At 44.8% G+C, this 72,089-nt stretch overlaps 1 protein-coding gene and 1 long non-coding RNA gene across 11 annotated transcripts in view; both read right to left on the reverse strand.

The window, feature by feature from the left end:
• Positions 1 to 903: 903 nt before the first annotated feature.
• On the reverse strand, positions 904 to 55,879 carry DHRS2 (dehydrogenase/reductase 2). Of its 9 annotated transcripts, none has more exons than XR_002522964.2 (9): positions 55,450 to 55,876; positions 38,735 to 38,912; positions 38,383 to 38,560; positions 37,820 to 37,921; positions 34,469 to 34,536; positions 33,537 to 33,588; positions 33,156 to 33,290; positions 11,510 to 14,064; positions 905 to 10,905 (listed from the first exon to the last, which is right to left on the reverse strand). XR_002522964.2 is itself a non-coding variant. In XM_017960330.3 (9 exons), exons 3-9 carry the CDS (start codon positions 38,872 to 38,874, stop codon positions 32,379 to 32,381), a joined length of 852 nt encoding a protein of 283 aa, XP_017815819.2. In that variant the 5' UTR covers positions 38,875 to 38,912; positions 41,206 to 41,594; positions 55,450 to 55,867; the 3' UTR covers positions 32,049 to 32,378.
• Positions 55,880 to 65,920: 10,041 nt separating this feature from the next.
• The window catches only part of LOC101008523, a 42,382-nt gene continuing 36,213 nt past the window's right edge, over positions 65,921 to 72,089 (reverse strand). The window contains exon 3 of one of the 2 annotated variants that reach the window (XR_649577.3): positions 65,921 to 66,796. This is a non-coding gene — a long non-coding RNA (uncharacterized LOC101008523). Of the gene's footprint in view, positions 66,797 to 70,312; positions 70,715 to 72,089 lie in introns of those variants that run through there. The other variant, XR_004185408.1, reaches the window with a different exon arrangement.

Below are 72,089 nucleotides of genomic sequence, written 5' to 3' on the forward strand. Positions count from 1 at the left end.
TCTCCTCCTCTCCCTATGTGTCACTCCTCTGTGTGTCTTTTATAAGAACATTTGCCATTGGACTTAAGGCCCACCCAGATAACCCAGAATGTTCTCATCTTGGGATTCTTAATTACATGTGTAAAGATCTTTTTTCCAAATAAAGTCTCATTTACAAGTTTCAGAGATCAGGATGTGGACATATATTTTGGGGGCCATTATTCAACCTACTACACATCATTTTTGTTCTATATCTTTGCTTCTTTTTTGTTACTCCTTTTTTGACTAATGTCAGATTGCTAAAGTTTTCTATAGTATATCTTTTTTATTTCTGCTTGTTCAGAAACTACGGATATTTACACTAATTTAGTAAGTACTCTGACTTAGACCCATAAAACTCTGACTTATACCCATATATACCCATAAAATTTTCTAATGAAATCCTATTTTTTTCAATATTTCTGTTATTTCATTTAAAAACACGAAAAGGTTAGGATACTTTCATTACTCATTGAATAATCCCTGACCCAATATTCTTTGCTATTTTGCCTAGCACTGTGGTCTCCAGCATTTTCAAATACTCAATTAATTAATTTTGAGCACACACCTGCAATGTAAGTATATCACGTATTTATAAACTATAGACATGCATTGCTTATCAACATATTATATAAATTATGAAATATACACATATGTATAATGAAATAGGATATAAAGATGAAAGTTCTAATATTTTCTTTTTGATTACCAGGAGACTATTTTGCTAACTGTCTGGGGTGCATACACCCTATTTTGAATACCATTTGTTTAGAAATGTTATTTTACTATGAGAAAAAATACAAAAAGTGTATTAAGAAATTTACTCTCAATCCTTAAGTGCATTTACTAAATTATTTTACAAAATTCAATCAATACCATTGCTTTTTGCTTCCTACTTCTTCCCTCTCAGTTGCCTTCACTCAGTAATTTAGTCTTCTAGATTATCCAGTAGGCATATTTCAAGCCTTTCAGTTTATTTTCTTTTCTTGTTTCATTTGCCTCTGTGCTACAGAATATCCTGAACTCTCCTCCAATTCACTTATTCTCTTTGACTTTTAATTTGCAAGTATTTGTTCTTTTTTCTAATTCTACTTTTAACTTAGCCGTAGACTGAAATGATTAAGCCTGTGGAATCAACCACTATTCTGCTTTGAATCCCTGTTCTACCAATGATTCCTGTGACAACTTGGGCAAGTTATTTCACCTCAGATCCCTCATTTGTATATGATGATAATAACAGTATCTATTTCATAGGACTATTGTTCTGATTAAATGAAATTTAATAACAATATATTTAAAGCATCTAGACTGGTGCCTGGCACTTATTAAGCACTTAATAAAGTTAGCTATTTTAATTTCTAATTTTTCAGAAATACAGCCAAAGAAGGTAGTTGATCCCCTCCTCTTCTGTTTTTCTTTCCCTCCCTCCCTTGAGGGCTGAAATTTTTATTCACATTTCATCTGTGGCTTTATATTGGAAACATTTTTGTGGGAATATTTCTGTGTCTGTGTTTCGCAGGTTGAAGACCTGGAAACAAAGTCAGGACCAACTCTCCCCCTAATAACTAGAAAAACGACAAAATATTTTAATGTATTTGAAAGCATCAGAAAGCTACCAAAAGTTATTAGGCTTGAATCCTGGAGATCAACAGAAGAATGAGTAAATACAATGTGAAATATACACATAAAATGAAAAATTATACACTATTAAAATGGAGTAACTAGATCTATATGCACTGACATGGATAAATTCAAAAACATTCGGTGAAAAAGTACAATATGCAAAATATTATTTGCAGTCTGATATTAATTATGTAAAACACCACACATACACTATGCATTTTCTGTAAGTACAATTTTTTTTTAGGTCTGGAAGGAAAAATACTAAATCCATGAGGGTAGTTAACACATTTACAGGGAGCAAGATTGAAGAGGAGCATTTGTCCGATGGGACTTCACTGGTATCTACGATGTTCAAACTTGTAAAAGCCTGAACTATTTTTTGAAGGCTAAAATGAAGTTAGAGTGAAACAAATAATTATGATACACTTAGCTGTATGTGAACTAAGCTCCATTAGAAGCACAAAGGAGTGATGATGCCCTGTTCCCTGGGGGGCTGGGCCAGGCTCTCCACAGTCCTGTCTGCTGTCAGGAATAGGAACCACAAGCAGGGGCCATTGGAACTGGAGATTGGCTTGCTAATAACAGTTATGCTATGACGGCATATTGTGTGCCTAATGATGTGTATATCCAGGGCTTTGGATTCATTATCTCACTTAATTCTTACAGCAGCCTTTTGAATTAAGTACTGCTATGATTCCCATTCAACAAATGAAAAAGCTAACGCTCAGTCAGGGTAAATAATTTCCCAAGTTACAAACTCGCAGGCGGTAGAGCTATGATTTTAATCCAGGCACATCCGACCCCTGAGCTCAGATTCCTGACCACCCCACTGCAATGTGTGTATTTGCTGGTAAGCTGAAGTAACATGTCCACACACATATCAGAAAGTTGAGATTAAATCAAACACAATCGCTATGTTTAGAGTATGTGGGATACTTATTCATTAACAAGATGCTGTCCTTATCCCCAGAAAGATGCAACTTACAGAAGCCTGCCCTCTGAGATTTAAACTAGTGAAAATAAATATTTAATGAATGAGAGTAGCTATCTAAAAAATTCACCTTAGGGAACAGATCAAAGCAGGAAGAGATGAGTTGATGCCACACTTCAATCAAGACGTCTGGGGTGAAGTCACATGAAGGCATGATTGCTAAGAGCAATTGGGATTTTAAAATGTTTATATTCTTTGATGCAGTGTTTCTACTTTCTGGAAAATATAGTAGGAGCATAATACTAACTACCTAAAAAGCTTTTTGCATAAATATATTCACACATAAAATGATTTACAATAGTAAAAATGAAAATCAGTCTAAATAGTCAGCACTAGTGAAATGGTCAGGAAAATGGACCTTGCATATGGTGGGAATTATGAGACACACACACTTGAATCCAGTGTAACCCCTTATGCCACTCAGACCCACTCATTCTCTCCCATTATATTGACTCTTATACTATATTAGAGCAATTCTGGGTTTGTTTTGTTTTTGTGTGCAGACAAGACACCCTCACTCCTTCCCTAAGAGGGAGATATAGGTCCAATCAGTCACAGTTGAAATCCCCTGGGATAATTCAAGAATGAGGTTCAGTGAAACAAGAGTCCTTAAAAGACATTCATCATCCATCATCTCTCTCCTGCACCACCCATGCTAAAATTCCCTTATCTCCTACCAGCATTTAGTCTCATGCAGGCTGATTGCCTGGTAGAGTAACCTAGCCCTTCAGGCCCCTGGTTCTCCCTGTGCTTAATGGGTTGCTGTAATTCCCATTGACTGTAATTATAGGACATAGAAGTACTGAGAGACATCCAAATACATTACCTGAATTTTGGAAATTCTTTTTACTGATCCTTTATACAGAATGAATTCTAGTTCTTCATGCTAATCAGAACTGATTACCCAACCAGTACAATAAAATAAATCCTTCCTTGGTTTACCTGTTCACTGTGGTCTGTGTCCATCCTGGAACCTGCTGACAGTAGCGGTGTGTCTACCACAAAAGCTCACACTAACTGCCTTCATTTCTCAACTCAAACTCCTATGAAGGGCCCAGGAAGCCTACCATGGCTGGTCCCTTCCCCTGTCTCTGCTCTAATCTACTTTCCTGCCGCATTCCTTCTCATTCACTACGCTCAGTCTCACTGGCCTTCTTTCAATTCCTGAATCCTGACAATTCCTTGTGTTTGCTTTTCCTTCTACCTGGACCATTCCTCTTACAGATCATTTAGGTCTCAGCTCCCATATCTTCTCCTCAGAGACCTTTTCTTGACCATCCTATGCAATGCTGTCCCCACCTCCCAGACACCTTCCCATAGAATCCCTCATAAAAGCAGGCCCGGGTGGTCAGGCATGCCCAGACATGTACTGAATCCTAGCAGAGTTTAGGCTCAAACAGGAGTACTCCTAAGAGTCCCTCCCAACCCTGCAGCACATGCATATGGAACCCTGTCTGCAGTGATTGGTCTATTGTCTCCACCTCCCAGACACTGCTCTGTTGAGGAATAATGGCTGAGAGTGTTCAGAATTGAAGGAAAATACCAAATCTCAAGCAATGTAATTAAAGACAAACACCAAATCTCAAGCAATGAATTTAATTAAAGACAAATCCATACTTCTACTGGAGACATCATAGTGCAATTACAGAACATCAAAGAGAAAGAATGACTTGAAAGAACTTCAAAAGTATTACTTCAGCAAGAAAGAATATGAATCATAAAGGGGAATGAGATGAATCATAAAGGGGAATGAGCAGTGGGCCAAGAGGGCAATAAAACATGTTGGCAAATCTAATATCGATGGATGATAAATCATAACTATTGAGAAGTTAAAAGCATGGAGGTCAGCTTGGGGAGTGGTGTGCACCTGTAGTCCCAGCTACTCAGGAGGCTGCCATGGGGAGATGGCTTGTACCCAGGAGCTCACATCTCCAGTGGGCGGGGATCGTGCTCTGCGTTTCAGCCTGGGCGACAGAGAGGGACCCTGTCTCTTAAAAACAAAACAAAACAAACCAAACAAACAAAGAGTGGAGGAGGAACTAAAATTCTAGATGATATTCCACAATAAAGTTATATGAATTCCATATAATTCCATGATATGGAAGCTAGGGGGAAAGAGAATGTAGAGGGAAATTAAGTTCAGGCAGGACCGTTATGCTCATGGATTCTGGAAGGTCCTCTGCATGGGTAAGGTGTACGCTCTGTACTGTAGCAGGACGAGCTGCAGACAAAACCTCTGACACCGAGTTGTAGAAGGAAGGGCTTTATTCAGCTGGGAGGATCAGCAAGCTACTGCCTTAAAATCTGAGCTCCCCGAGTGCATAATTTCTGCCCCTTTTAAGGGCTCACAACGCTAAAGATTTCATATGGAAGGGTCGTGATTGATTTGAGCAAGTAGGGGGTACGTGACAGGGGCTGCATGCACTGGTGGTCAGAGAGAAACAGAACAGGGCAGGGAGTTTCACAATGTTCTTCTATACGATGTCTGGAATCTACGAATAACCACGGTTTCTAAGTTATGAGCTGATTTTTAACTACTGGGTTTAGGCCAGACACGCCCAGGCCTGGTTTCGGGCCTGGCGCCAGGCTGCCTGTCTTTGGTTTTATTTCCTTGTTTTTTCTTAAAACAGGTACTGAGTATAAAACAATATAAAACAATATGAGAGGGTCTCTCTCTTTCCTCAGTACCTTTGCTTTTGGTGTCTTTTCTTCTCCTCCATGGGCGCTGCCTGTGTTAGGATCCACTTCTCCTGTGACAAGAAGATGGAAACCCTTTGCCCAATCGGAGTACACTCCATTCCCAACTTGCCCGCATTTCTTCACACTGATCACTGCAGACAATAGGGCTCCTTATGCATGTGCTACAGGTTGGGAGGGAACAGTTCGGAGCGCCCCTGCCTGAGCCTGAACTCTGCTAGGATTCAGTGCATGTCCGGGCATGCCTGGCCACAGGGCTTGCTTTTGTGAGTGATTCCATGGTAAGGGCACAAAAGAGCACTGGGCACTATGGCAGGCGGGAGCTGTGGGGGCTGGATTAAGAACACAGAACAATAAGATTCATCTTCTGGTCCAGACTCATGGCAAAAAGAGTGATAGGACTATTATCACCATGACCTCTGGGAGACACAGGGGTAGACTTCACTCTGTACTTGTGCCATGTGACCAAGTGTCCCATGAGCTGCCCAAGGTTAGAGATAACCAGGTCTATGCACATTTGTGTCTTTCCACAATGTCAGACTTTTACTGATGCTGTCTCAAACATAAAAGACATGAGCTACATGGAGTTCAGCGAGAAGGCAATCCTCCTTAGTACTTCTCATTCACTCAGTTGTCAGAGCCATGGGCACATAGGTCCAAGTCACTCCACAAATCAGTCATTATTGCAAACCATACATAATACTATTTGATCAATATGTAAATGTTATAAATTAAACATTCCACAACAAACAAAGTAACGTTTATCATCAAGAGAGAAGGGATAGAAAAAAACATTAATGAATCAGCCCAGGGCGACCAAAGTAGACAAAATAATCTTCTGGTCTGGCCTGCGGTAGCTGTTGGTCTTGCAAGGAAGAGTCTTTGATGCGGCAGAGCTTTGGGTGGCAGATGCCAGATGCATATCACAAGTGACAGCAAGACGGTGTCTCTAAGGTGGCCTTTTTGAGCAGGTGAGGTCCTGCTCTTTTAATGGCCACCCCAGAGTCCTCTGGTGAGAACTGATAGTGGAAGAGTGCGCTTAGTTATGTCCTTATCTGGTTAGATGTAGTCCTTATTGATCAGGCAAAATATCTGTTCTCTTTTGGCAAGGTGCCTTTTGAAATGTAAGGTGGAGTCTTTTTCTGAGATGGAGTTACTTATGTCACAGGAGCTCTGTACAAAGTGCCACACTTAAGACCACAGAGGGATTCTCTCCCATGGAATACAACTCTGTGGAGCACGAGTCCATTAAACATAGTTTATATTGACAACTGAGAGGACATGCAGGATGACATCAATAGGTGTGGTGGCTAGCTCCAAGACGGTTAGTGGTACCTGTCTCTTGGTATTCACACCCTTGTTCTCCCCACATTGTAACCATGGTTAATCTGTGCAACCAATAGCATATGGCAGGTGTGATGGCATGTCACTTCCAAGGCTAAGGCAAAAAGACATCATGGCTTCTTTCTTGCTCTCTTGAAGAGAGTAAGTTGCTGTGTCTTGAGCAGCCTGTGGAGAAGCCTACTTGGTGAGAAACTGAGGGCTCTTGATAACAGACAGAGAGAAACTGAGGCACAGCCATGTGAGTGACCCCTCTTGGAAGTAGCTCCTCCAACCCATCAAGTCTTCAGGTGACCGCAGCCCTGGCCATCTTCTTGACTGCAACTTCACAGGAGACCCTGAGCTAGAACCACCCAGCTGAGACAGTCCTGGATTCCTGACCATCAGAAATTGTATGAGATAATAAACGTTATCTTAAGGCATTGTAGCAATAGATAACTGATAAAACAACATTCTTCTAGAACAATTTTAAACAAATGGAATTAAATGTAATAAATCCTGTATAAATATTGATAAAACTCTAAATGTGTGAAATGAAAGTAAATGTTTAATACTAAGATATATTCAATAGCATGGTGGGGAAAATGTATTATGCAGGAGATATATTGGGAGAATTTATGAGATTTATTTGGGGAACACTGATAATTTCTCACTCCCTCACCTCCAGGAAGAGAATAAGAAGCTACTTTCCAACATAAACCTATTGAGAGGGAACTTCCGGGGCACACTGAGAGAACTTGGTGTGTGTTCTCTGCAGCTGGGAAGGGGAGATCTTAGATTCCTGCCTAACTCAGGCCTGAGAAAGCTGAAGTTGCTTGTGGCCAAAAGACAGATGACCTGCATTTCCAGGATTTGTTGGAGGGTTGAAGGTTTTCCATAGAACAAATATTTGCCACTCAGCATAGGGAAAGCCAGGCTGGAGCTCTTTTAAGTTCTTCCCAATAAGATCACATGAAGAGTAAAATTTGTTGGTGTATTGTGGACCACCAGATCAGGGCTGGTGGCAGAGTCAGGGGGTGGCAGCTGGACAAACAGAATCCATTGCCCACATCACAGGTCGTGTTGGGCTCTGCTGAACCCAAGGGTTACAAGAGTCTATTTTAGACATCGGCCAGGTCAAAAAGCAAGCCAAGTGAGAACCGTCCTGTCCTCTGACTATCTCTCTTCAACCCTGGTAGGAGAGGAGTTGAATGAAAGAGCAGAAGTCACTGCATCCTCGTTCCTAGATCACAGACTCTCTCACTGCTGGCCCTGGCTGGGGAGCAGCAGGGAGAGGAGAGGGAGGAGTCTTACCTATGGATGAAGTGTGAAGCATTGATTATTATCTTGGCTAGACATCTCTTCTAAGTTTTTTATTATGAGAATTGTTGAACATAAAGAAAGGTGTCCATCACCTAGATGTAATGATTGTTACTGTTTTGCATATTTGCTTCATCTTGTTTTTGCTGAAATGTTGGGTAGATTGAAGATGTGGTGTTTCACATTTCTGGATACTTCAGACTGCCTCTTCAGAGACTAAGGATGTTTTCCTGCATGCCACAGCAATGCTGTGGGATTAATGATGATTTCTTGGCATCTCCTGGTACTTGTACATATGTGGGTTTCCTAACTGTCTCTAAGGTATGTTTTCATATATAATTGGCTTGTTCATGCCCAGAAAGAAAAACTGGATACTTAACATCTAAACTGAGGCTGTTAATTTATGACTTAAAGTGACTCAGAACTGTGCCCAAAGAAAAACCATAATAATTTTATTCAGGAGTGGAGGAATTTTATCCCTGCTGAAAAAAGCTGAAAGACACAACAGAAAACCAGAGGAGAATGTGTATTCTCACAATTTCAAAAACAAGAAAAGTTTATGTCTTGTAAGGTGACAGGCACTGCTGGAAAGATGCTGTAATAAGTTTATTCATGTCTTTGAAACCCAGATGTTTCAAAACTGCACGGGAACCTTATACATTGCTGATGTGCATGCAAATTGGTGCAAATTCTATGCAGCGTGCTGCGGCTGAATCTATCAAAATTTTTAAAGCATACATTCTTTGATACAACAATCCCTTCCTATAAATAAATTCCTACAGAATTTGTTCTGTACGTATCCTTACCAGTGAAATAACAGTAAAAGGATTTGCCTTGCAGCATTGTTTGTAATAGCAGAAAATTGGAAACTATCTTAAAAGACCATCAGTGAGGGACTAGTTGAATATATGGTTGTATATATTATTATTTTTGTGATATATTACGTGTGTGTGTGTGTGTGTGTGTGTGTGTGTATGGTGTCTTAGCTCAGGCTGGCATAACAAAATACCATGACCTGGGTGGGTTAAACAGAAGATATTTCTTTCTCCCAGTTCTGGAGACTGGAAAGTTCAAGATCAAGGTTCCTGCTGCTGGGGTTTCTGATGAGTTCCTGGCTTGCAGACTGCCATCTTCTGGCTGTGTCCTCACATGACAGATAGAGAGCTCTTGTGTCTCCTCTTAATAAGCCTTATTCTAGGCATCACCCTTATGACCTCATTCAACTTTAATGACTTCCTCCTCTACATACAGTTACTTTGGGTGTTAGGACTTCAACATATAATTGGGGTGGGAGTCACAATTCAGTCCCTTGCTTGTGGCATGGTATTCCACAACAGAAATGCAATAGAATAAGCTAGCAGAAAGAATGAGGCTATATGTACAGATAGACTGTGAAGTGGAAAACAGCAAAGAACAGGATGAGGTGCTGAGTGCATGAGCTGAGTGCCCACATTTGCCCTCCTTATCCACTCTTGGCCCTTCCCCACCTGTTCCCTGCCCCAGAGTGACCTCTTTAAACTGCATCAATAGACTCTTGTACTCTGCCTCAGGTTGAGTTCAACCCATGAGGTGCTGCAGCAAAAGATCAGAGGGAGGAGAGGAACGACAGGTGATTATGCCCCTGAACCTCCCTGGAATGCTCCTCCGCTGGCTGTGTTGCTCACACTATGTCACCGTGCCCTCTCACTCAACTGTTGCTGGCTTTGGGCTTTTCCTATACCTTGGTAAAAGCCCATTTATTAATCTCTACTCAAATGACTCACTTTATGTGTGCCATCTGTTTTCTGTCAGGACTCTGGTTGAATCAGTACGTTAGCATTTGTGTTTTTTAAAAAAAACAACTGGTACGTATGTTTGGAGGGTGGGGTACATGCACTTATTTATGCTTAGAATATCTCTGGAAAAATGCAGAAGAAACTAGTAACAGTGGTTGCCTAGAGGGAAGGAAACTGGGTGGCTGGGAATAGGGGGAGAAGAGGAAGGGATATTTATGTTTGCCGCACCTTTTTTGTTCCTTTTAAATTTTGTACTCTATGTATGTATTACTTATTCAAAAATGAGGCTTGATTTAATTATTTAAAAATTAAAAAACAAAAACCTCAGAGGGACTTGGTGCCAGAAGGCTTCACAGGCAGCCGTCCCTGTAGCACCAGGGTACCTCCCTCCCGAGGGGCGCCTGCCTTTCCTGGCAGATACTCCAAGCTACCAACTAAACAAAAATACAAACAAAAGCATAATTAACAGGCTTCTTCCACTCTGCACTATGTAGATGAGAAGTGCAATGTTCTGAAAAACTTTGGTGCATTAACTCAGACTATATGCTGATACTTATTGGCAGGCAAGAGGTTCCTACTAAAGGCAGTAATTCATAACCACCATGAGCATGTGTGCTGACCACACATTTGTCCCTCCCCTGGTGGAGGTCAGAGCCACAGTGACCAGGATAGAGCCTGCTGGGGATTTTCACTTAGGCCCACCCTCCAATCCCGCTCTGACATCTTTGCCACACTAGGGACTCAAAACCACCGATGGCCTGGTTGAGCAACAGTAACACATCAGGGGGTCAAGCTTGGAGACCACACAGGAAGGCCTTATCTACTTCCTTTGGGCTTGGCTCTTTCTCCTGCTCCTCAGCTATGGCCGACCCATTATTTAGCAACATCTCTATTTTTATCATGCTCATTATACTGCAGTGCTCTTCATTTTCATCTCGTTATTGTTGGCGGGGTCATCCAGCGGCTTTGTCACCCAGGAGACAGGGAAGGAGGCTGCACACTCAGCTCTCTTCCCCAGGCCTGGCTAATCCATCATCTGACAATACATTGTTAGATGTCTGTCTTCTGGTTGTAGGGTGGCCACCGGAGCCTGTCAGTCCTTCCAGTTCTTCTTCCTGCCAGAGATGTCTAGTTTAATCAGCTCCCTGCATCGATCCTTCCCTGCTTAGACAGAAAAACATATCTATATTTTATAGAGAGATACGTAATTGATAGAGAAAACAGAACATGCATGCAAATCCTTTGTATGACTCTTTTGGGGGAGTAGTGTCTCGAAGTAACTGACTGCAGTATTGGAAGCATATAGGCTAGAATCACTCCTGCCCTAAAGAACACATGTTGCTGCTACTTCCCCAGCTAACATGACACGAGGGCTGTGGATAGAAGTCCCCAGGACATTATTGTAAAAAGGCTACCATAATTTTGCCCCAGTTCTGCAGCATCGCAAAACTGGTTAGGATCTCAAGGAGGTGACCACAGGAAAGGAGTGGACTGGGCACTGCTGTCAGGGGAATTGATATCCATTGTCTCCACCTGAGGGCCCTGCCCCTCTCTCCTCACATTCTGCTCTCCAGCCCCATAGCGGAGATATAGGGCTCTAAGTCCAAAGCCCTCCCACCCCGTGCCTTTTCTCATATGGTATATCTGCTAGAACTGCTTCTTCTTATCCTGTGAAACCCAGATCTCCACTGCTGCCTCTTTGGTGAACACTTCCTGGATCCCTACCCTACACCCGTCCATACCCCTCCAGCAAATCAAAACCCACTTTCCTCTGTGGTCCCATAGCACTTTGCTCCTGGAATTGTTGCAGTTGGTTGTCCACTGTCTGACTCTCCCATTGCTTGTACATCATCAGATTTTGCTGGGTACCTAATGCACAGAACATAGCTTAACTGAATAGTACTACATCCAGAATGCTAATTAGAGATACTTACATAAAGCACTGTCTTAGTCAGTTTGGGCTGTTATAACTATTGGGTGGTTTAAACAACAAACATTTATTTCTCACACTTTTAGAGGCTGGCAGTCTTGGGTTCTTGGTGAGATCCCTCTTCCTGGTGAACAGACAGTTGCATCCTTGTTGTGTCTTCACAAGGTAAAGAGAGCTGTGGTCCCTTCATCCCCTTATAAGGGTTACTCATCATGCACACTCCACCCTCACAAACTCATCTAAACCTATTTACCTTCCAAAGACCCCCCACTTCCAACTACCATCACACTGGGGATTAGGACATCAATATATGAATTTTGGAGGGACATAAACAGCTCAGAGCAAGCATCTAACAATTTATGGTTTGCTTTTGGGCCAGGCACTGTGCTGAGAACTTCACAGGTGCTGTCTCACTTAATCCTCACCACAAGCTACAGTCTCCCCATCCAGCAGCTAGAAGACCAGGGCTAGAAGAGGGTAAGTAACTTAGTCAAGGCCACATGGCTAGAAATGATAAGCAGTTGGACTTACATCCAAGTCTGACTCCACAACATTTATTTCTTAAACTTTTTAAATCCAAAAATAATACCTGCATATGGTAAAGAATAAAAAAACCTAACTCCCTTGAAAGATAAAAAGTAAGTGTCCCTGCTACCCAGATCATCAACACTTCTCCCAAAAGCAATCACTGTTGTCAACTCCCTTTTTCTTTCTAAAATTAGTCTAAATTTAGTCTATACATATACTCTTCTGTTTGCTTTCACAAAGTAGCATATGCTAGATATTCTTCTACACCTTGCTTTGTTTTCACTTTACTTATATCTTGGAGATTGTTTCATTATCAATGGCTACAGATCTAGCCTCATTCTTTTTAACAAATGCAGAGTATTCTATAAACGGATATGCTATAACTTATTTAATCAACCCCTGTCAATGGGCATTCAGTGGTTTCCCATCTTTTGCCATTATATTGGGGCTCTAAAGTGTATCCTTGTCCATAAGTCCCGGCACAAGCTCCATTGCATTTAAATCTTTGCTCCCTCTGGAACTTTTGGCATAATAAATGAGGTTCAGAATCAGTAAAGCATGTGCTTTTGACCACTTACACTCTGCGATGCCAAATATCTTACCTGGTGCATAGCAGATGCTTGTAAATGGTTACCAGTAACAATGGCAATAGTGATACTCACAGCAGCATCCAAGGCAGCACAGCCTCAGGGAACGCTGTTGGATATAGGAAGAGGCCATTAGTCCACAGCATTAAGGAGGGCTACCTGGAAGTCTTCTAACCCTCAGTAAGACGAGGACCTAATAGTCACTTACCCATCAGAATGAATGGGTTTGCAGAACTTTCCTGAGAGTAATTTTTGACATGGGGAGGGAAGAAAGACATCACAAGAATATAGTGATGGGATGCAGCTGAAGGGTGCTGACACAGGATGGAGGAGCTTCTGAAGGCACACTCTTGGTGATTTGTTTAAGGAACTCCTAGTGAACAGTTCAGAAGAACCGCTGTCTGCACAATATTCAGTGGATGCAGACTAACAGGGATGGCCAAGCACCAGAGGAAATGGAGGCAGGTACTTGTGTTAGGAGAGGTGATGGGCAAGGAAACAAAGCTAGCAGGGGCCACACCAGACATCTGAACACAGAACGGACCCTTTGGTTGCATGACAACACACAGGGCTTATGGCAAGCAGTAAGAGGCTCCTTTTGGGGACTGGGTGATGAGACACCTTCACTCCCTAGACGGTTGGCGCACACAATGCAAAGCAGATGCTGTTCTTCAGCTTCGGAGTTGATGGGAACAAACAAATCCCCTGCTGGGTGGAGGTTGGGGTGTCACAGAGAATAACTGATCAGTAGGGTGTGTGTGTCCCCATACTTGGTAGGAAGACTTGGTATTAAGACATCGTAATAACAGCTAATATCAATCATAAACCAGGCCCAGATGTTAATTCATTTCCTTCTCTCAACACCCCTACAAGCGTACTCCCATTTTACACATGAGAAAACTGAGTCACAAAGAAGTTGACCCTCTAGAATTGGAGTCATATAACTTGTGTCTATTATCAAAATTTGGATATCAGTTTGGCTCTGAGGGATGCACTTACAAATGGCTGGCTGTCCCCTAAGATGTGGTCTTCACAAGGAGGGCCCCCAGCAGGGTGATCAGGCTTTAGGTCATGCCTGTGCCTTTTATAAGTCACTTGGCCCCACTCCAGGGACGGGCAGATGTCAGTGCTGCTCTGCTCCTTTCTGGTCCCCCTGGATGAAGATTACAGTGAAGGCACAAGCTGCTTCTCTGAATAATGCAACCATGGAATAGTGGGAGTAAGAGCACTGGACAGAGAGTCAGGAAGCCCAGGTCAGCAGATGGATGAGAGAGCCTAGGAGGAAGGAAGGAGATGGTCAAGCCTTCTGACCCAGCTCTGCAGGAAACCAGCTATGGGCTGAACACAGAGGTCCCCAGATCCATCCGTGTTAAGCAGGCTCCAGTAGGGGTCAGCAAATGCAGGGGTTAGAAAGGGAGGGTGTAGCAGGCCTCTGGCCTCACACCAAAGTCTACTGATTAGATGAGCCAGGACGTGCCATCACAGGGATCACAGCTTGCTTCTGCTTCAACTTCTTAGCAAGCTCTTGCCTCCACCATCCTGAGAGAGGTAGGCTGACTCCTGTGAAAGGCACTTGGGTCATCTTTCAGGGGAATGCTCCTTCCTCCTCCCTGCCCCACCCCCTACCCAGGGCTAGATGGATTTGCTGTGCTCTGATTTTACCATGTCTCCAGACACCTACCAGCTGGCCTGGCCAGGGACAAGCAAAACATGAAGTCAGAAAAGAACAAAGCCAATTTCATTTAGCAGTCTAAGACCTTGACTTCACCAGCCCCAGCCCCCCACTCCCACACCCATCTCTAGCTCACTGCTCAGACAGAGGGAGTGCCCCTTCATCAGCTGCACTTGTGAGAACCACAGTGTCTTCGGGTCCCTGTCCTGGCTCTCATCTGAGGGGTGCTTTGAGCTGTCCTTCTACCCCCGCAGGTTGTCATGGTGACTGCCGCTCAAACTCTCCATTGGACAGAGCAGCAGATTGTCTCCATGGTGATCAAAAGGATCTGTGAAGAAAGGATGTTTGGCCTTGGAAACAAACTCATGTTAACACTCCTGGGAAATAAGCCTCTTCCGGGGGCATCAGAAGAGATTCTCTTCCTTGTGACACAGTTCTTCAGCCATTCCACTGGCCCAGAAAGCTTAGCTTTCTAACGGTTGATGCCATCATCTGTGTTAACATTCTAGCTATAGAGGATGCCAACTCCAGATTCCTGGCTGTGCCAAGGAAAACTTGCAAGTCAGGAAAGTATAGCTGAGATGCTGAAAAGCACCTGCCCTTTCAGTGCTCTGCGGCAGCGCCCCCTGCACACCTTCCTCCCCAGTCTCTGTGGAGCCTGGCTTCACTCCCACTCTGACAAGACGCTGGGCCCACTTCTTCCTGATAGGGTGTGAACTGATACAGCTGAAAACAATGCTCTTCCATCACCCCGCCTCAAAACATGTGAATTTTAGGAGAACCTTTGATAACAAAACAAACAAGTCTCTACTGTTGCCCAGCAGTCTCTGGTAGATATTTTTCTGCCCCATGTACGCATATTTCTTTTCTATCTTTCATACCTTGAATCTTGGCTGTTGCACAATTAAAGCTCACAGTATAGCAGGGAGGTGGCTAGGGCTCTTTGAAACACGTAGCCCCTTGCTAATCTAACACTTGCACTCCTGGAATCAGGCTGAGCTAGGTCAAAAGAGATTGGCTTTCCTCCCTTTGCCTTTCAGGCAGGAACCATTTCCCTACCTACCTCAGGCAGCCCACAACTTCTTGTCTCTCCCTATCAATACTTGCTTTCAAAGAAGCATCAGAAACCCATTCACACCTGAATGTGGCTAATAACAGATTAAAGTATATTCTCCCCCAGGGAAATCAGAGATTAAATTGTAAGGAATAATTCTTAAGTGGAATTTAGGCACCAGCTCAAGGATCCGTGCTACAAGAGTACAGTTTGAACTTTACTCTTAGAAAGAAAAAGAAATTACATGGGTCTCCTTTTCTCCAAAGCATTTATTTTATTTTATTTTTTTTTTTCTTTTCTTTTTTGAGATGGAGTCTCGCTCTGTCGCCCAGGCTGGAGTGCAGTGGCGCAATCTTGGCTCACTGCAAACTCTGCCTCCCGGGTTCATGCCATTCTCCTGCCTCAGCCTCCCAAGTAGCTGGGACTACAGGCACCCGCCACCATGCCCAGCTAATTTTTTCGTATTTTTAGTAGAGATGGGGTTTCACCGTGTTAGTCACGATGGTCTCGATCTCCTGACCTCATGATCCGCCCACCTCGGCCTCCCAAAGTGCTGGGATTACAGGCGTGAGCCACCGCGCCCAGCCTCTCCAAAGCATTTCTTTACACTTGCAGACTCCCTTGGGTGACAAAGGGAGTTGGTTTTGTTTCAGCTCCTATTTCGAAAACCTAGGATGTGATTTGTCATAAAATTCTGCCACACTGAAGCTAGATATAGCAGCACACTAAGAGAACTCTACCTCCACTGCCCAATGGCACTGCTTCCTTCCCAGCTGCCTGGCTCGAGGGCACAAGCATGGTGGTACTCACCAGCATATTCAAGTGGGGCAGCCCACCATAGGCAGCCACTCCCCCAGCTGCCTCCTCGTCTTCACCTCCTCTTCGTGACCCTGAGTTTCTCCTAGGATGCCTCACTCGCTAAAAGCAAATCAAAAAGTATTTTTCAGATACACCTAAGTTCGAGTATGAGCTTCGCCACTGATGTCACTGAGTGACTGTCTGCTTGAATTTCTCCAAAAGTAGAGTATAAGACAGGTAAATCCTTTGTGATGTGGCTTTGGGGGCAGCAGGGAGGGGACAGGGAGAGAGATTCAGGTCAGCAAACAGAGCTAATATAAATAAGGATGCGGTGTGGGGTCGCTGCTGTGGGCAACAGGAATCAATTCCACCAGGACCCACTGAGAAATTAACAGAATGTCTTCCTGCCCATGGGAGGAAAACTATTCCCTGTCCCGTGATCGTTAACCCTGTGCTTCTGACTGGTGCGTGTTTGAGGTGAGTCTTGGCTCCCTGGGAACCATCCACCTGGGCTGAGCTGGGGGCGCCGGAGGGATGACCACGCTTAGGCAGGTTACCAACCGTTTCCAGAATCTAGGTTCTTCACAGGCAACCTCTGCCTCACAGAGCTGTTATAACCTATAAATGAGAGAACTCCTGAGACACTGTTAGCACAGTGCCTGACCCAAAATAAAAGCTCAATAAATAGCAGCTACTATTCCAGTGCTGCGACTGGAGATGTGGGAGCGCCTCTGTCGAGCCCTAAGGCTCTGAGAGTCTGTAGTCCCCACCCCACCCCCATCTCTCCGGCAGGATCCAGATGGGTAGGACTGGAAGTGACACAGGAAATGGCTGCTGAGGAAGCAACCTGATTTCCAGATCTAGGAAACTCCAACAAGTTTTTGCTTATTTCTCAAAAGAAAGACAACCCCAGTAGGGCCTGGAGTGCATGAGGCAGAGAGGTCTGTAGCTCCGGAGTGGCCAGGCGGGTGGAATCCTCCACTTTTCTTTCAAAGAAGGAACAGTTTTCTTATATGGTTTGCCACTGCCAATGCACCAGGCTGACCCTTCAGAAGAGGAATTCATTCATTCAGAATTCATTCATTTATTCAACAAGCCTTCACTAAGGACTTCCTATGTGCCAAGCTCCTTGTTGGAAGCAGGGCCTTCAGAAATGAAAGGTAATCCCCAAGCTAAGAACAGAAAGGTACGGCAATGATGCCCATGCACTATAACAAGTGCCACATTAGAGGCTGCCCTGGAAGGTGAATTCCACCAAAGGGAGCAGCCTGTAAAGGCTTCTCGAGAAGAAAGGACACAGCACTTGGCACTCATGAGGCCCTATAAGTCATTCAATGGGCATCAGTGAATGCTCCTAAGGACAAGTAATGTTTACTAAAAAAAAAAAAAAAAAAAAATTATAGACTGACCAGGGAAACAGAGGTCAGGATCTGAGAAGAGTTGTCTGCCACACAAGGGAATTTGGCCTCATCCTAAAGCTGATGGAAAGCCACACCAAAGAATGTATTCAGTACCCCTCAGTCCATCCCCCCTGCTGTGGTTTGAATGTGTCTCCTCTAAAATTCAGGTGTTGAAACTTTTTTTTTTGAGACAGAGTTTCGCTCTTGTTGCCTAGGCTGGAGTGCAATGGCACGATCTCAGCTCACTGCAACCTCTGCCTCCCAGGTTCAAGTGATTCTCCTACCTCAGCCTCCCAAGTACCTGGGATTACATGCATGTGCACCACGCCCCGCTAATTTTGCATCTTTTGTAGAGACCAGGGTTTCACCATGTTGGTCAAGCTGGTCTTGAACTCCTAACCTCAGGTGATCCACCCACCTCAGCCTCCCAAAGTGCTGGGATTATGGGTATGAGCCACAGTGCCCGGCCAGGTGTTGAAACTTAATGGCCAGTGTGATGGTATTGATGTGGGACTTTAAGAGGTATTTAAGTCAGGAGGACTCCTCCCCTTATGAATGGGATTAAGGCCCTTATAAAAGGGGCTTCACAAGCATTCGGCTGTCTTGCCCTTCACTCCTGCCCTGTGAAGACACAGCGTTCCTCCCCTCCAGGGGATGTAGCACCGAGGAGCCATCTTGGAAGCAGAGAGACCAGGTCCTCTGTAGCCAGCACCTTGATCTGGAACTTCCCAACCTCCAGAACTGTGAGAAGCTGTCTTTTACAGATTTCTCCATCTCAGGTATTTTGTTGTAGCAGCACAAATGGACTAAGACACCCCTCATTGTCATAAATGCTGCAACTTCTACATCAACAGTGATGTTCTAATCTATAAATGAAGACAGAATCAAAAGCAAACAATAGGCCTCTTTGCAAATAAACTTTTGGTAGCTGTTTAAAATCACCACAAACAACCAAGACCTTTCTTCCCTTGCCTTTGCTAATTGAAAATTTTTGGCCAAGCACAGTGGCTCACGCCTGTAATCCCAGCACTTTGAGAGGCCAAGGCAGGCAGATCACTTGAGGCCAGGAGTTCGAGAACAGCCTGGCCAACATGGTGAAACCCCATCTCTGCTAAAAATACAAAAATTAGCTGGGCGTAGTGGTGCGCATCTGTAGTCCCAGCTACTCAGGAGGCTGAGGCATGAGAATCATTTGAAACTGGGAAGCAGAGGTTGCAGTGAGCTGAGATGGTAGCACTGTACTCCATCCTGGGAGACAGAGCAAAACTCTGTCTCAAAAAAAAAATGAGAAGAAAATTGTTCATACACTATCCTGAGTAACCTTTATCCTTTCACTAAGAAAGTTCATAGCATTGCTGTGGAGTCCCAGGTACAATACTGTGATGATTAATACTGAGTGTCAACTTGATTGGATTGAAGGACACAAAGTATTGATCCTGGGTGTGTCTGTGAGGGTGTTGCCAAAAGAGATTAACATTTGAGTCAGTGGGCTGGGGAAGGCAGATCCACCCTTCATCTGGTGGGCACAATCTAATCAGCTTCCAGCAAATATAAAGCAGGCAGAAAAATGTGAAAAGGAGAAATGGGCCTAGCCTCCCCCAGTCTACATCTTTCTCTCATGCTGGATGCTTCCTGCCCTCAAATATTGCACTCCAAGTTCTTCAGTTTTGGGACTGACTGGCTCTCCTTGCTCCTCAGCTTGCAGACAGCCTATTGTGGGACCTTGTGATCCTGTAAATTAATACTTAATAAAATCCCATATATATACATATATATTCATTCAATGAATATATATATATCCTATTAGTTCTGTCTCTCTAAGAGAACCTGACTAATACAAATACATACTGAATGGATAGATGAATGGGAAGGGGGACTATCGGGGATAACCTCACCCCCGATATTTATCATGTGTTGTTTTCTATTTCCCTAAGCATCTCGGCTGGTTTGAGAAATAAAGGGAAAGAGTGCAAGAGAGAAATTTAAAGCTGGGTGTCCGGGGGAGACATCACATGTTGGCAGTTTCCGTGATGCTCCCCGAGCCGTAAAACCAGCAAGTTTTTATTAGTGATTTTCAAAAGGGGAGGGAGTGCATGAATAGGGTGTGGGTCACGGAGATCACATACTTCACAAGGTAATAAAATATCACGAAGCAAGTGGAGACCGGGCAAGATCACAGGGCCACAGGATGGGGTGAAATTAAAATTGCTAATGAAGTTTTGGGCACGCATTGTCATTGATAACATCTTATCAGGAGACAGGGTTTGAGAGTAGACAACCTGTCTGACCAAAATTTATTAGGCAGGAATTTCCTTGCCTAATAGGCCTGGGAGTGCTACAGGAGACCGGAGCTTATTTTGGCTTCCACCGTAAAAGGCAGTCACCTTAAGGGGGCCATCTATAGACCTACCCTCAGGGCGCACTCTCTCTCTCAGGGATGTTCCTTGCTGCGAAAAAGAATTTAGCGATATTTCTCCTATTTGCTTTTGAAAGAAGAGAAATATGGCTCTGTTCCACCTGGCTCACTGGCACAGTCAGGCTCCAAGTCTTATCTCCCTTGTTCCCTGAAGATTGCTGTTATTCTTTTCTTTTTTAAGGTGCCCAGATTTCATATTGTTCAAACACACATGTTCTACAAACAATTTGTGCAGTTAACGCAATCATCATAGGGTCCTGAGGCGACATTCATCCTCCTCAGTTTACAAAGAAGATGACGGGATTAAGAGATTAAAGTAAAGACAGGCATAGGAAATCACAAGGGTATTGATTGGGGAAGTGATAAGTGTCCATGAAATCTTCACAATTTATGTTCAGAGATTGCAGTAAAGACAGGTGTAAGAAATTATAAAAGTATTAATTTTAGGGAACTAATAAATGTCCATGAAATCCTCACAATTTGTGTTCTTCTGCTGCAGCTTCAGTCAGTCCCTCCTTTTGGGGTTCCTGACTTCCTGCAACAGGGGACAACGGTAATAATGATAAATGCAATGAGCAATGATGCATACCTGCTTGCACAGACATAGACTGTCTTTAATAACAGTAATTGCCTCCAGAGAGGGCAACTGAATTCTAGAGTTTGAGGGTGAAAGAGAGACTTACTTCTCACTTTTCACTCTTTCAAAGTACTTAAATTTGTCACAAAATTAATCATAAAAAAAAGTTTTAAGTAAATATAAGTGCTGTCAATACCCTCCAGCCAAAGACCACCAGGATCACAACTATGATCAAATAAAACTGGTTTTATTTATTTGCCACAATAAGGGAGAACACACACCATGGGGATCTGCGGGGCATCTCAGTAAGAGAATGTTAGAAAGGACTTATAGGATTTAGCTTGTGTCAGGAGATTTTGAGGAGGATTCAAGGAAACAAGGCTTTCTTTGCCCTGGATTGGATCCTGCCGGGAAGCAGGGGTAACTCTCTGATTACAGTCTTAACCATAAGTATCTTAACAGTTTGAGTCTAGAAAGAGAAAGGAAAGGAGCAAAGTTAAAGGTGCTTTTGATAAAGCAGCAGCAGTCACTCTTAAGCAGGCTGGGGGAATGGGTGTTTGGTCATTTTTGTAGTTTAGATGATATATTTAGTCCATTCTCACATTGCTATAAAGAACTATTCAAGACTGGGTAATTTATAAAGAAAAGAGGTTTAATTGGCTCACAGTTCTGCAGGCTGTACAGGTAGCATGGCTGAGGAGGCCTCAGGAAACTTACAATCATGACAAAAGACAAAGGGGAAGCAGGTATGTCTTCACATGGCAGAGCCGGAGAGAGAGAGCAGAGGGGAGGGTGCCGTACACTTTGAAACAGGCAGATCTCATGAGAACTCTATCCTGAGACAGCACTCAGGGGATGGTGCTAAACCATCAGAACCCACCTGATGATCCAACCACCTCCCACCAGGCCCCACCTCCAACACTGGGGACTAAAGTCAACATGAGATTTGGGTGGGGACACAGAGCCAAACCACATCAAATAATAATTTATTTTGCCTGTGTTCAGACATGATTACAGAGTAATCTTATTTTTGTCTTTATGCATCAGGTTAACAAAGTGACCTGGTCTGAAGGTGGTGTTTCCAGAAATTGTTTATGTTCAACAGAGCACCTCCATCTAGCTGTAGGGCCAGGCCAGCTCCTATTAACACTAAGGCCTGGCTGCCAGGGTTGCTTTTCTCTTTTTCAGTGCCTTTCAATCAAAGGAGTACAGATGTTAATTCAATTCTTTACTTTTACTATACTGCCTGAGTGGTACAGAAATTGACCTGATTTTTTAAAAATTATTGATTGAATACCAAGTAAGGATCACTTCAGCAACTTTTTGAGACACCAAAGTCCTTTAATAGAAGATATTCTAAAACTCCAGTGGGCAGGAGCTTTGAGGATGGGCCTGCTGTTGGCTGGGACGCAGTGGGGATCAGTCAGGCTCTCCGACCACCCATAGGTATGACAGTGAAATCATTTGGACTTATCGGTGGGCTGGCAGAGGTTAATGTCAGCTTGGCCATCCCATCTTCAAGAACTGTTCCTATTCAAATCCAGAAGTTCCTGCTCTGGGGAGGTCGGCAGGGAGCAGCAGGGGGAAGAACTTCTTAAAGTATCATCAATGCCTGAGACCAAGAAAGCAGGGAAACCTGGCATGGGGCTTTCTCATGGACAAGCCCACACTGGGAATTAAGGAACCTGATTTCTGGATAATTTCTCCCACCAGCCCTCCACATTGTCAAGTCCCTGGCCCCTCTGTGGCCATCAGTTTGCTTGTCTATAAAATGGCAAGGGGAGAGGAAAGGTGGAGGTAAACTAGACTTTTGTATTATCTTTTCCAGTTCTCTCTTCCTTAACTCTGGGGTGTGGCTGCTCCCAAGGCAGATGATGGGCAGGTTTCAAACTCTTCTTGAAAAGGTTAGAGACCAGGTGCACTGGAGTAAAACCAGCAGATTTGGCAGGAAAAACACAGCCTTTATGGCAGGCATGCAGGCTTACATCAGGTGAATCCTCAAGCAGTTACACCTCCCCACAGCTGTGTCAATGCTTAACCCCAACAAGTGAAGCAAGGCAGGAATAGAACCAAGCCTCCCTGAAAGGTTTGGCAGGAAGTTAGCTGATAAACTTCAGGACAATGGGGAAGAGAAGAAAGGAGTTAGAGGAGGATTCTGGAAATGGCTCTCCCTGATGTAGACTGTTTTGTAGTTGGGGGTTGGAGGGTCCTATGATCTGAATGTAGCCCCTAAAATTGATAGCTAAAACTTAATGGCTAGTGTGATAGTATTAAGAGGTGGGATGTTTAGGAGATGACAAAGTCATGAGTGCAGAGCCCTGACGGGTGGGATTAGGGCCCTTATAAAAGGGCTTGAGGGAGTGGGTTCATGCTCTTCTGCTCTTCCAGCATGTGAGGGCACAGCAATGGGGTGCCATCTTAGAGGCAGAGAGCAGCCCTCACCAGACACAGAATGCTGGCATGTTGATCTTGGACTTCTCATGCTCCAGAACTGTGAGAAATAAATGTCTGCTCTTTATAAATTACCCAGTCTGCAGCTGGGCACGATGGCTCACGCCTGTAATCCCAACACTTTGGGATGCCAAGGGAGGCAGATCACCTGAAGTCAGGAGGTCAAGACCAGTCTGACCAACATGGAGAAAGCCCATCTCTACTAAAATACAAAATTAGCTGGGCATGGTGGCGCATGCCTATAATCCCAGCTACTCCGGAGGCTGAGGAAGGAGAATCACTTGAACCTGGGAGGCGGAGGTTGTGGCGAGCTGAGATCATGCCACTGCACCCCAGCCTGGGCAACAAGAGCAGCAAAAAAAAAAAAAAAAAAAAAAATTACCCAGTCTGTGGTATTTTGTGATAGCAACAAGAACAGGCTAAGATAGAAAGTGATGGTTTCTTTTCCTTGGCATCCCATACTTCCACCTCTTTCCTGTTAAAAGAACCCAATAAAAGAGGACACAAACAAATGGAAGAACATACCATGCTCATGGATAGGAAGAATCAATATTGTGAAAATGGCCATACTGCCCAAGGTAATTTATAGATTCAATGCCATCCCCATCAAGCTAGCAATGAGTTTCTTCACAGAATTGGAAAAAACTGCTTTAAAGTTCATATGGAACCAAAAAAGAGCCTGCATTGCCAAGACAATCCTAAGTCAAAAGAACAAAGCTGGAGGCATCATGCTACCTGACTTCAAACTATACTACAAGGCTACAGTAACCAAAAACAGCATGGTACTGGTACCAAAACAGAGATATAGACCAATGGAACAGAACAGAGTCCTCAGAAATAATACCACACATCTACAACCATCTGATCTTTGACAAACTTCACAAAAACAGGAAATGGGGAAAGGATTCCCTATTTAATAAATGGTGCTGGGAAAATTGCCTAGCCATAAGTAGAAAGTTGAAACTGGATCCTTTCCTTACTCCTTATACGAAAATTAATTCAAGATGGATTAGAGACTTAAATGTTAGATCTAATACCATAAAACCCTAGAAGAAAACCTAGGTAATACCATTCAGGACATAGACATGGGCAAGGACTTCATGTCTAAAACACCAAAAGCAATGCCAACAAAAGCCAAAATTGACAAATGGGATCTAATTAAACTAAACAGCTTCTGCACAGCAAAAGAAACTACCATCAGAGTGAACAGGCAACCTACAGAATGGGAGAAAATTTTTGCAATCTACTCATCTGACAAAGGGCTAATACCCAGAACCTACAAGAACTCAAACAAATTTACAAAGAAAAACAACCCCATCAAAAAGTGGGCAAGGGATATGAACAGACATTTCTCAAAAGAGGACATTCCTTGTATGGGCTATGGCAGCTCATCATCACTGGCCATCAGAGAAACGCAAAATCAAAACCACAATGAGATACCATCTCACACTAGTTAGAATGGCAATCATTAAAAGTCAGAAACAACAGGTGCTGGAGAGGATGTGGAAATAGGAACACTTTTACACTGTTGGTGGGATTGTAAACTAGTTCAACCATTATGGAAAACAATTATGGCGATTCCTCAGAATCTGACTTTAAAGTACCATATATGACCCAACCATCCCATTACTGGAGTATATACCCAAAAGGATTATAAACCATGCTATAAAGACACATGCATGTATGTTTATTGCTGACACTATTCTAATAGCAAAGACTTGGAATCAACTAAAATGTTCATCAGTGACAGACTGGATTAAGAAAATGTGGCACATATATACCATAGATACTATGCAGCCATAAAAAGGATGATTTTATTGTCCTTTGTAGGGACATGGATGCAGCTGAAACCATCATTCTCAGCAAACTATCACAAGAACAGAAAACCAAACACTGCATGTTCTCACTCATGGGGTGGGAACTGAACAATGAATCACTTGGACTCTGGAAGGGGAACATCACACACCAGGGCCTATCATGGGGAGGGGGGAGGGTAGAGGGATTGCATTGGGAGTTATACCTGATGTAAATGACGAGTTGATGGGTGCTGATGAGTTGATGGGTGCAGCACACCAACATGGCACAAGTATACATATGTAACAAATTTGCACATTATGCACATGTACCCTAGAACTTAAAGTATAATAATAATAAAAAAAAAAAACTAAAAAAAAAACCCTTCAGATATGGGCTGACTGTGCTTTCAGTAAGCTGTTCAGTTTACTGAAATGGCCCAGGGAACCATTTGCTTTAGATGGAAGGACAGTTCATTTTTCTGGTAAAATCTGACCCAGAACATTTGAGACCCAAACTGCCTGGTGCTCTGACTGGGGTTATTGCTGAGGTTTCCAGACATCAAATCCACACTTGGGGTGCTTCAGGTCACCATGGACCCACCATTAGCATGAACATCCTTTGTCAATTGTCTCCAGAAACCAAATTACCTGAAATGGGACAAGAGAAGGCCCTGTATTCCTCCACTTCTCAAGTCCTCACATTGTAAAACTGTCCTGTTATTTACTTAGGGAAAAGTAAAGGGAGTTTTAAGATCTGCATGTAAACTTTATAGTATTAATTGTTGCATTTAAATAATTCTATTTTGCAACAAATAGAACACTGGTTTTGAAAGACCCCCCAAGCTCTTTTTATGTGTCTAGTTAATTAAGAGTTTTCTCTCTGATCCTCCTTTCCTGTCTTCCCTTCCTTTTAATTCTCTGGTTTCTTTCCGTAACCCCAAGAGACAGCCACAGGCACTGCTCAAACCATTAATGAGAGATTTGAGACTGGGCAGCTTGAAAGCTTCCAGTGAAAATTTCTAAACTTTACCCCTTGGGGAAAGTGGACTAATTGTCATTTTGTGCATAGGAAAGATTCTGTTTCTCCCTGGAGTCTCACAGGAGCAATGGATTAAGTGTTTTGTTTTTAAATATATTTGAACCCATGGACTATTACTTTCTAGAGACCTTGTAGCAGATGTATTGAGTTCCCTGACTCACACCCTCTTGCCCTTATCCTGATTTCAGACATGGCTGGGGTGGGCCATTTCCTGTGGGTCTCACCTCATTGCACTGTGGATGCATCTTCCTCTTTGATTGGGGGAACTGTGAAGGAGCTGACAATCCCGGGGCAACCCTTGATAGGTGGGAGATAAGAACCCATGAATGAATGCTCCATCTGCCATCCTACACTTCCAGAGGCATTCCACACTCTTATAAGAGGTCCTAGGGGGAAGGACATGTGGGGGCTCCCTCCATGATTCACCCCTGTAGTGGCTTTCCTGCCTCCCTAACTCTCTCACCACTCCCTCCATCATTCCTGCTCCCTCCCATATCTTGTCCAAATATTGAAAGCCTCGGGCTCTGCTTTCAAGAGACACAGAACACGACAGAATAGCCAGAGGAGAGAACTGGGCTCATAGAGCCTTGGCCATCATTTTGTCATGGAGGATGGTTAAGAAAAAGACTCAGATTCAAATCCCAACTTTGCCTCTTGCAAGCTGTGTGTGTATATCCACAAATTAACTTCTCTGGAGTGAGTAGCAATTAGAAAACATCAAAAGTTACAGATAAAATGATCAGCAAGGGGAGTCATTTCACTCACTAGGATTCATAAGAATGCTGCCTGTATAGAGGACAGCATCTTTTAGCCTTCAAGGGCTAAAGGGACAGAAACTTTAAACTTGAGTCCAGCCATCCAGTGCACACAAAACAGTCATGGCCTGCACTGCTCCTTCAGGTTCCTCCACCTGCCTCGACACTCTCCCAGCCCTACACATGAGGAGGCATGAGGCATACTGTGGCTTGTGGCCTTCATTCTGAACCTTGACCTGTGACCAGTCCTTCCATTTCCATCCTACTCCTGTCACTCCTTTACTTTGTCAATCAGCCAGTGCTTACCCTCACTATACAATTGACCAAAGGGACCATTTACTTTGGAAGGACAACTCCTCTTCTCGGCAAAATCTAATCCAGGATGTTTGCTGCTGAAGTCAACAGTAAATAAACACTGCCTCAGGCATGCACCCATTTCCGTCCTCACCTGACTCCACAGAACCAAGCCTCCATAAAAACCTCACGTTCTACTCTTCAGCATAGCCATACTGTCTCAAGTCACCCTGGGACCACCCCTTCTGTTATAATTTAGCACTGGGTTCCTCACCCTGGCACTGCCCTGACCTCCCTCCTGCTGGATAAGCCCAGCCTCACAAGCAGAACATTGGCAGGGACAGCTGGAGATACGCAGTGCCAAGGTGAGTGCTACATTACAGTGGACAAGAGGATCTCCCCCAACCACACAGTAGTCCGGAAAAAGCAAAAACAGGGGCTGAAGCTTGCACCACTTTTTATTCCAGGGTGTGAGGATAACATCCAGACAAGCATGGGTTGCCTGGGGAGTCACCAGACAGAGAACCCACGGGCTGGAATGCTATTACCCTAGTTTACCAGAATGCTTATCTGTGGCCATCCCTGCACACTCTAGAATTCCCCCATAGCCATAGGACTTTTTCTCTTTTCTCTTAAGGGATCAGAGATAAGGGAATTAACCTGAAATGTACAAGTAGGCAACAAAGTGCTCCCAAAGTGGAGAGTCTGCTATTCCAACTCCAGCCCCCCGAGTCTGACCCATCCTGAGGTGCTCTGCCCACACCTGAAGAGCTGTAAACTCAGTCCCACTCACTGCCTTTCATCACTTCCAGGGTTCCATTTCCTCCTCCTTCCCAGCTCCCAGACACTTCCAAGCCAACAGAAACCCTCTGGCTGTTGTTTTGTTTTTTGTTTCTCATTGATTAGCCCAGGTAATAGTTTCAGTATCACCCAAGGCTACTGGAAACCAAATAAATACTGAGGTGATTTATCTCAAGAAAGCACATGTGCATGGTTATCCACAACCAGTAGCCCCTGTGCTGGAAATGTGGACTGAGAAAGACTATGGGAGAAGGAGATGGGAGACTCAATCAGTCCCAGCCCTTGTCCTCACCCTACCCAGTTAGGCCACAAGACACTGCACTCTGTCCACTTAGGGGGCTGTGAGGCAGTCAAGGAGCATGGCAGGGTGGATGAGCTGAGTCAGAGCACAAAGGCCTTCCCTTCTCTCTGTTCCCCACTCCTCACTCCACAAGGCTTGGCTCAGCTTGGACCCAGGATGGGTATTTCAACAGAGGAAGAGGCAAGAGCCCTAAGTCAAGTGCAAATCCCCTCCACACCTCCCACATCCTTACCCACACTTTCTCCAACCCCTTCCCCTTGCTAAGGTCAGTCCTACTGTATCACACACACACGACACACACACACTTGCATACACACAAACACACATGTCACCAGGACTCCAAATACCCCCTTTGAGCATTGCTCGGCTATGTGCAAAGTCCTCTTCTCCCCACTGTGTACAGAAATGAGGCTTTCTGTCTTGGTGACGTCTCTCTGCTCTTACCTAGGAAGTCAAAGCTTTCCCTACTCTCATTGCAGGGAGGACAGAGATCAGTCCCCTGTCCTGCTTTCAAACTGCAGTTCCACCAGCCTCTCTGCAGCCAATCTCTCCACTCTTGGTGTCTCTCCTGCAAGCCTACAGGACATTGTCCCATCTTACATGGTTACTTTCTCTGCACTCAGCCCCTGAAGGTGAAGGAGAAGGTCATGGTGCTGAAGCGAGAGTGGCAGGGCCATGTTCACTGCCTTAGCTGTTCCAGAGCTACAGAACCTTTGAGTGAGTCACCTCTCTGGGCCTGGGCTTCTCGCCTGGAGAATTCAGCCTTCCATTCCTTGCTGCATCTCCTACTACACCTTGCTGTGTCTCCCCAGCTCATCCAGGCCGTAGAACCTTCCCCACACTGACTGAAGCCTCAGTGCTGAGACCTTATGCTTTTGGGTCACTGGAGAAGTTGGATCCCCACCATCCCCCACACTGGGATCCCTCCATTGGGCCACTTCAGGTGACATCCTGGCACTGAACTGTGGCCTGGACATGTCCCAAACCCAGGAAGACCTCGTTATCCATTTTCCTTCATCCTCACTCCAGAGTTGCTGAGTTTGGCTAGAAAAACCCCGTGTCTATGTTGCCTGATTCCACTATAAATTCACCCACTAGAACCTGTATGGGGCTCTGGGTAACTCAGACACTCTTCTGTTTGGCCCTGATTCTAAGTTGCACCTAGCTCAGTAACTGGTTCAAATCTCCCCTGGGACCCTGGGATGCCCACCACACACTGCCATAGGAGGGATTCACACCCAATTGCTGCATGAGAGAGGGCTGTGAACCAAATATTAGATGAGAATCACACACCTTGAAGTCAGGAAGGATTTTGGGGGACCCCCATTTCTCAGAAACTGAGGCTCCCAATCTTACTTCCCAGTCAGGCCAGGTTTGGGGCAACGACTCCACCAGGGGACTTACTCCAAGCAGTGATGATGCCACCAGCAAGGATCATGGAGGGCTGGAGAATGGAGACCTCATTTGAATTCCGGCTCTTCCTGTCTTCCTCTAGAAGCCACAGAAGCATTGACACCTGGCTCTGCTTTCTGGAGAACCCAGGCTGAGGGGTGTGCTTCCATAAGAATGCATTCCTTCAGCAGCCCATGGAGGTGGGTGACCTGAGGCTGACGCATGGTAGTACCCACCTTCCAGGGTGGGCAGCCTGGATATAGCACAGATGTCCAGGCAGGGAGAGCTGGTTTTAGGGAGGCCCAGCACAGGCGCTGCAGGTGGCCCAATTCCATGAGGAAGGAGGGAGGAAACAACTTAGACAGTGGGAAGAGAAGGAGCAGTAGGCAGGGCCAGGCACTGTTCAGCCGGAAGACCCTCCCTGCTCAACATCCAAAATAGTTTTGGAAGTAGGGACATTGAGGAGCTGTAAAAAGTGGTCTCTGAACCAGTGAGAAATGACTGCTCACCTCCAAGTGACTGTATTCCTCTTCCTTTCCATGGAGTTCCTGGAAAGGAGTGGGAACCTGGCTGCAAAAGGCCAGGAGGAGGGAGGTGATGCCCGGGGGGTCTCAGGCAGGTCCCTGGCACCTCCAGAGATCTTCTTGTATTTGTCTTTTATCTACTGCAGGGCCTGGGCCACAAAAGAGGCAAGTCTGCCATGTCACCCCTTCACCCTTTGGCTGCTGAGTCATAGGAATGCCTGGAGGAACCCAAGGAAGAGGCCACAGCAGCCTGGCTGGGGGTGGTTAGAAAGATTTCAATAGTTAAACCTATCAGGGTTGCCCCACTCTGACCTGGCTGTGGCTCCCCTGTCAGGCCACATTCAAAGGAGTAATTAAAGAGAATGAAATGAAGGAATAATAAGTGGGCAAGATTAAAGTGACCAGCAAAGGGTAGTGAAGCACCAGGAACCAGCAACAGTGATTCCCAGCATGAAGGGCCCAAGTGGGGAGCCAGTTGGTGGTTGAGGGGGTGTCAGTGGCCTCACAGGAGCTATAGTCCTTGGTGGACACAGCCACTGCCTTCAGGAAGGGGGCCAGGGAAACATGTGACCTCCCCAGTTCTACCCCTGAGTGAAAGCCTGAAAGCAAGGGAGCCTCCATGATGCAGTATGGAGGTCAGCCCGGCACCACGCCAGGCAGAGAAGGGTGGGGAGTGGATCTGGAGGGCCAAAAACACATCCAGACTCTGGTCTTGTCCATTACTATAATATTTCTTCCCATGTCTTGAGGATCCCAGAGGTGCATTTATCCCTTCACCATTAACCGTGCCGCCTGTTCAGATCCTGGTCTTCCCACTGAAAGACAGCATTCCTGCAACCCAATTTGTTCTTATGTTTAATGAGTAGGTCTCAGCTCTGATGGCACCTCCACCAGCCTCCCTGGAAGCCATGGTCCTCTGTGGTCCTGTGATGCTTTGCATATGATGTGCCTACCCTGGCTTGCCCACCACCCCCACACCCTCCTCTGCTCTACTCCTTATCTTTTTTATTCTGTACTTACTAACACTACATATAATATGTTTGTTATTTATTACAGTCTCTCCTGACTAGCATGTGAGCTCATAGGGCAGCAAATTTTGTTTCGTTCATTGCTATACCCTAAGCTCCTAGAACAGTGACTGGCATAGAGTGGTAGTCAATAAATGCATCAAATGAATAAACATGTTCTGCCTCACTTTCTGATGAGTGTTCTGCCTTCTGTCTTCCCACCACACTGAAAGACCTGGAGAGAGGTTTGGTCTTATTTATGTCCGTGTTCTCCAGGGTGCCTGGCAAAATGCATAGCTTGTAGTAAGATGCACAAATGCTTTTGTAATTGAACTATTCACTCCATAAGGACCCGTCCCCGGGTGGCGTGGAGAGGAGGCATTGTTGAAGGACTTCCATGAGACCAATGCTGGGGGTCAGCTTAGAAGTCTTGTCTCAGTTCCTCCCTCTGGACTGGTTCAGGACAACACTTATGGGTCACAAGAGGGGTGCTCAGGGCCACAGAAAACCTGAGGACCACTGTTGCCCCTCCACTGGGCTGAGCTTGGGTATGCATGCACAAAGGGTAGTGCCCCCGAATATGACTCAGGACAATACACAGAGCCCTTTCCAAGACAGTCGTGTGTTCATCCCAAGAGGAAGTTCAGCTCTGACTACTCTCTTCTAACTGGAACTACACACAAGATTTGGTATAACTGTTTTCTCTAGGTTCTCAAAGGCCTGTGTGGCCCAGAAAATGTTAAGAAGTACCAGCCTGGAGGACCCCTGGGAGAACCCCAGAATCTTTCCACCATCACCCACCACCACCTTGCTGAGCCCCCAGCAGGCCCAGTTCAGATAATGGAGCACACACAAAGCCTTCTGCAAGGCAGCACACTCACTCCCACCTCCGTGTGTCTGCAACAAGCTCAGGGCAGCTGGCGGTAGAGGCCTCTTCCCACCATGCTGCCCTGGGCTCTACCCTTGACAGACGCTTCCAGACTTGAGGATAAATTTGAGTTTATTTTAGGGGAAAAAAAATGCTTAAAGCACAAATTACAGAGAGGAGGAGCTGAGATCCTTCAGAGGCCTGAGCTTCTACTCCTTTCCCTTAAGGTTCCTCCAAAGCAACAGCTCCATAAAATCCTTCAGCTCCCCAGCCCCACACCGAGAACCCCACATGTTGATTGGATCAGCCAAATCTACAACAGTCATGCAGATAAGTCCTAAGGAGAATACTGAAGGGTTTTTCTTCTCCCTCGAGCCTAGCATGAGTAAGTCCCCAAATTTCTAGTCTGGCAGAATGGCAGACCCTCTCTCCAGATCCAAAGAATCACCTAGACACCCCGTCAGGCTCCTGGGCCTGGGACCGCAGCTGCACAGCCACCCCCACTCCCCTCAGAGCCGAGAGGAGAAGCCTGCCACTGCAATGTTCTCCCCGGTGATGTAGCTGGCATCTGGAGAGCACAGGAAGGACACGACTCCTGCACAGTCCTCCGGCTCCCCAATCCTGGATGGAAGGAGGACACAGTGTCAAGCATCTTGTACTCTGATTCTGCTGCTCTGGGGCTCACGGACGATAGGTGGGAGTGGGCTCTATGGGGAACAGGGTGGACGCAACAGGGCTACTTGCACCCTCCAGGGCCAGGGACTCCAGATTTCAGCAAAAAAGAATTGTCAGATGACAGGGAGGGGTCTGCTCTTGCAATAGACTCAACTGCTCCTGCCCAGCCACACACAGACCACCAAATCTCCAAATCCCACTTGCCTCTGCATCTGAAGATACTCCCTGAGGTACTTGAGGAGAGACTCATTCCCATGTAACTGGGGAAAGGGAAGAAATGAAAGAGTCAGTGCTACTAAAACAAGGAGATGGGCAGGGCCCCCGGAAGGCCACCAGGCAGAGCACCTAGGGCAGGTTTGCCCTTCTCAAAAGAAGGAGCATCTTCTCAGGATGGATGGACTGCACCATGGCTGAGTTCAGAGAACAATAAAGACCTCAGTCATAAGCATGCTGACCTAAGGATTCAGTCACCCCTTTATCCCTTAGTCACTGGGCAGGGTTCCCACTTAGCCAGACTGGGAGATGGAGGACACACCCAATCCTCACCACTTTGCTGAAGTCAGTCTTGATTACTCCTGGAACCAGGCAGTTTACCCGGATGTCCTTGGGGGCCAGCTCCAATGCCAGTGTTCTAGTGAGAGCCAGCAGCGCTGTCTTGCTGACATTGTAGACACCCAGCTCCTGGGAGGGGAATTGAGAGAGTGATTAGGATATGGGAGAGTGGGGGAAAGCATTGGTTGGATTTCTCACCTACAGGGATCTCACAGGCGCAGCAGCCGTCCCACCCACATGGAGACAAGCTCAGCCCAGGGCAGCAGGAGGATGGTGGGGGTCTGTCTCAGGCATTTTCTCTGTAAGGCTCTGAGGAAGAGGACAAAGTTGCCCTTCACCCTACACCACTGAGGAGCACAAGGACCAAGCACTTACCATTCTTGGAAAATAAGCTGCAACGGAAGAGACCAGGGTGACAGCACCCTTCCTGAGATGAGACAAACACAAGAGAAGCTGAAGCTAAGAGCTTACCACTGATGGTGATACCATCAGGCGGTCACTAAATGATGTAACCCTCACAGAAGCAACACAGGTCCTATTACTATCCCCATCTCAGAGTTCAAGAAACTGAGACTCAGAGAGGTTTAGTACCAGCCAATACATGGCAGAGCTGGGATTCCATCCCTATTTCTCATAAATACAATGTCCATGCTCAGAACCCTTATACTCTGCTTCCTCTCTTGCCGGGTGCTTGAAGGAGAGCGCAGGGTGGATTTGGTGAACAGGCACCCAAGGCTGATGGTGAGTGCCTATCCATGGGCAACCTCTAAGGAGCAGATGGGGTAAGGGAGACCTGAAGTGATGGTCAGGAACTTTCCTTCTACTGAAGACAGCCCCTAGCCAGTTCCTAAGGGTGTGTCTGTGAGGAGTACAGTCAGATCTGCAGGACCTAGAACACAGGCAGGGTCCCTGGAGACCAAGCGCGGGCATGAGGAAGGCTTTTTCCTATGGAGAGGAATGGAGCTAACCCTGTCATTGGTTTTAAGTTGGTAAGAACAGAGAGCAGGTAAGGTAACAATGACCAGCCAACAAGGTCAAGGAACTAAAGCATAGCCTTGTACCAAACCTGCTGATGTCAAGGCCAAGGAGACTATGCCTGGGCCCCTGGAATACTGCTCTCATCCTGCAGCCACTGGAATTGGGAATGGCAGCCACACAGAAGGTGAGGCAGGACAAGATAAGGGATGTGGAGATCCCAGAGAGACCTCTTCTGTCCTCCACCCACTACCGGCTGTGCTAGTGACTCTACTTTGGTGCCCAACTCAGGTCCCCAACTCCCATTGGTCCCCACCTCCACCCTGCAGTACCTCTTCTCCATGTAGGGCAGCAACTGGCTCAGCAGCAAGGCTGGGGACTTCACATTCACATTTAGGATCTGAAATCAGAGCAAAGCATGGATGAGGGCAGAGACATAGTCAACCCAGGTCCTGATCTCATAAGACGCTTGGAGCCCTGTAATTTGTGCAGCAGACCCAATTTGTGTGCAGGTACGAGAAACTAATCCCCCTTCTGACTAGTGCAAGAGGTATTTCCAATTTGCTAATGGTTTCATAGGCAGGCAGGCTAAGTCACAGGCCTGTGAGCAGAGCCCTGAAAATGTGAATTGTTCAGGACTGACACGAGGAAGGAAATGTTCAGGCCTTTCAAAGAAAATGGGGACTGGGGGCAGTGGGTCATGTCTGTAATCTCAGCACTTTAGGAGACCAAGGTGGGAGGATTACTCAAGGTCAAAAGTTCAAGACCAGCCTGAGCAACATAGTGAGACCCTGTCTCTACAAGAAATTTTTTAAATAATTGGCCTGGTGTGGTGGTGCACACCTGTAATCCTAGCTACTCAGGAGGCTGAGGCAGGAGGATCCCTTAAGCCCAGGAGTTTGAAGCTGCAGTGCGCCATGATCATGCTACTGCACTCCAGCCTGGGTGGCAGAGTGAGATCCTGTCTCTTAAAAAAAACAGCAACAACAAACTGTAAGCAGAGGCCTCTGGAGAAAGACTGAAGACAGTCTGATGGAGCGGAAGCAGGTGCTAGAAGCAAGGGAGATTTCTGGAACAGTCTTTTTTGTCTCTCTGAGCTTTCATTTGCTTGTGCTCTCGCCTTGTCCCCATAGAATTTAAGGCATACTCACAATGCAACAGCATAAAACAAATCAAATAGGTACAATGTGTGAAGAAATAGAGAAAAGGAAAAATCAGTGCAGAAAAATAAGAAAAAGCAAGAGTGAGGTTGGTGCCTACAGTTCACAGCATGTGATAAAGACTGAGCATTTACTCTATTATTTGGTTACCAAAACGCAGGCTGTGAAGGCCTACACACACCAGATTGTCGCAGACTTGGCTCTGAGCTTTCCTGCAACCAATACAAACAGGGAGACAAAACAGAATTGCCATTCTGGGAGCTAGATGTCTATGCTGATCCTGCTTGTGACTAAAGTCTGAATCCAGGCTAAGCCACACAGGTCCTGACACTCTGGAGGATCTGTCTGGTGGGTCTGGGAACAGGGGAGAAGTGAGAGAGGAAGTGGCAAGGAAAGATGCAGAGGCAGAGCCTGGGAGCTAAGGCAGAGCGCCAGGTGGGACTGACATGGCACCAGGAACCCCTCCTGCAGGGATCTATCCTGATTCAGGTCATCTGCATCCTGCATCTCTAGGGAATGAGACTGCACACCTGCAACTGACCAGGACTGTTCAATGTTTTTTCCACTCCCCGATCTCATGCCCACTCAATCCCTTGGATGTGGGCGGGGGAAATACTTAAGCTGAATGTTGCTGTGACCCATTTGACGACACGTTACCAGTGTGGGGGATGACCCCCCATGACTGCAAGAAGTGGCCCAGATGTCAGAAGAGGGTAACACCCTGAGGTCCCTAATAAGAAGGAATTGAGGATTAGGCTAGCTGTAAGGGTTTTCTGGACAAAATAGACCCCAACCAGCCCACAGGATATCTGTCCAAAACTCCATGTGCATCAGGCTGAGTGATGGGCTGAGGTAAGGCCCCTCCTAGACTCAGGAACAAAACCCATGCCAAAGAAAAGGTGAGACTCCCTCCCTTGATGAAGAAAACTGCCCCATTAGAAAGTAGGAGAGAGTAGCTCTGTGTGCCAAGTAGTCCTGAGCAGAGAACTACCCATGAGCCTGAAAGAGGGTGCACGCTGGAGTCACTGGGTAAGGAGAAGGATGGAGGTGATGTGGTTTTGGTGGTTTAAAAGATTAGAGGTTTCCCTAATGGTGAAACCTGCTAGAGAGAAGGGGGGGGGTCTGCCTGGAGATGGCCTCAAAACTGGCTCAAAAATAAGATGAATGGTAAGGAATTCTCCTTACAGGACACCTACTGAAAACTGCATTTAGTTGAAAGCAGAGCATCTGGTAAATTCTAAACTCATTTTGTGACAATTTCACCTCCGAGGTGATGGCAGATGTGATCGGGGACGAGTCATCAATGATTTCTGTCCAGTGGTACAGAATCGCTCACTGAAGGCCAAGTCCTTGGAGAACAGGGGAGAATCCAAGAAAGTAAGGTCAGATTGTTGGCATCTGCCCTCAGCTTCAGGAGGGAAGACTGCAAACAGTTTCGAGAAAAAGAGTCATGATCCTGTGAACTGAGACACTAAACAGGAAAATGATTCAGGAGGCTTAGGAGACTGTCAGCAATAAAATCCCAGCTATAAACTCACAAATGATCCTTTGGAGGCATTAAGAATATAGCTAAAGAGCCTGGGGAAGCAGCTCAGCAGGGGCTGCAGGGAGCTCAAATTTCAGATCATCTCTGAGGATGTAGCCAAGGGCACCCAGCCAAGGGCAGATAGAAGGGAGGGGCCAGCCTGAAGATGATGTTGGCCAATGAGAGTGCAGGAGCTAAGGAAGGCAGAACACACTAAGGCCAGAAGGCAGGGAACACTTTGACCCAGTGCTTAGGGCAGAGTGGGGAATGCTCACAATGGCAGAAAGAATGAGATTCATCACCATGCATTCTGACAGAGAGAACAGGGAACAAAACATGAGAGTGAAAGGAACATAAGTCATTGGGGAACAACTGGGCCCAAGATGGGCTTCAAGGCCTTTTACAAGGTCTCTCCCAGTCCCTTGTGGACCAGGTGGCAGAATCCTTAAATGGACTGGCAGCAGGCTGGGATGTCTAATCCCCTGGAATGCTGATGGCTGGATCTGGTCCTGACAGCAAGTTCTTGTAGACTCAATGAGGAGCCCCCTTCCAGGAGAGAGTGAGTCTCCGCAAGAGGCACAGGTCACCAAAGAAAAACACAGGACCTGTATCTTCCTCTACAAAAGGGTGCAACACACAGAAATGCTTGACTTTTACAGAGAGACTGTGACTAACCATTCACAGCTGTATCCCTAGAGCCTGGAATGGTGGTGCCTGGCACACAGCAATAAATATCTGCTGAATGATTAAATGCAAAAGGGATGAGAAGAGAAAAGAAAGTGGAAAGTGTAGGGGCCAGATTTAAGAATCAACAAGCCAGAAAGTAGCATCCGGGCACATTTTGGGAGACAGCTAGCCAGGCAGGACTACCACCCAGGGCCTGCTTCTCCAATAACCTCTGGAGGGAAACAGAGTGTCTTGGTGGGCACAGGCATGCTGGAGCCCAGTGCAGAGCTGGCATCGGGACCTCAGCCGCCTCCCGGGGGCAGGCCTCTCACCTTGTCCCAGATCTGCTCACTGGTCCCCAGAGTGCTCCCCACCAGAGGGTTGACCCCTGCACAGCACACCAGGAAGTCGACGCCCCCACAGTGCTCCAGGGCCTGCAGAGAGGACTTGGGTGAGTGTGGAGATGGCCTAAGGAGGGCTCTCCCTCCCAGGGCAGTCCAGGTCATAGGGCCTTTAGGCAAAGCTTGCAGAGCAGATGCTTCAGCCAGAAATGGTTACAAGGCTCCTGCGAAAACCAAACTCTCCTGAAGGAAAGTGACCTAGGTGTCCCAAGGGTAGGCTCCTGGGGCCAGGCACCGAGAGAGGAAGGTCACTCTGGGGACCTCCCTCACCCCTTCAGACTCTTCCTCCACAATGATTCTCCCAGGGCCTGGGGGTGGGGTGAGGGTCCTCTCACATACAGGCCACTTTCCCGAGGGACCTTCTGGGCAGCAAGGTCAGCCTGGGCACAGTCACGGTCTCAGGACATATTCTAGGCCCCCTCCCAGGTCTGAGCAGTGAAGGAAAGGTTCTGCATTTTCCCCTCTCTGTGTCCTTCCACCACCTGCCCCCTCACTGTGGCCACCAGCCGCTCCCGGTCCTCAGCCTTCCCCACGTGGCACACAATGCCCGCCACGCTCAGTCCCTCCCTCTGCAGCTGGGCCGCAGCCCGGTCCACGTTCTGCTGCTTCCGGCTGCTGATGACCACGTGGGCCCCGTCCTGGGCCAGACGCCGGGCGATGGCAAAGCCGATCCTGGATGCAGAAATGGAGGGCACAAGTCAGCCTCAGCCTCTCCCCACTGTCCTTCCTCTACCCAGTTCTGGAAATCAGCAAATAAAGGTGGGTCTTGCTTTGAAACTCTGAGTCCTTGTGGAAGCCACAAGGACCCTGTGTGGGGTCAGGACCCATGGGCAATCCAGCACTCACCCACTGGTAGACCCTGTGACCACAGCTACCCGTTCAGCTAGGATGCCCTTCCGGTCTATCCCAGTGCTGCTCATCCTCACAGAAAGCCTAGCACAGGGATGAAACCAGCCCCGGTGGCCCCGGGCCACTGCTGGCAGCATGGTGGTTGGTGTCTGCGATGCTTCCTGTTGAATCAGGCCTAGGGCAAATAATCAGTTTCACTTATCACTGATGCCTCAGTGAGCATGAAGGTAATCTACTCTCCTCCTTCCTCCAGACAGACAAGGCCAGCAACAGAGTGTCAGAGAGTCAGGCTGGTTAGGGTAAATTTCAAACATGAACCTCAGGTCAGGAAAGCAATCCATGAACACTCCTAAGCTATAAAACTGGGGAAATTATTCACAAATTAAAATGTGAGACTCAACATTCGGTAGACATGGGTGATTTTTCCATTCATTGCATAGCAAACATTGAGCACTGGCAATGTGTCAGGCACTGGGCAGTAGAGGTGGGGACACCCTAGTAAACCACAGACTCAGCCCTGAACCCCACCCATGCAGCTTCCCAGTTAAATGAGGATGCCAGGCACCAACAAATAATTATGCCAGTAATTAACTGCTTCTGTGTCTGGAATTGGTGGGTTCTTGCTCTCGCTGACTTCAAGAATGAAGCCGCGGACCCTTGCGGTGAATGTTACAGTTCTTAAAGATGGTGTGTTCAGAGTTGTTCATTCCTCCTGGTGGGTTCGTGGTCTTGCTGGCTTCAGGAGTCAAGTTGCAGACCTTCGCAGTAACTGTTAACAGCTCTTAAAGGCAGTGCATCTGGAGTTGTTCGTTACTTCCGGTGCCTTCGTGGTCTCGCTGGCCTCAGGAGCGAAGTTGCAGACCTTTGCGTTGAGTGTTACAGCTCTTAAAGGCAGCGCGGACCCAAAGAGTGAGCAGCAGCAAAATGTATTGCAAAGAGGGAAAGAACAAAACTTCCACAGAGTGGAAAGCTACTCCAGCAGTTTGCCACTGCTGGCTCAGGTGGCCTGCTTTTATTCCCTTATCTGGCCCCACCCACATCCTGCTGATGGTCCATTTTACAGAGAGCTGATTGGTCCGTTTTGACAGAGTGCTGATTGGTGCATTTACAAACCTTTAGCTAGACACAGAGTGCTGATTGGTGTGTTTACAATCCTCTAGCTAGATACAAAAGTTGTCCAAGTCCCCACCCTATTAGCTAGACACAGAGTGCTGCACCCTTGCCTCTCCTCCTAGACCACAAGGAGGACCAAGAAAAATTGGATTTAGTGGCCCTTATTGATGCATTCTCAAAACGTGTTAGAGAGTCCTAAGCATTCTCCTGTTAGTATTGGGACCTTACCCATGTCCTATAATGATGTTATGCCCCAAAAATGAATTGTAGGGCCATACCCTGAGGGAGGAAAGAGATCTCCAGGGTTGGAAGAGTGACACCTTTTGTCCTCACTTATATGAAAAGGAAGGATACAATTTCTGAGATTCCCCATATCCTAGTTTCAGGACTAGCTTTTGTTAGGCCTGCTTGTCTGAGGAGGGATCCTAAAATCCCAGATAGTCCCCCCTACCATGGGGCTTTGGGCAAAAATTATATCTTTCTGATTGGTGAGCCCAGATGCCTAAAGAAGGTAATAGAGTCCTGAAATTTATACTAGAAATCATTCTTATAGGAGAAACTAGAAAAGCACCAGAGACAGGGAGTGGTTTTTTAGAAGCGGGACTAGCCTTGGAGAAGAGAGGCAAGAGGAAGTATGTCTGGCAGGCATTAGGACCCAGGGGACAAGGGTCAGGATAGATAGGACAGATAGGCGAGTCTCACTTGAGCGACATGCCTTTAAGAATTCTGCTCGTGGCCGGGCGCGGTGGCTCAAGCCTGTAATCCCAGCACTTTGGGAGGCCGAGACGGGCGGATCATGAGGTCAGGAGATCGAGACCATCCTGGCTAATACGGTGAAACCCCGTCTCTACTAAAAAATACAAAAAACTAGCCGGGCGAAGTGGCGGGTGCCTGTAGTCCCAGCTACTCGGGAGGCTGAGGCAGGAGAATGGCGTGAACCCGAGAGGAGGAGCTTGCAGTGAGCTGAGATCCGGCCACTGCACTCCAGCCTGGGTGACAGAGCAAGACTCCGTCTCACAAAAAAAAAAAAAAAAAAAAAGAATTCCGCTCGTGGCCACAGGGTCAACCAACTTGTTGGGACCCCAGAGCTGAATGGCTTTCCTCTCTGTCGACCTTCAGCTCAGCCCAGAAGTACAGGAAAAGCAGAAGCTGCTTCCAGGCAAACCAACGTTCCCAACTCCGAAGAGTTGGGGGTTGTTAGAGAGCCCTTTCCCAAAAGGCCTGACACCCATGTCTTTAGTCCAGCGGCCGCACTAGTCGCTTTTAACTGGCCGACAGGTGCCCGGTATTTAGCCCCCAAACTCTAAGGAAAAATAGGACAGAACAGGAAGTGAAAGGGGTCTGATGGTACTCACCACTTGGTGATAGTCTCCCAGCTTGGTGATAGGCGATCGTCTCACCACTTGGTGATAATCTCACCGCTTGGCGATAGGTGATAGCCCCTTTGTGGTCACCAAAATGTGTTTGGAATTGGTGGGTTCTTGGTCTTGCTGACTTCAAGAATGAAGCCGTGGACTCTCAGGTGAGTGTTACAGTTCTCAAAGATGGTGTGTCCGGACTTATTCGTTCCTCCTGTCCAGAGTTGTTCGTTCCTCCCAGTGGGTTTGTGGTCTTGCTGGCTTCAGGAGTGAAGCTGCAGACCTTCACAGTAACTGTTACAGCTCTTAAAGGCGGCACATCTGGAGTTGTTCATTCCTTCCAGTGGATTTGTGGTCTTGCTGGGCTCAGGAGTGAAGTTGCAGACCTTCACAGTGAGAGTTTCAGCTCTTAAAAGTGGCACCGACGCAAAGACTGAGCAGCAGCAAGATTTATTGTGAGGAGCAAAAGAACAAAGCTTCCACAGCATGGAAGGGGACTCGAGTGGGTTGCCACTGCTGGCTCAGGTGGCCTGCTTTTATTCCCTTATGTGGCCCCACCCACATCCTGCTGATTGGTCCATTTTACAGAGACCTGATTGGTCCATTTTACAGAGAGCTGATTGGTCTGTTTTACAGAGAGCTGATTGGTCCATTTTGACAGAGTGCTGATTGGTGCATTTACAATCCTTTAGCTAGACACATAAGTTCTCCAAGTCCCCACCAGATTAGCTAGACACAGAGTGCTGATTGGTGCATTTACAAACCTTTAGCTAGACACAGAGTGCTGACTGGTGCGTTTACAAACCGTTAGCTAGACAGAAAAGTTCTCTAGGCCCCCACCTGACCCAGAAGCCCAGCCAATTTCACCTCTCAATGGCACTCTCCATGGGACTTTGCAGCACCTAGCCAGGGCACTCCGGCAGCCCAGAGGGAGCTCATCCCCCGATCAAGCCCAGCAGGTGCCAGCCTGTGCTGGTTCTGGGTGAGTGCAGGGCTGAGCCCATGCCCACCCAGAACCCACGCTGGCCCGTGAGTGCCACATGCAGCCCCAGCTCCTGCCCACACCTCTCCCTCCACACCTCCCCATGAGCAGAAGGAGCCAGCTCCAGCCTTGGCCAGCCCCAGACAGGACCCCACAGCACAGCAGTGGGCTGAAGGGCTCCTTGAGCATGGCCAGAGTGAACACCGAGGTGGAGAGTGAGTGACAGCTGCTGGCACGTTGTTACCTTTCACTTCTAGCTGAAAAAGCAAAACCAACAGGAACTCTCATTCACTGCTGGATACAGGGTAAGTACAATTGAAAGGTAACAATGTACTAGGAGCCCTCACTCTCAGTGCTTCCTCAGCCTCGGGGTCCACTCTGGCGGCACTTGAGGAGCCCTTTAGCCCACCACTGCACTGTGGGAGCCCCTCTCTGGGCTGGCCAAGGCTAGAGCCAGCTCCCTCTGCTTGTGGGGAGGTGTGGAGGGAGAGGCATGGGCGGGAACTGGGGCTGCATGCAGTGCTCACAGACCAGTGCGAGTTCCTGTGGGTGCGGGCTCAGCAGGCCCCACACTCAGAGCAGTCAGCTGGCACTGCTGGCCCAGGGCAGTGAGGGGCTTAGCAGCTGGGCCAGCAGCTGCCGTGGGTGCACTGGGTCCCCTAGCAGTGCCAGCCTGCCCCTTGCTCCATGGCACTCGGTCTCATCAACTGCCCAGAGGCTGAGGAGTATGGGTGCATGGCGTGGGACTGGTGGGCAGCTCCACCCGTGGCCCTGGCACAGGATCCACTAGGTGAAGCCAGCTGGGCTCCTGAGTCTAGTAGGGACTTGGAGGACTCTTGTGTCTAACTGGGGGGTTGTGAATGTGCCAATCAGCACTCTGTGTCTAGCTCAGAGTTTGTGGATACACCAGTCAGCACTCTGCGTCTGGCTCAAGGTTTGTGAATACACCAATCAGTGCTCTGTGTCTGGTTGACCTAGTGGGGAATTGGAGAACTTTTGTGTCTAGCACTCTGTGTCTAGCTCAGGGTTTGTAAATACACCAACCAGCACTCTGTGTCTAGTTCAGGGTTTGTAAATACACTAGTCACTACTCTGTATCTAGTTAACCTAGTGGAGACTTGGAGAACTTTTATGTCTAGCTAGAGGATTGTAAATGCACCAGTCAGCACTCTGTGTCTATCTCAGGGATTGTAAATGCACTAATCAGCACTCTGACAAAATGGACCAGTCAGCTCTCTGTAAAATGGACCAATCAGCTCTCTGTAAAACGGACCAATCAGCTCTCTGTAAAATGGACCAATCAGCAGGATGTGGGTGGGGTCAGATAAGGGAATAAAAGCAGGCTGCCCAGCCAGCCAGCAGCAACTGTCTCGGGTCCCCTTCCACACTGGTGGAAGCTTTGTTCTTTTGCTCTTTGCAATAAATCTTGCTGCTGATCACTCTTTGGATCCATGCTGCCTTTATGAGCTGTAACACTCACCACGAAGGTCTGCAGTTTCACTCCTGAAGCCAGCAAGACCACAAACCCACCCACCGGGAGGAACGAACAACTCCAGACGCACCACCTTTAAAAGCTGTAACACTCACCATGAAGGTCTGCAGCTTCACTCCTGTCAGAGACCACGAACCTACCAGAAGGAAGAAGCTCCAGACACACCTGGACATCTAAAGGAACAGACTCTGGACTACCATCTTTAAGAACTGTAACACTCACCGTGAGGGTCCGCGGCTTCATTCTTGAAGTCAGTGAGACCAAGAACCCACCAATTCTGGACACATAATCACTTTGGGAAATGATTTGGTGTTATATGGAGAAGTTGAAAATATAGATCTCCGACTCTGTAGAGGGAACTAGCATCCTACAGAAGGGAGGTCATGTGTGCACCAAGAGACTGTACACACACGTTCACAGAAGCCTGCTTAGAATGTTCCAAACTGGAAACAAGTCTGTATTAGTTTGTTTTCACACTGCGATAAAGAACTACCTGAGGCCAGGCACGGTAGCTCACACCTGTAATCCCAGTACTCTGGGAGGCCAAGGTGGGCATATCCCTTGAGCTCAGGAGTTTGAGACTAGCCTGGGCAACATGGTGAAATCCTGTCTCTACAAAAATTAGCTGAGTGTGGTGGTGTGCACCTGTAGTCAACTACTCAGGAGCCTAAGATGGGATGATTGCTTGAGCCCAGGAGGTCAAGGCTGCAGTGAGCTGAGATTGCACACCATACTCCAGCCTGGGAGATAGGGCAAGACCCTCTCTAAAAAAAAAAAAAAAAAAAAAAACCCTACCTGAGACTGGGTAATTTATAAAGAAACGAGGTTTAATTGACTCACAATTCCACAGGCTGCACAGGAAGCAAGGCTTGGAAGGCCTCAGGAAACTTACAATTAGGGTAGAAGGTGAAGTGAAGCAGGCAGGTCTTACACAGCTGGAGCAGAGCAAAGCAGGAGGTGCTACACGCTTTTAACAACCAGATCTCATGTGAACTCACTGACTATCACAAGAACAGCAAGGGGGAAATCTAACCCCCATGATCCAATCACCTTCCACTAGGCCCCCTCCTCCAACAATGGAGATTACAATTCAACACGAGATTTGGGCAGGGACACATACCTAAACCATATCAAAGTCTATATGCCTATTAATGGTGGAACACATCAACAAATCATGTTGCATTTCTATAATGGAATACTGTACAATAATGAAAATGAATGAACTGAAGCCACACTGAACAACATAAAGGAATCTAAAAAAATATATTGTTGGTCCCGGAGCAAGATGGCTGAATAGGAGCAGCTCCAGCCTCCAGCTCCCAGCATGAGCAACACAGAGGACGGGTGATTTCTGCATTTTCAACTGAGGTACCGGGTTCATCTCACTGGGGAGTGCCGGACAATCAGTGCTGGTCAGCTGGTGCAGCCTGACCAGCGAGAGCTGAAGCAGGGCGAGCCGTCGCCTCACCTGGGAAGTACAAGGGGAAAGGGAATCCCTTTTCCTAGCCAAGGGAAACTGAGACACATAACACCTGGAAAATCGGGTAACTCCCTCCCTAATACTGCGCTTTACCAAGGGTCTTAGCAAACGGCACACCAGGAGATTATATCCCACACCTGGATGGGAGGGTTCCACGCCCACAGAGCCTCCCTCCTTGCTAGCACAGCAGTCTGAGATCTAACTGCAAGGTGGCAGCGAGGCTGGGGGAGGGGTGCCCGCCATTGCTGAGGCTTAAGTAGGTAAACAAAGCTGCCAGGAAGCTCGAACTGGGTGGAGCCCACCACAGCTCAAGGGGGCCTGCCTGTCTCTGTAGACTCCACCTCTGGGGACAGGGCATAGCTAAACAAAAAGCAGCAGAAACCTCGGCAGAGGTAAAGGGTCCTGTCTGATAGCTTTGAAGAGAGCAGTGGATCTCCCAGCACGGAGTTTGAGATCTGAGAACGGACAGACTGCCTGCTCAAGTGGGTCCCTGACCCCTGAGTAGCCTAAGTGGGAGACATCCCCCACTAGGTGCAGACCGACACTTCACACCTTGCTCAGTGGGGTACACCCCTGAGAGAAAGCTTCCAGAGCAAGAATCAGACAGCAACACTCGCTGTTCAGCAATATTCTGTCTTCTGCAGTCTCTGTTGCTGATACCCAGACAAACAAGGTCTGGAGTGGACCTCAAGCAATCTCCAACAGACCTACAGCTGAGGGTCCTGACTGTTAGAAGGAAAACTGACAAACAGAAAGGACACCCACACCAAAACCCCATCAGTTCATCACCATCATCAAAGACCAACGGCAGATAAAACCACAAAGATGGGAAAAAAGCAGGGCAGAAAAGCTGGAAATTCAAAAACTCAGAGCACATCTCCCCCTCCAAAGGAACACACCTCATCGCCAGCAACGGAACAAGGCTGGACAGAGAATGACTTTGACGAGCTGAGAAAGAAGGTTTCAGTTGATCAAACTTCTCAGAGCTAAGGAGGAACAATGTAACCAGCGCAAAGAAAGTAAAAATCTTGAAAAAAGAATGGAAGAATGGATAACTAGAATAATCAATGCAGAGAAGGCCATAAACGAACTGATAGAGATAAAAACTATGACACGAGAAATACGTGACAAATGCACAAACTTCAGTAATTGACACGATCAGCTGGAAGAAAGAGTATCAATGATTGAAGATCAAACAAATGAAAAGAGCGAGAAGAGAAGTCTAGAGAAAAAAGAGGAAAAAGAAATGAACAAAGCCTCCAAGAAATATGGATTATGTGAAAAGACTAAATCTACGTCAGATTGCCTGAAAGTGAGGGGGGAAATGGAACCAAGTTGGAAAACACTCAGCAGGATATCATCCAGGAGAACTTCCCCAACCTAGTAAGGCAGGCCAACATTCAAATTCAGGAAATACAGAGAACACCACAAAGATACTCCTTGAGAAGAGCAACTCCAAGACACATAATTGTCAGATTCACCAAAGTTGAAATGAAGGAAAAAATGTTAAGGGCAGCCAGAGAGAAAGGTTGGGTTACACACAAAGGGAAGCCTATCAGACTAACAGCAAATCTCTCCGCAGAAATTCTCCAAGTCAGAAGAGAGTGGGGGCCAATATTCAACATTCTTAAAGAAAAGAATTTTCAACCCAGAATTTCATATCCAGCCAAACTAAGTTTCATAAGTGAAGGAGAAATAAAATCCTTTACAGACAAGCAAATGCTTAGAGATTTTGTCACCACCAGGCCTGCCCTACAAGAGACCCTGAAGGAAGCACTAAACATGGAAAGGAACAACCAGTATGAGCCATTGGAAAAACATGCCAAAAGGTAAAGACCACTGATGCTAGGAAGAAACTGCATCAACTAATGAGCAAAATAACCAGCTAATATCACAATGACAGGATCAAGTTCACACATAACAATATTAACCTTAAATGTAAATGGACTAAATGGTCCAATTAAAAGATACAGACTGGCAAATTGGATACAGAGTCAAGACCCATCAGTTTGCTGTATTCAGGAGACCCATCTCACATGCAGAGACACACATAGGCTCAAAATAAAGGGATGGAGGAAGATCTACCAAGCAAATGGAGAGCAAAAAAAGCAGGGGTTGCAATCCTAGTCTCTGATAAAACAGACTTTAGGCCGGGTGTGGTGGCTCAAGCCTGTAATCCCAGCACTTTGGGAGGCCGAGACGGGCGGATCACGAGGTCAGGAGATCGAGACCATCCTGGCTAATACGGTGAAACCCCATCTCTACTAAAAAATACAAAAAAAAAAAAAAAACTAGCCAGGTGAGGTGGCGGCGCCTATGGTCCCAGCTACTCGGGAGGCTGAGGCAGGAGAATGGCATGAACCCGGGAGGCGGAGCTTGCAGTGAGCTGAGATCGCGCCAATGCACTCCAGCCCAGGCGACAGAGCAAGACTCCGTCTCAAAAAAAAAAAAAAAACAGACTTTAAACCATCAAAGATCAAAAGAGACAAAGAAGGCCATCACATAATGGTAAAGGGATCAATTCAACAGGAAAAGCTAACTATCGTAAATATATATGCACCCAATACAGGAGCACCCATATTCGTAAAGCAAGCCCTTAGAGACTTACAAAGAGACTTAGACTCCCATACAATAATAATGGGAGACTTCAACACCCCACTGTCAACATTAGACAGATCAACAAGACAGAAAGTTAACAAGGATATCCAGGAATTGAACTCAACTCTGCACCAAGTGGACCTAATAGACATCTACAGAAATCTCCACCCCAAATCAAGAGAATATAGATTCTTCCCAGCACCACATTGCACTTATTCCAAAATTGATCACATAGTTGGAAGTAAAACACTCCTCAGCAAATGTAAAAGAACAGAAATTATAACAAACTGTCTCTCAGACCACAGTGCAATCAAACTAGAACTCAGGACTAAGAAACTCAATCAAAACTGCTCAACTACATGGAAACTGAACAACCTGTTCCTGAATGACTACTGGGTACATAAGGAAATGAAGGCAGAAATAAAGATGTTCTTTGAAACCAATGAGAACAAATATACAACATACCAGAATCTCTGGGACACATTTAAAGCAGCATGTAGAGGGAAATTTATAGCACTAAATGCCCACAAGAGAAAGCTGGAAAGATCTAAAATTAACATCACAACTAAAAGAACTAGAGAAGCAAGAGCAAACACATTCAAAAGCTAGCAGAAGGCAAGAAATAACTAAGATCAGAGCAGAACTGAAGGAGATAGAGACACAAAAAACCCTCCAAAAAATCAATGAATCCAGGAGCTGGTTTTTTGAAAAGATCAACAAAATTGATAGACCGCTAGCAAGACTAATAAAGAAGAAAAGAGAGAAGAATCAAATAGACGCAATAAAAAATGATAAAGGCGATATCACCACTGACCCCACAAAAATACAAACTACCATCAGAGAATACTATAAACACCTCTACGCAAATAAACTAGAAAATCTAGAAGAAATGGATAATTTCCTGGACACTTACACTCTCCCAAGACTAAACCGGGAAGAAGTTGAATCCCTGAATAGACCAATAGCAGGCTCTGAAATTGAGGCAATAATTAATAGCCTACCAACCAAAAAAAGTCCAGGACCAGATGGATTCACAGCCGAATTCTACCAGAGGTACAAGTAGGAGCTGGTACCATTCCTTCTGAAACTATTCCAACCAATAGAAAAAGAGGGAATCCTCCCTAACTCACTTTATCAGGCCAACATCATCCTGATACCAAAGCCTGACAGAGACACAACAAAAAAAGAGAATTTTAGACCAATATCCCTGATGAACATCGATGCAAAAATCCTCAATAAAATACTAGCAAACCGAATCTAGCAGCACATCAAAAAACGTATCCACCATGATCAAGTGGGCTTCATCCCTGGGATGCAAGGCTGGTTCAACTTATGCAAATCAATAAACATAATGCAGCATATAAACAGAACCAAAGACAAAAACCACATGATTATTTCAATAGATGCAGAAAAGGCCTTTGACAAAATTGAACAGCCCTTCATGCTAAAATCTCTCAATAAATTCAGTATTGATGGAACGTATCTCAAAATCACAAGAGCTATTTATGACAAACCCACAGCCAATATCATACTGAATGGGCAAAAACTGGAAGCATTCCCTTTGAAAACTGGCACAAGACAGGGATGCCCTCTCTCACCACTCCTATTCAACATAGTGTTGGAAGTTCTGGCTAGGGCAATCAGGCAAGAGAAAGAAATAAACGGTATTCAATTAGGAAAAGAAGAAATCAAATTGTCCCTGTTTGCAGATGACATGATTGTATACTTAGAAAACCCCATTATCTCAGCCCAAAATCTCCTTAAGCTGATAAGCAACTTCAGCAAAGTCTCAGGATACAAAATTAATGTGCAAAAATCACAAGCATTCTTATACACCGGTAACAGACAAACAGAGAGCCAAATCATGAATGAACTTCCATTCACAATTGCTTCAAAGAGAATAAAATACCTAGGAATATAACTCACAAGGGATGTAAAGGACCTCTTCAGGGAGAACTACAAACCACTGCTCAGTGAAATAAAAGAGGACACAAACAAATGGAAGAACATACCATGCTCATGGCTAAGAAGAATCAATATCGTGAAAATGGTCATACTGCCCAAGGTAAATTACAGATTCAATGCCATTCCCATCAAGGTACCAATGACTTTCTTCACAGAATTGGAAAAAACTGCTTTAAAGTTGATATGGAACCAAAAAAGAGCCTGCATTGCCAAGACAATCCTAAGTCAAAAGAACAAAGCTGGAGGCATCATGCTACCTGACTTCAAACTATACTACAAGGCTACAGTAACCAAAACAGCATGGTACTGGTACCAAAACAGAGAGATAGACCAATGGAACAGAATAGAACCCTCAGAAATAATACCATGCATCTACAGCCATCTGATCTTTGACAAACCTGAGAAAACCAAGAAATAGGGAAAGGATTCCCTATTTAATAAATGGTGTTGGGAAAATTGGCTAGCCATAAGTATAAAGCTGTAACTGGATCCTTTCCTTACTCCTTATACAAAAATTAATTCAAGATGGATTAGAGACTTGAATGTTAGACCTAATACCATAAAAACCCTTGAAGAAAACCTAGGTAATACCATTCAGGACATAGGCATGGGTAAGGATTTCATGTCTAAAACACCAAAAGCAATGGCAACAAAAGCTAAAATTGACAAATGTGATGTAATTACACTACAGAGCTTCTGCACAGCAAAAGAAACTACCATCAGAGTGAACAGGCAACCTACAGAATGGGAGAAAATTTTTGCAATCTACTCATCTGACAAAGGGCTAATATCTAGACCCTACAAAGAACTCAAACAAATTTACAAGAAAAAAACAAAAAACCCCATCAAAAAGTAGGCAAAGGATATGAACAGACATTTCTCAAAAGAAGACATTCATACAGCCAACAGACACATGAAAAAATGCTCGCCCTCACTGACCATCAGAGAAATGCAAATCGTGGCACATATACACCATGGAATACTATGCAGCTATGAAAAAGGATGAGTTCGTGTCCTTTGTAGGGATGTGGGTGTAGCTGGAAACCATCATTCTCAGCAAACTTTCAAAAGAACAGAAAACCAAACACTGCATGTTCTCACTCACAGGTGGGAATTGAACAATGAGATCACTTGGACTTGGGAAGGGGAACATCACATACTGGAGCCTATTATGGGGAGGGGGGAGGGATGGCATTGAGAGTTATAACTGATGTAAATGACGAGTTGATGGGTGCTGACGAGTTGATGGGTGCAGTACACCAACATGGCACATGTATACATATGTAACAAACCTGCACGTCGTGCACATGTACCCTAGAACTTAAAGTATAATAAAAATAAAAAAGTAAAAAATAAAAATAAAATAAAAAATATATACATATTTTTGAGTAAAGAAGTCAGACACAAAAGGATACATGTTATGTGAATCCACAAGTTGCAGCAACAGGTAAAACAAATCTATGTTGCTTAAGAAGGCAAACAGGTGACAAAAATAGAGAAATGCAGGGCAGTGATCACCACAAAAGTCAGGAGAGTGGGTATTTCTGGGGTAAAGCTGTGGGGAGGCAGTTATGACTAAGAAGGGGCAAATAGGCTAGGCACGGTGGTTCATGCCTATATTCCCAGCACTTTGGAGGCCGAGGCAGGTGGATCACTTGAGGTCAGGAGATGGAGACCAGCCTAGCCAACATGGTGAAACCTCATCTCTATGAAAAATACAAAAATGAGCCAGGTGTGGTGGCATGTGCCTACAGTCCCAGCTACTTGGGAGACTGAGGCAGAGGCAGGAGAATTGCTTGAACCCAGGAGTTGGAGGTTGCAGTGAGGCAAGATTAAGCCACAGCACTCCATGCTGGGAGACAGAGGGAGACTCCATCTAAAAAAAAAAAAAAAAAAGAAGAAGGGGCAAATTAAAGAGCTTCTAGGGTGCTGACAATGTTGTATTTGATAAGCAAATGATGCCTACATGACATCCAGGAAGATATATAATATCGCCTATGTATGTGTATGCTTTTTATGTATGTGTTATAATTCACAATTTAAAAGTTTAAAAGTAAAGATTACCTGCTCATGATAAATTTTAAAATTCAAGCAGGTTAAAACTAATTCAAAAACTAAATCCTCCAATTCCCTTCTCAGAAGAAAATCTGCCAGCATCTCAGATACTTTCTCAAAGATGTTCTATGCAAAGGGCTTTGCTTTAAATAAGCAAAACTTTCTGATTTTAAACATTCAGTTCACAGAGGGTTTCCATGGAGTATCCTAGCCAGGAAGCAGAGGATCAGTAATGAGTGTCACATGAGTTCCTTGAATGCTCCACTCCTCCCTCATGGGGCCCAGGGCTTGGAACACACGAGTGCTCAATAAGGCTGGTGAGATAATCAGGCTGGGAAAGTTGCAGGTATAGGACCTGGAAGACTGAGGATTTTGACACAACAGAATAGATCCTCCTGTTAAGGGGAACAGGCTGAGAGGAGGAATGGAGGGTGTGGATGTCCAGGGTGTTTGGGAGAGAGCAGGGATGCCTATGTGTCTGGAATACAGAGAATGGAGGGCTCATGTCTGAGAAAGCAGACTGCAGTTTTGAATGACTCCAGCAGGCCGGTGCTGATTGAAGCTCTCTGAAGGGAGGTCTGTGGAGCTGGGCCAATTAAAGCAGCCACAGCCAGCCAGGCTGCTGTGTGGAGACCTGTGCCCTCAGGAGGCCCTTCAGAAGGGAAGGGTGTGCCTCTCTAGTTATGTGCAGATGTGAAGGCAGGGAGAGGATCTGGCATGGGAGACTCACGTATGAACTTATTTCACCATGAACTGGAAAATGCTAGGGTTGCTTCTCTAGGTGACCCTCTTTCACCCAAACCCTAATTTCCCAGCTCCTCATTCATGTTAGCCCAGAGGCTCCTGCCTTCCCCCATGTGGGATTCCCATTGGCCTGCCATCCCTTACTCTAATGGAAGAATCTGATCAGCTTCCTGCTGAGAGAGGCAAGGAGGCAGTGGTTCGAGCAAGGGGTTAGCAGGGCACTCAGGGACTTGGGAGTGTGCTTTTCATGTGGGACGGGACAGTGCCAGGAAGGTGAAGAGAGGCAGGCTCTGGCAGCTCTGGGCCAAGGGGCCGACAGATGTGAAATTTCAGGAGGCTCTGGTATGGGATGACTCTGCCTATAGACCCTCATCAGTTCCAGACCTGCTCTGGCCACTCCATCACCAAAGGACTCCTGGTTACTAAGCAACCCCTGCCTTACCTGCTGCATCTCCCCTTGTTCCTTAGCAACCCTTGCATAACTCAGTTCCCTCGAGTTAGGGGTCTGTATCTATAAATTATAAGTGAATGGGTGCTGCTCAGGAATTGTGAAGAAATTTTCTGTTAAATATCAGTCTGTGCTCAGTGTCAAAATGCAGGCGACCAAATGCTCTGCTTTGGGAAGGAAGCTTTGGTGTCCGATTTATGTCTCTTCTGATATTGTATTTCCAAAAACAATCTTTGCAGGTCCTAGACCTCCCCGCTCTTTCCTCCCAACTGCTTCCACTCTGCCTGCTGTTGCTCTCGCTTTCTCTTTCACACGCCCTCTCTCCTTCCTGCAAGGTCATATTTACAGCCTTGCATTTCGTGGAGACAATAGGTTTCAGCTCCTGATTGGTCTACCTTTCTAAACAGGACACCAGATTCTGAACATCGTTATGCCCCCCTGGGGAACTCCTCTCCCTCTGCTGCGAGCATAGATTAACCCCCTTTTGAGGTTGAGGGGAATCCAGTCTCCTTGACTGCGAGGACAGGAGGAAAAAGAGGACTCGCCTTTTGTCGGGACAGGACGCCCCCTGCTGGAAGGCTAGAGTAACAGCACCTCTGAGAAATGTTCCTGTCTCAGCAAGTCTGGCTGTCCCCTTTCTGGCTTCTAACCGTTCTCACCAAGCCCTGCTTGTCTGAACTTGCCTCAATGTGGTTTGCAGGAAAGCTGACCTATTGTAAGGAAAGGCAACTCTGTCTGGCCTGTTGCAGGTAAACAACCTGCAGAAATGAAGTCAGGCCTCCTCTGTCTCCCCTGCTTCCCCTTCCCATGTAAAGCCCCTCTTTTGGCTGGGAGGATGAGAAGAGTGAGCAGCTTCCAAGGCCTCTAGTTCACCCTTCCCCACTCACTCATGCTTTCCCCAAAACAGTCAGCTGGGTCAGCTGGAGCAGAATTGATCACAGGTCCTGGGAGCTTAGAATGGTTCCTGAGCTTGGCACTGCCCACTCTGATACCCCTTTCCATGCTGATCAATTCAGATGCCCAAATTGGGGGTAGGGAAGCTGAATGGACACACCCTTAACCCAGTCCCATCTTGGAGGTGAATGGTCTTCAGCACTGGTCCAAAGAGAGAAGAGAAGGGAAACGGAAAGGGGTGGCAGGTGGGTGGAGGAAGAAAACAAAGATTAGAGGAGAAAGAATGAGAAACATGGAAGAGTTAGAAACATTGAAAATCAGAAAAGAAAGAATAATGTAAACAGAAAATAAAATTCTAAGCTCCCCAACGAACTGAAAGCACTCCTCCACTTGGCAAAGGGCATTCCAAAGTCAACCTTAAAAACCAGTGCAGGCCATGATGGGAATGTGGGGTTGGACATGCCTCATTATACCCTCCTCCCTTTTGAGTTCAGGCATGACTGACCAGCATTACATTAAAATGGAGATCTTATGGCTCAAAAAACAGACTTTGTAGCAATAAGATACCAAATTCTAACCTGACTCTAGTATAGCATCACATGACAGATAGCAGGTCCTGAAAAAAACTGAAGTATTTTACACCAAAATGCATTTATTTGACATTTTTTGAAATGGCCTTGCAAAGCTGTCTTTTGTGAGGAAAATTTACATCCTATAGAAAATCCCCTTCCCTTTCCAGGTCTTTTCCTGATCCAAGAGAGATTTAACTAAGAGTCTGGCACCTTTTAGGGTCTGATAAAATATATTTACAATCTATTATCTATCAGGCCTACTACCTGGAGGCTTCATCTACATAACAAGAACCTTGGCTTCCACAACTCCCCTTATCTTAACTACAAACATTTCTTTCTATTGACCTCAACTCTTTAGGCAGAGCTTAACCCTTTCAACCAGTTGCCAATCAGAAAATCTTTAAATCCACCTATGACCTGGAAGCCCCCACTTCAAGATGTCCTGCCTTTCTGGGCCTAAACAATGTAATTCTTACATGTATTGACTTGTGTCTCTGCCTGTAGTTTCTGTTCTCCTAAGATGTACAAAATCAAGCTGTAACCCAACCACCTTGGGCATATATTCTCAGGACCTCCTGGACCTGTGTCATGGGTCATGGTCCTCACATTTGGCTCAGAATAAATCTCTTCAAATATTTTACAGTTTGACTCTTTTTCATCAGCACTAAGGAGACATCAACAGAAGCTGTGTGATCTTGGGCAAGTCTGTTCCCCTCCTGCTCCATCCATATCACAGTAAAATAAGGGGTTGACTTGGGTGGTCCAAAGTCATAGTCCAAAAGCTATCACTCTGATAGCCCCAAGAGGTTTGTAATGATAATCAAAGAAGAAATAGACTGAGCTGTAGACATAGAGCCAGGAAGAAAGAAGCATCAACATAAAAAGTAAACAGGAGTGAAGATGTGCGGTTCCAGTCATTATAGACCCAACACAAGGCAGTGAGGCACAGCAGCCCCAACCAGAGCCACATCATGCCTGCCCTGGGCAGTGGTGATGCTGGCCCAGGCTTACCTTGCTGTACATCCATCTGTCTGGAGTGCAGGTCGGCAGCCCTTCTGTCAGGCAGTCTGCAACTGAGTGTGAGGATGTGAGTAAGCAGCAGGCTGGATTTCAGGCACTGCAGATTCTATCTGAACAACTCAAAGATTCCTGGAATTTATAGCCCCAGAATTCAGAAAGGTGGGGGGAGGGTTTCTGAAAAGGCCCCACCCATGCCTTGGGAGGAAACCTAGGGGAAGTGCAGGACTCGTTGTCTGAGTAATATTCTGCAGAATGCTGCACATACCACTTAACAAGCATAACCAGCAAAAGAGTACAGCTGCTTGCCGCTTGTGGAAAGAAGTCAAAATAATAGTAGTTATGATAAGAGGGAGCAAGATGTCTTTGTTATCCATGCTAGCAGGGGAAGAGTAGAAAACAATTCCACTCTTCAATTTGTGAAGGGAGCATAGGAGTTTTCAAAGAAAGGGTTTGGAATGCAAAATATGACTAATTATATAGTATTAATAATATAATAATATACTAATTATCAAATTATTTAAATCATTATAACTAGGCTCAAACACATCTTTAGTAATAAAAATAGGAACCATTACAGTCAACACATTTTTACCAATAAGAAATAAGTTTATTTATTCCTGTAGCATAAAAATCCATCCTTCAGGATTCAGCGAACTCTTGGAAAGCATTTTCTGCATCCTGCTTGTTGTGGAAGTGTTTTCCCTGCAAAAAGTTGTCGAGATACTTGAAGATGTAGTAGTCAGTTGCCGAGATGTCAGGTGAATATGACAGATAAGGCAAAATTTCAAAGCCCAATTCATTCAACTTTTGAAATGTTGGTTGTGCAATGAGTGGTTGGACATTGTCGTGGAGAACTGGGCCTTTTCTGTTGACCGATGCCTGCTGCAGGTGTTGCAGTTTTCAGTGCATCTCATCAATTTGCTGAGCGGTCTTCTTACAAGTAATGGCTTTGCCAGGATTCAGAAAGCTGTAGTGGATCAAACCAGCAGCAGACAACCAAACAGTGACCGTGACCTTTTTTTGGTGCAAGATTGGCTTTAGGGAGTGCTTTGGAGTTTCTTCTCAGTCCAATCACTGAGCTAGTCATTGCTGGTTGACGTATAAAATTCACTTTTCATTGCACATCATGATTCAACTGGAAAGTAGTTCATTGTTATTGCATAGAATAAGAGAAGATGACACTTTAAAACAATAATTTTTTGACTTTCAGTCAGCTCATGAGGCACCCATTTGTTGAGCTTTTTCACCTTTCCAATTTGCTTCAAATGCTGAATGTAGAATGGTCAGCAACTTCTAGTGTAGTTGTAAGAGGATCAGCTTCAATAATTGCTCTCAATTTGTCATCAACTTCCAATGACCAGCCACTACACTCCTCATCTTCAAGGCTCTCATCTCCTTTGCAAAACTTCTTGAACCACCACTACACTGTATATTTGTTAGCAGTTCCTGGGCCAAATGTGTTGTTTATAACGATGTGAGTTGTTTCCACTGCTTTACAACCCATTTTGAACTCAAGAAAATAGCTCAAATTTGCTTTTTGTCTAACATCATTTCCATAGTCTAAGTATAAAATAAACAGCAAGTAACAAGTTATTAGCAAAAAAAGGCAAAGCAATAAATGCACATTAAAATGATGTATAGCATAAGCATATTTATTTAAGAACGTATTCCAATATCAAACGGCAAATTTCAACAATGCAAAAACCACAATTATGTTTGCACCAACCTAATAATCAAGTCACTCTTCAGCTGGGAGTGAGTTCTGTTCCTGATGTAATCTTTTGTTGGAGAGAATTCCAGAGCTTTCTGGTCCCTATCAGGATCTGAAACCTGAAGATGTTACCACTAGGGAACATATGAGTCACATTGCACCAAAGTATGTTAGCAACAGCAAATCAATATGGGTCTGCAGCAACCTCAGTTTTTGCCTCCTCAGAAGAAAGAATTCGACTAAGGGGCATAAGGCAGAGTGAGGAACTGGGGGAACTTTTTGAACAGGAGTGGAAGTTTATTCAAAAGCTCTAGTGCAGGAATGAAAGAAAGTCAAGTGCACTTAGAAGAGGGCCAAGCAGGTGACTTGAGAAATCAAGTGCCCAGTTTGACCTTTGACTTGGTGTCTTATATGTTGCCATGCTTTCGGGGTTGTGTTACTTCTCCCCTGATTCTTCCCTTGGGGTGGGCTGTCCGCATGCACAGTGGTCTGCCAGCACTTGGGAGGGGCTGCATGCACAATGTGTTTACTGGAGTTGTACACATGCTCACTTGAGGCATTCTTCCCTTACCAGTCAAGTGTTCTTAGAAGAAGGTCATATACTAAACTCCAACATTTTGCCTCTTGATGTGCATGCTTGAGCCCACTCACCCAACTCCTGAGATCTTATCAAGAAGCTGCTGATCACCAGCTTCAGGTGTTTCTATCTATTGGGAGACAGCCTTTCCCTGGCACCAGCTGTGACCAATTATTATTTTAGAGAGACAGTATAACAACTATCTGACTATCACCTGATGGTCTCCTGACATTCCTGGATGGGTGGGAGGCCTCTCCTATCCTGTTCGTGTCTACCTGACTACCTACTGTAAACACTTCCCCCTTCAAGAGTTCATCCAAGACTTCCAATTCTTTGGGGAAAATGGACAAAGATCAGTCTTCTGTAGCTACCTCCTGCTGACAGATGGGCAGTGGTGGTTGTTCGGTGAGTCTTGGCCTCCTGCTAGCTGTCAGGGCAGGGTGCCTCCATGGGTTAGTGAAAGCAGTATTCAGCCAGGTCCAAGGGAGGCAGGGGCAGAATTTCACCTCTGTTGTGTCCCACTGATGAGCAGTCTAGGGGTCCTCTGTAGAAGGGTGACTACTGAATATTGACAGGATGGTATCCCTCATTGAGGATCACTGGAGCTTGATGGCCCATCCCTCTTGTTTCTTCTGAGCTGCAGCCAGAGATCACTGGTTGGTTCACAGGAATAAGCAGGGTCAGTCTAAATTGCAGGGAAAAAAAACCTCAAAAGCAACTGATAAAACTAGAATCTAATAACAGGTGTGCCACAGTTCTTGAAACATAATTTTTCTCTCTATTCTCCCTTTTTTTAAACTAAAAACAAATCATGGTAGGACTGACTTGTTTACAAAATGAGCTTTAGTCTTATTATACTTAGCCTGATTATTTACGTAAAATACAGTAAAAATAATTATTTGCTACATAGTCTCTTTTTAAAATGGGCTTTGATGAAACTTTGTTCCATGAGGAATCTCAGATAAGACTTTTTAAAGCCTTAAGACAAGCTGTTGGTTTGTGCCATCAAATACCTGTATGAGTGGGGTAAATTCCCCTCCTCTAGAGGTCCCAGGATAACTTGAGGCTCCTGGACCTGTCAGAAAGTGACATTCCCTACTTACCACAAGTCAAGAACCCTGTGCAAGAACTGTGTAGACAAGCTACGAGGGCAGTGTTCCCAAAGGGCTTTTATTGGCTCTGTAAGTCAAATTTGATTCCTTAAAGGAAAGCACACCATTCTAGTCAAAACCTTGGTAAAATAATCAGTTTCTCCAATTGTGTCCTGTTGCAAAAGGAAACAGATTCTTATTGCACTTATGCAAATAACTATATTGCCATAACTTAAGAATACTCACAAATAGTTTCCAAATTCTAAATAATTCAGGTAGAAAGAAACAAACATGCTCCAAATTTTGTTTACAGGAGTATATGTTACTTAATTGTTAAAAGCTATAAACTGCTCAGAAGAAAAGTTTTCTTGGCTCTGAAAAACAAAGAATCAGCAATGTTTTCAGCAAAAAGTCACAAAAGGATTATTTCAGTCTTCTGTTAGTTCAGTCCATGCAGTTAACTCCTATTCTGCTTGATATTCATGAACATTTCAGCTCTCCATGAGAGTCCTGAAAGTTTTTTCTTCTATTCTAATGTCACAATCTCCAAAGTTATCAGAAACCTGGATTTAAGAACACCCATTAGAGTCCTATAGCGATTATAAAACCACCTTTTACAGAGGTTCAAAAGAATACAATAATGATCTGTGGATGACAAAAAGTCTTGGGGCAGCCACAGTCAAAGATGTAATTGACAAGGAAATTTGCTATCTTTGTAGCACACAATAATTTAACATAACAATTACAATTATCACTGGTAACATATACTAACTCATATCAGAATTACAAGGGTTTTACACAATTTTGGCCAAATATTACCTTTGCATTAGTATACTGTTGATGTTAAACACAATTCTTAATAAAACCTTGTAGATAAATCTGTCCAATCTTAATCAGTTTGACCATAAGGTAAGATTTTTATAAACCTTTTATAACCCTTTACAATTTTCTGTTAAAGAACAGAACAAAGCTCTAAGAAAACCATATTGTACTTTTATTCCAGTGTTCAATTTATGGATAAACTGAATAATGCTCCTTTAATTTTAGCTAAACACACAGAATTTCTTTTACAAGATTAGTCTTTCACAGACTTCCTACAACTTGCTCAAATCTTCAGCTTTATTCTAACTTAAAACCATTATTTAACTCTCTAAACTAGGCAAAAATATCTACCTTGCCATGCCTTCTTATAATGTTTTACCAAAAACACATTCTATTTTCCTTATACAACTTGCATGTAAAACTGCTTCCAGACAAGTTACATTGTTAACTCTTAGCAATTTTTACTTTTGATGAAAATCCTAGTAAGTAAGATATTCTAATTATATACTAGGTTTGGAGCCTAGAATACCAGACAGAAGTGCAGATAAGGTTTGACTTTACAGCATAGCTAGGGGGCATGACTAACTCTGTATGTCCCAAGACCTTACCTAGAATTTAATAGCTTTAAAGCAGGCAAGTTGTGCAGTTTAGAGTCATAGTAGTTGCTTATGACCTTAAAGCATTTAGTAGACCACTAACCTTTAAAATTGTACATTTATTTCATAAATTCCCTTTCACAAATCTTTTTATGACTTACACATTCTACAACATTCTTGGGCTTTCTGATTTGTCCTAAACATCTCTCTTTCTAAATAACCAGTCATTTTACTTTAGGACAAGAATTTATCATACAAGAACCTTTCTCATATAAAATCTCTTTTTTTTATAACCTTCCTCACCAAAAATACCTCTTTATCTTTATAACCTTTGAATTAAACAAAAGTAATTTTCCTTCTGTGAGAAAGTTAAACATTGTACTGCACGTTGCTGCACCAGTCCCATGAAGGGGGAGCAGATAAAGAGATTGTCTGCCGGGCACGGTGGCTCAAGCCTGTAATCCCAGCACTTTGGGAGGCCGAGATGGGTGGATCACAAGGTCATGAGATCGAGACCATCCTGGCTAACCCGGTGAAACCCCGTCTCTACTATAAAATACAAAAAAAAAAAAAACTAGCCGGGCGAGGTGGCGGGCGCCTGTAGTCCCAGCTACTCGGGAGGCTGAGGCAGGAGAATGGCGTGAACCCGGGAGGCGGAGCTTGTAGTGAGCTGAGATCTGGCCACTGCACTCCAGCCTGGGCGACAGAGCGAGACTCCGTCTCAAAAAAAAAACCAAAAAAACAAAGAGATTGTCTACATACTATAGAAGTTATCCCTCTCAAGAGATTGCTCAGTTAGATTTTTTTTTGCTAGGGCTTGTTCGATTAATAGTGGGCTATTTCTAAGCCCCTGAGGTAGGAATGTTTAGGTTAAAGATTTAGGTAGCTTTCTGGGAGAAATAGGGCTACCAGAGGGAAAGATGAATTAAAGATAGGGTAAATATTAAGTAGACATCCATCATGGAAAGTATATTTTTGCCCCAAGGAGGTGTGGGGCATCTAGACATTACCAGGGACTGGTGAAGGAATGGTAATTAGTACCTTAAGTAATATAAAGGGGTGTGGATCCCAACAGGATTTGGAGGAGAGTTGCTTAGAGAAGGAGATTAGCACAGAGGAGGCAGCTCTTAAACCCAAAAGAGAAATTTTAAATTTTGCTTGCCACTTCCCGAGTTGCCCTTGGCTTTGTCCTATTGGTGACAATGACTGATTTGGAAGCCAGCTGGAGTGGAGAGTCCCTTCAGCTCAGGGCCATCAGAGGCTGGGATTCTGTCCTAGGGGCCCTTCAGCCTTCAGGACAGTCCCATCTCCAGTGGTCAAGTTTATGGCAGACAGGCAAGCCATGTGGGCCTTTTTCCCATTTATCTCATTGGGGCAGTTTGCCTTCCAGAGACCTGGCTTTCAGCACCAATGGCACTTACCTGGAGGAATGTCCTCAGGGCAACCTGGAGGGGACTGGTGGGCTTGCAAAGCAGTTACCAGTTCAGCCTGCCTCTAGTGCCTGCATTTCTCTTCCTCCCTGGCCTTGCCCTCCTTATTCTGCTCTCAATTATAAAAGACCAAGGAGGCTAATTTGAGGATTTCCTGCATAAAGGCACTAAGTTCTAAGGCTGACTTTTGTATTTTCTCCCAGTTTATTTTTAGGTCAAACAATATTATAAAGAAAAACTAGGCTGGGCGTGGTGGCTCAAGCCTGTAATCCCAGCACTTTGGGCGAGACGGGTGGATCACGAGGTCAGGAGATCGAGACCATCCTGGCTAACACAGTGAAACCTCGTCTCTACTAAAAAATACAAAAAACTAGCTGGGCAAGGTGGCAGGCACCTGTAGTCCCAGCTACTCGGGAGGCTGAGGCAGGAGAATGGTGTAAACCCAGGAGGCGGAGCTTGCAGTGAGCTGAGATCTGGCCACTGTACTCCAGCCTGGGCGACAGAGCGAGACTCCGTCTCAAAAAAAAAAAAAAGAAAAACTAGGTTTTTGTTTTGTTTTGTTTTAAGGTTTAGGGGAATCAAACTTTTTCCAGTTTTGGGGGATGAATCCAAGGGACATGTCTTGTGGTCTGGAGACACAATTACCCATCTGTGAAGAGAGAACAGAGGAGGAAAAAGGAAAAAGATGGTGCCCCTTCTTACTTTTCTATTATCCTGAATAGGGTGTCCCCCATTTGTCCTTAGCGTTCTGGAATGAATTGGTCTTACTGTATACCTTTAACCTTGGTACCATCTCATCACAATTACCCACTTGATAACAAAGGAGATACTGGAGTGAACAGGGGGCCCCCTGTTCATCCTTGGGGTTCCAGAATGAAACTGATCTTACCATGTACCTCTAACCTTGCCTTGGTCTCTGTTCTAATGGTTATCTGTTAGCTTGGGACCAGCCTTTGGTTCTGTCCTATGGGTCTCTTGCTCCTGCAGCCTTGGGTTGGCCTGTATCCTTGTCTCCATGACCTTATAGTGACGCTCGCTCAGAGCAACAAAATGATTATATCTTTTCTCAGATTCCCATTTCCCATGTTCTTTAAGCGGACGAGAAGCCTGTTTTTTGGCTAACTGCTTCAAGGGGCTGGACTTCCCTCCCTTCGAATATGACCTTGAAGGTCTTGATGCACATTGACAAGGGTGGAGGCTACTGGAGAAAGTGGAAGGAAGCAAGAGGAAAACTCAAGGAAAGCCTTCTTATGCTCACAAAAATATCAGCCCTTGGATTTGAGAGGGCAACATTTATTTGCCCTCTTGACATAAACGAGTAACCTCCATAGGACATGGAGCTTGGGTTAAGAACTCACAAACGACAAAGGAAGAATTTCCCTCTCCCCAAAGGAGTGCTAACTCAAAAAAAAAAAAAAAGCAGAGTGAGGTCCTATGCAGGCAGACAAACGGCTTCAAATGCCACCAGAAAACTTGGCCCTGGGAGTATAAAAGGAGTGAAGAGCATATTGTGAGTCATAAGAAGCTGGCAGAGCCAGAGTTCCAATTAATGTCTGTCCCAGCAATGAGCCAGTAGACAGTGGAAAGGCTGGAGGTCATCTGCGCTGGTAGAGTAAAAACAAGTATAAATCTCAGGAGATAATCACAAAGGGAGCAAAATGTCTTTGCTGCTGAGCAGGTGCATCAAGAGCTGTGGGCACACAAATAACAGGGAGTGCGACTTTTAAGGCAGAGAAAACAGTCACACAGCATGCAAAGTGAAACCAGAGAAGAAGCAGACCTGCCCCTGAGGCGGACAGTCAGTGGGTGTGCAAGGCCATTTCAGAATACACACAAGGAAAACTGGAGAATAGATACTGCAGATTTTGGAAAAGAGTGGATTTTAGTTGAAAAAGCAGGGAAACCCCTGGTATTGCATGGTTTTAGGCTTTAGCCCTGCTACTCTTGTGAGCTTCCTCTCCAGGAGAGCCATTACTGCCTCAGAGCTACTCGATGCAGACTCCAAGGTCCTTCCCACCCCCTCAAGCCGCCTGTTAGGGTGAATTGAGAGATCAGTCATGGGTAGCGGAGCCTCTGTGGCTGAGAGGAATCATTCTGAGGGCTGGTTAGTAGGCAGGAGAGTGAAAAGAGAGAAGGAAACTGTGTATGGGAGTTGAACACCTCCAGCTGAAGAAGGTGAGATGTAGAGATCTCTTACCACTAGGGAACGTATCCGAGCCACATGGCACCAAAGTATGTTAGCAGCAGTGAATCCATACAGGTCTGCAGCAACCTCAATTCTTGCCTCCTCAGGAGAAAAAATTCAACTGAGGGACATAAGGCAGAGTGAGAGACCAAGGCAAGTGTTAGAGCAGGTGTGAAAGATTATTAAAAAGCTTTAGAGCAGGAATGAAAGGAAGTAAAGTATGCTAGAAAGAGGGCCAAGCAAGCAACTTGAGAGATCGAGTGCCAGGTTTGACCTTGGACTTGGGTTCTTATATATTGGCATTCTGCATGTACAATGGCCTGCCAGCACCTGGGAGGGGCTTCATGTGCAGTGTGTATACTGGAGTTGTATGCATGCTCACTTGAAGCATTCTTCCCTTACCAGTTGAGTGTTCCTAGAAGAAGGTCATATACCAGTTAAACTCAGCCATTTTACCTCTTGATGTGCATGCTTGAGCCCACTCACCCACCTCCTGAGATCTTAGCTGGAAGCGGCTGATTACCAGCTTCAGGTGTTTCTATATATTGGGAGATGGCCTTTCCCTGGCACCATCTGTGGCCAATTATTATTTTAGAGAAACAGCGTAACAACTGGTATTCCTGGTGTGGGGTGGGGAGCCCTCTCCTGCCCTGCTCATGTCTGCCTGACTATCTACTGCAACAAAGCTTCTAAGGAAATATATTGCAGATAAGACAGCATGGTTTGTGCTTAACAAGCATTTAGGTAAATAAATGTGCATAAGGCATGGGGGATAGCATGAGAAAGGGAGTGGAGGTTCATAGCACATTCTGAGATTGTATTTCGAGATGAACGGTAACACATATGCAGTTTGTCTCAAAGTTATATCTTGAGACTGGGAGGAGGAAGAGGGAAAGGAAAAGAAGAAAAAAAGTACAAAGCACAGTTTGAGGGCCCATTCTTGGCAGTCTGGCTGTCCCCAAAGATGCTGTCACATGATGGAAACAGATGAACCCACGAGTCCACAGCCCCAAACTCAAGCAGGCTCCAGACCCCACTTCGTGCTAGGCACCAAGTACTGCAAACACAAAAAATAATGAAAACATAGTCCCTGCCCTCAATAAGCTTACAGAAATAAACAGATAAATAAATATCAGCGTATAGTCTAATGGAGGATCAAATAAATGCAACGCAGGGATACATGTCAAAATAGAAGAAGGTCTAAGGTTCAGAGGGTACCCAAGGAAAGCATAATAAAAGGCATGGAGATCACTATGGGATATTTCAGAGGCGGTATCCCTACAATTGGATAAATAGTTCCGGAGTTCAAGACTGAGTTAGCGATAAGGAGAATTATTTGGGGATTATTGGTCATAGGTAGAAGCAGCCTCATTAAGTGGAAGAGAGCTCCCAGGAGCATGAATAAAGTGAAAAGAGAAGAGAGCCAGGACTGGAACTGTGGGAGCCAGCCTCCAGATGGCCACTATGATCCCTGCCCACTGGTACTCACATGCATGTAAGCTCCTCACACCACACCAGAGTTGCCAGAGGTAATGGTCCATCACTTCCGAGGTTAGGATGTAAAAAACCAAGTGTTCTGTCTTAGGCTTGCTCGCTCTCTCTCTCTCTCTCTCTCTCTCAGCACTCTGGCTGCCATATTGGGAGCATCCCTATTGCAAACCCATGTGGCAAAGACCTGAGTCCTCCAGCCAACAGCCAGCGAGGAACTGAGACCAGTGAGGAACTAAGGCTTGTTCGCTCAATCATGTGAGTGAGCCTGGAAGCGAATCTCTCAGCCCCAATCAAGTCTTGAGACAACTGCAGCCGTGCTGACAGCATAGCCACAACCTCATGAGAGATCCTAAGCCAAAACTACCCAGCTACAGTGCTCTCAGATTCCTGACTCTCGGAAAGTGTGAGATAACACATTTTCGAGCTGCTAAGTTTTAGGATAATTTGTTATGCAGCAATAGATAACTAATATGGGAACCTTGGTGAGAGGTAACCCATTGAAGAGATAGAGCAGAAAATTCTAAAACGTGAGACATTTTAAAAATAAACCAACCATAACTAAAAGAGTATTGTATTGAGACATGAATAAACACATCAAAGGAAAAGAAAGGAGGGTCCAGAAATATACCCGAGCACACTTGGGAATTTAATATATGATAAAGGTGGCATTTAAACTAGTGAGATAAAAGATACATTTATCAATAAATGACGTTGAAACAACCAGGTAGCTCTCTGGGAGAAAACAAATGAGATTAGATCTGTGCCTTTCACACACTACACCAAAATAAATGTCAGATGAATCCGATTTGAATATTTTTTAAAAACCATAAAACCGCAATAATTATTTTTCTTCTACATGAGAAAAAAACTACATAAACAAAGTCAAAAGAAAAGGACAATTTACGTAAAGTTCTAGGATAGACAAAACTCAGCTATAGTGATAGAAATCACATCAGTGATGGGATTTGGGGCACAAGGAAGTTTTCTAGGGTGATGAAAATGTTCTATATCTTGATTGGGCAGTACACTTCAATAGAGTTGATTTTTATAAGAAAGAAAACTGAGTGCAAACACCAGTAGGTCTGACGTTTTAAAAAAGCAAAATCTCTCCATGAGAAATGAGAGCCCTGCATCCTGACCTGCCCCCAACCACTTACTTCTCCTGTGGTGACCTTTCTCAGCCTCCCCTAAGCCTAGATATTCAAGGCTGACTTCCTACAGCATGAGGGACTGTCTTCACAGAGTTGAGATCTGTACATGATACAGTATTACTTTGCTCTGGTCTCTGTACCAGATTGAAGCATTCTCCAATCTTTGTCTGTGGGAGGAGTTAGTTGACTGGTGGAGTAGTTGGTTGGTTGGCTGGTTGGTAGACTGGTTGGTTGGTTCACATATTGGAAAGATTAAAAAGCAAGAGATTTCTCTATGGCAAAATCTGGAAGAGAGAAAAGAGGTAAAAAACTGAGAAAAGAAGAAAAAACCCTAAGGAAAAATACTAAGGGTTTATACATTTGAGGAAGTATTTACTATGGTGAAATTTCAGAAGACAAAAAAATGTGGAAAAAGACTTTTGGGGGAAATGGTATATGTACATCTCCCTGAGGGGAAGAAAATAAGGTGGAAAAGAAAGTTCTTGCAATAACCTTTTACCATCTCAAGGAAATCCCCCGTAGTAGCCACAGCCTTTGATAGCCACTGGGTAATGTAGAAAGATAGGGGCCTTACTAGAGTCCAGAAACACAGGAAATATTACCAGCCTTACGGTGGCTACAGGAGAGTTATGCAAGCACAACTCCAAGGGCTACATTTTGTGCAAGAGTTGTATGTGTTTAAACACAAAGCCCAAATGCCAGTTGTAACATTTTACAACTTCCCTCCAACTTAATCCTCACTCCCATTATCATAATAGCTCACTAACTTGACCAGCCACAGAGGCATTTATCAGGAGAAAAGTTGGCTTGCCTGCATGACTTTGCCCCCAGTATCCTCGTGTCAGAGCTTTCTTATCTGCCTATCAGAGCTTCCTTATCCTCTTTATCCTCCTTCCTTATTCTTCCTTATCCTCCTGTCAGAGCTTCCTTATCCTCTAGTGAGCTCTGACTGTCAAAGGTGACATGCCATACACTTCGGTTAACATCAGTTAGTTGCCAATGGATCTGGGTTCTACTCCACATCTTGGCACTAAAGGCCACCCCCCATGTCCCCTTTATGAGGTTGCCAGACTTGCAAATCAAAATACAGGATGCCAGGTTAAATTTGAATTTCATGTATACAACAAATAACCTTTTAGCATAAGTATGTCTCAAATATTGCATAGGACATACATACATTAAAAAAAACACTGATTTGTGTTTTATTTGCAATTCCAACTTAACCAGGTATTCTGTATTTCATCTAGCAATCATACTCCTTTGCCCTAGTAAGGATTCTCCAGAGAACAGTAACAATTTATTGATCTGAAAAAAAATCTAAATTGTATAAATTTTGTACATCATCCAGAAGAAAAGTGAACACAAAATATCCTTTATAAATAGATTTAAATGACACCAGTAATAATGAGTACATTCTCATTGTAACCATTTAAAAAATATAGATAAAGCAAAAGTTCTCCAACATTAAGCCACCAGATCCCTGTACTCTTCTGAAAAGTAAACACAGTTAATAGTGTGTTCTTCTAGAGCTTTTCTATGCATTTGAATATATATATATGTAAGTATAGAATATGTAGGCTTGTTCTGTGTGTGCGTGTGTATCATATTGTAAACACTGTTGCATTGTTGTACAACTTTTTGCATGGCAACATATATCTATCTCATTGCTTTGTAAAACTGCATAACATTCCACAGAAAAAATATTACCCTTGTTTAACAGTTATCAAAACATAGTTAGGGAACCCCTTGGGGAACCCTTTGTAGGGTTCCAAGAGGTCAAATTATTTTCATAATAGAAGTAGGACATTATTTGCCTTTTATACCCTCACTCTCTCACAAACGTACAGTGGAGTTTTCCAGAGGCTACTTGGCAAGTGGTAACACCACTGCTCTGACAGCTAATGAAATGTGTATGTATACATTGTTTTCCAAATTCTTCTAAAGAAGTAGATTTAGGGTCTAAATATACACTTGTTTGGAGATAACTCAATTTCTTCTCGTGTTCTCACTGTGTTCTTCCTAGCTATCTTCAGTTATACCTGTTATAATTGCAATACTATTGTCTACTAAATTTTTATTTTAAAATTCTGAAATTTTTCTTACATCTAGCTGAAAACACAAGAAGTAATACACTTTGTCTTGTTTTGTAATAACATTTTAAAATGTTTTTAAACCCTAATGAATTGTGTAATTTTAACCAAAATTGTTATTAGACCATTCCTTTACAATATATTTATTCTTATAGTAAAGGATTTATCATTGGCATAAGATGGATTGATTAGATTTGCTTTCTCAACCCCCAGGTGCACCATCCCAGTGTAAAAATACTGAAAAAAAAATGAAATTAGGTCAGGTGGAGTTGCTTATACCTCTAATCCCAGCACTTTGGGAGGCCAAGGTGGGAGGATTGCTTGAGGCCATGTGTTCAAGACCAGCCTGGGCAACACAGCAAGACCCCACCTCTATTTATTTTTTGTATCAATTTAATTTAAAAATAAAATAAATAAATAATAAATTTTTTAAAGATGAAATCGGCATATCAAAGGGTTCTCTGACTAGCTGAAGGGAGGGATATATGCCAAAGAAATTGTGAAAAACTAAATAAAAACCAAAAATATAATGAAATCTATATTTTCCTCATCTATATGTATAGTAATAGTTCAACTTATTATGTCTTATTCAACAGAATATTTTGAAGAGTATTTTAGCAATACTATTACTAAACTTAATTGTTTACTATGAATAGTTAGTTGCAGCATCATTTTGAGACCAATCATTCAGAGTTTAGAGAAAAACGAATTAAGCATTTTAAATGTAGATATGGTGAGCTCTTTAAAATCCAAAACTTGTTAGCTTTTCAAACTGGCCGTGAAAAAACACAAAGGGTGGTAAAATTCTCAGTGCTTTTTTTAATTTCATGTTTTTTTCTAGAACAACAGTTTTGATTTTTTTTTTTTTGATGACACAAAAGCAATGGTGGGTAAAACTGCTGGCATTTAGCACGAATCAAAGCAGTGGCACCAAACTGTCCCAGTAGTCATTCTGTTCCTTAATGCCACACACTTGCAATGAGGGGAAAAAGCCAGCTTCACTTCAGGTTATTTTCTTAAATCTTGATTCATGAGAACATGTCTTTTCAACAATCTTTGTGAAGAAATGGGGAGTATACATTAAAGGTTTCTGTTGCATACTAAAGAACAATGATATCTCAAGAAACAGTACTTGTGCAATCATGTGAGATAGCTGAACTGTCTACATTTTTTATGAAACATGATTTTTACTGGAAAGAATGACAAACTATGATTATTCAGGTCTGAGTATTTTGCAGGCACTTTCATAGAAATGCAAAGAGACTCTCACTTCAAGAAAATTAGTTGACAATATTTGCTGCCATTGATAAAATTTGAACTTTCCAGCAAAAATTAGAATTGTAAAAAATTTGTATCTGCCATCATGAACTTGACAACTGCCTGATTCTTCCAATGAGTTGCAGTGGTTTATACCTGTGAAGCACCTAGCAGCATACCTGGAACATAGCGAGCAGTGATAGGATGGTAACTCTCTCTCTTTTTTTTTTTTTTTTTTTTCCTGAGATGGAGTTTTGCTCTGTTGCCCAGGCTGGAGTGCAGTGGCACAATCTCGGCTCACTGCAACCTCCGCTTCCCAGGTTTAAGCGATTCTCCTGTCTCAGCCTCCTGAGTAGCTGGGATTACAGGCATCTGCCACCACACCCAGCTAATTTTTTATTTTTAGTGGAGATGGGGTTTCACCATGTTGGCCAGGCTGGTCTCAAACTCCTGACCTCATGTGATCCATCCACCTAGGCCTCTCAAAGTTCTGGGATTACGGTCGTGAGCCACCGCAGCTGGCCCTTTCCCTTTTCCTTTCCCATATATTACATGCCTAGCCCCAAATACTTCTGGCCACCCCATGCCAGAGCTGGGAGAAGTCCAGGGTAAGTTATTGTATTACATTAGCTGGAGACACCCACACAAAGGCTGAGATAATATAGGTATAATAAAACCTTATACAGTGACATCACTGAAGGCCTACTGGATAAAAAGTCAGTGAAAGAAATCCTGGGGACTGCCACTTTTCAATGACGCAATCACTCATCAAATTATTTGTATCACCTGTATGTCCCACCATGGATCTCACACCCCTGGGTGGTAAGGGATGGCCAGATGAGGCAGTCTGTTGCCCTACAAAAGATGAGAGAAGGGAATCTGGCACCATCACTCCCAAATTCCCAGGGACTCATTTTGAGGGCCTCCCATTTTAACTAAGGCTTTAACCTATTTCCCAACCTGTAACTGCCTGCCTTCCTGAACCCACATGACCTTCTCCCCTACAATGCCTTCCCACCCTTAGCCTCCCAGGTCTGAGTTGCCCACTTGGCAACCAGTGGGGCAGAGCAGTAGGTTCGAGATTGCCCTAGGGGCATCCAGGACTGGCTGGGCATTCCCATGCAGAGCAGGACAAATAGCCAGGGCCCCGGACAGAGCTTCCCCCAGATCCCCATCACCCTGCCCTGAGGAAAATGACCCAGAGAACACTCCCACACAGCCACCCACTTCCCACCATCCCCTGTCAGCAGGCAAAGAGCTCCAGGTTCTTCCTCTGGGACACTACACCTAACCAAGGGTCTATCAATTCCTATCCACCCCCAAGCCCTCACCAGGTGAGTACAGACTCCTGGAAACTAGGGGTTAATTCATGGAAAAATTGATGGTATGCCCTCCAAGGCTGCATGCCAAGGACCTTCAGGAGGCTTTTCCCCCATCCCCTTCTTTCTTGAGGATATATTCCATCTGTTAATCCTAGCTATTGATTCAACAAACTGTTGCCAAGTCATAATTATTTTTCTAGGAATTGGTAATGTGTTCATTTCACAATATAAAACACCGAATGTCCCCAGGACTCTCTTCCACCCCCTGTACTCCTTCCTGCCCTCCCTCTCCCTACACTCCCTCCTGGGTTCCAGTACCAGGGGTGTTGATTGTCAGCCTCCTCATAAACCTCACACACTACACAGAAACTAACTCAAAACAGAACACAGACTTAAAGGTGAAACATAAAACTATAAAACATTCAGAAGAAAAAATGCCTGTTAGTATGGCAAATTGCATGGACTGGTTTTTGAATATTGAATGAGATTTGCATGGTTGGTCATGGTATATACTGCTTTTTAAAAATTGCTGAATTCTATTTGCTAATATTTTGTTAAGGGTTTTTGCATCTACATTTATGAGGGACATTGGACTGTAGTTTTCCTTTTTCTTCTTTTTTTGTAGTATCTTCATTTGATTTTAATGTCAGCATAAAACTAGCTTTATAAAACGAATTGGGAAATATTCCCTCCTCTTCCATTTCTGGAAGAGATCATGTGGAATTGGGCAGATCTCTCTAGTATATTCCAGAGGGGACAAGTCTTTCTTTCTTTCTTTGTTTGACAATGGTTAATGATTATCTTGTGGAGGTGAGTCACTTATCTAATATAAGGTTCAATTCTACCCTATTTGTTTTTGTTTGCATTTTGAGATGAGGTCTCGCTCTGTCACCCAGGCTAGAGTGCAA

This window comes from Papio anubis, chromosome 7 (genome assembly GCF_008728515.1).
Source record: "Papio anubis isolate 15944 chromosome 7, Panubis1.0, whole genome shotgun sequence".
NCBI classification, from domain to species: Eukaryota; Metazoa; Chordata; class Mammalia; order Primates; family Cercopithecidae; genus Papio; species Papio anubis.

Excerpts from the sequence above, each read along its gene's own strand:
- DHRS2 (XM_009211153.4), bottom strand. Across the intron at positions 37,922-38,382 it reads GGGAGCGGCTGGTGGCCACA|GCCCTGGAGCACTGTGGGGG; the intron begins GTGAGGGGGCAG and ends TCCTCTCTGCAG. Across the intron at positions 34,537-37,819 it reads GTGAGCAGATCTGGGACAAG|ATCCTAAATGTGAATGTGAA; the intron begins GTGAGAGGCCTG and ends CTCTGATTTCAG.